General features: G+C 42.0%; 3 protein-coding genes across 4 annotated transcripts; all 3 read right to left on the bottom strand.

Annotated features, from left to right (window-relative positions):
* Nucleotides 1–228: 228 nt before the first annotated feature.
* gen1 (GEN1 Holliday junction 5' flap endonuclease) lies at nucleotides 229–11,008 on the bottom strand. Its single transcript, XM_076272237.1, has 14 exons — nucleotides 10,986–11,008; nucleotides 10,444–10,643; nucleotides 9,644–9,845; nucleotides 8,698–8,874; nucleotides 6,034–6,144; nucleotides 5,838–5,911; nucleotides 5,434–5,519; nucleotides 4,693–4,843; nucleotides 4,488–4,524; nucleotides 4,306–4,386; nucleotides 3,830–3,960; nucleotides 3,247–3,308; nucleotides 2,378–2,527; nucleotides 229–1,742 (listed from the first exon to the last, which is right to left on the bottom strand). Exons 2-14 carry the CDS (start codon nucleotides 10,602–10,604, stop codon nucleotides 322–324), a joined length of 2,844 nt encoding a protein of 947 aa, XP_076128352.1. The 5' UTR covers nucleotides 10,605–10,643; nucleotides 10,986–11,008; the 3' UTR covers nucleotides 229–321.
* A 5,492-nt stretch (nucleotides 11,009–16,500) lies between these two features.
* Nucleotides 16,501–31,156, bottom strand: dusp10 (dual specificity phosphatase 10). Of its 2 annotated transcripts, none has more exons than XM_076271771.1 (4): nucleotides 31,008–31,156; nucleotides 28,509–29,427; nucleotides 21,272–21,649; nucleotides 16,501–20,919 (listed from the first exon to the last, which is right to left on the bottom strand). In XM_076271771.1, exons 2-4 carry the CDS (start codon nucleotides 29,377–29,379, stop codon nucleotides 20,654–20,656), a joined length of 1,515 nt encoding a protein of 504 aa, XP_076127886.1. In that variant the 5' UTR covers nucleotides 29,380–29,427; nucleotides 31,008–31,156; the 3' UTR covers nucleotides 16,501–20,653. The 2 variants fall into 2 exon arrangements, with proteins under 2 accessions (XP_076127886.1, XP_076127885.1); XM_076271770.1 differs by having other exon boundaries at nucleotides 30,740–31,156.
* Nucleotides 31,157–59,867: 28,711 nt separating this feature from the next.
* Nucleotides 59,868–68,593, bottom strand: taf1a (TATA box binding protein (TBP)-associated factor, RNA polymerase I, A). The gene is made up of 10 exons (XM_076271829.1): nucleotides 68,118–68,593; nucleotides 67,830–67,993; nucleotides 67,489–67,602; nucleotides 66,618–66,816; nucleotides 65,139–65,260; nucleotides 64,577–64,735; nucleotides 62,303–62,369; nucleotides 61,938–62,082; nucleotides 61,453–61,607; nucleotides 59,868–60,181 (listed from the first exon to the last, which is right to left on the bottom strand). The coding sequence occupies exons 1-10, from the start codon at nucleotides 68,236–68,238 to the stop codon at nucleotides 60,135–60,137; spliced, it is 1,293 nt and encodes a 430-aa protein (XP_076127944.1). The 5' UTR covers nucleotides 68,239–68,593; the 3' UTR covers nucleotides 59,868–60,134.
* Between the last annotated feature and the right edge of the window lie 3,247 nt (nucleotides 68,594–71,840).

Here is a 71,840-nt window from a genome sequence, read left to right on the forward strand (position 1 = left end):
ATGGCAACATTTCCGAAAAGGTACTGGCTTGATGAAATTCATTCTGGACTCTCTATTCGACCACATAAAGACCTCGGGATACTTCGGTTTGGCTTTAGGGACACTCTACTAAGGAGGGGTAGGTTTTAAGGAGGGGTAGGTTCACTTAAATAACAAGTATAGATGCCCTTAAATATTATGTGGAAATGAAAGAACATCCAAAGTCCACCACTGCACATGAAACAAAGCTTTAATTTTACATGATTTAAAAAAAAAAAATCACTTCACAGTGCTATACCTAAAAAGACTCTACACAGTATTTCCAATGCAGTATTTTGGTGCTTACTTCACAAATTTCAGTTTGAGTCTTTGGGCAAGGGGCAGGGGGCTTTCGATGGAGATGATGGAGTCGTCGTTTGCACTCGGAGCAGCACAAAGCGGAGAGGCCGGAGCTGAGAGGCACAAGTCGATCACCTCCACCTCAGCTCTCTGGCTCCTCTGCTGCACACGCTCAGAGAGTGATACGCCTGGGATCTCCTCTGACCTGGGATCAGTCACGCTCAAAGGCTTTTGCTGGGGAGCAGAAGCTGTCTTGGCAGCAGCAGGGATATGGTTGTGAACCGTGGGGTGAGTGGGCTTTGATTTGGCTTTGTTGGCCTTGGTCCACCGCTGCCCTCTCTTGAGCTGGTTCTCCACATCGCTGTCGTCGCTCGAGTACACCGGACCGATGCAGACGCTCGGCTTCGAGACCTTTCGAGGCTTGGGGTCAGGCCCTTTCGGTTGCTTTCTGCTGGTCAGATCATCGCTGTTGGTCTGCTGCAACAGAGCAGGGGCATACTCTTTATTTGTCCTCACAAATTTGTACTTGGCGGATGCGTTTGTGCTTACCACATTCGGTTGTTTCGCTTTGTGTGCCGTAGTGGAAGTTGTGACAGCTTTTAGTGTTGAGATTTCAGCGTTGCAACCACCGGCAGCTTTGTGAGATAAATAAAGCTGTGCTGGCTTTTTACTCTGAGCCTGAGACTGTGGTAAAACTGATCGACTTTTCTCAGTTCCTGAATGACCAGTGTCAGCTTTTGAATGTCCAGTGACCACTATGGAATCAGCTCTTTCTAGGGGAATGGGGTGGGCCTCTGATGATTCATCTGTTGTCAGGTTAACACATTCATTCCGCTCGCTGCAAGAACTTAGAGACTTTAGAGCGTTCCTCATAAGGAGTCTTTCCCGTAGTGAACAGGGTTCATTTTCAGGCAAGAGTTCAGTTCTGTTTGACGCAGGACCATCCTGTGACCCCGAGTCCGAGACCGATCCTACCATACCTGACCCCAAAGCCTCTGTGTCCACACGCTCTGCCGATTCCTGATCGATCTTGCTACTCGACCCTGCCTGGGACTGGGACGTCGTGAATGACCAGGCCTCCCAGTCAATATCACTCAGATGCAGCTTGTCCAGCAGGGTGGGCGTGGATAAGGACGTCACAGCCGGGGATGCTGGTCCAGGAAGAGGGGACGACGGTGGCTTCTCGGCGTTAGGCTTCACGTCCAGTTGATCACCGGTGTCCTCTTTCTTGGTGCCATCTTGATTTCCCTCAGTGCAGGAGGGGTCCTCTGGGCGTTCCTCAGCCGGTCTGGCTGGCGCCGCTGTGGTTGAGCTCGTAGTGCTCTCCGTTGGGGTGTTCTTCAGTGACATCCGAGCCAGAAGATCAGACACGTCGTCATCGCAGACATCTGGGGATTTCTCTTTCTTACTCCTCGGCTTCTTCTCTGTAAGACAAACCAAGAACACCCACCCACTTATCAATGTCCATTTTCCCATTTTGGATATGTGAATTAGCTATTACAGATCCTTATAATAGAGATAATAAGTTATTTGGATATCTGAATTAGCTATTACAGATCCTTATATTAGAGATGAGTTATTTTAGAAAACACCTCTTACAAGGATGTTAACCAGATAGTGGACGTATATTTAGATAGTTAAGGAAATGTTTTGTGTTTTTGTGTGTGTGTGTGTGTCCACCAACGTGTGACTAACAAGTGTTGTTGTGTCTTTTGGTGTTGTGGATGGTTGGTGAGAGAGAGAGAGTCGGGGGTGTCACAGAAGGCCCAATCTGAAGGCTACAGACAGGAGCTCCTGTGCAACACCTCTTGGTTTATCAAAGCCTTTCACGTGAGGGAGAAGGGCTTCCAGTGACAAAACCTGCCTTTTGAAGTGTCAGGGTGCACTAACGAAAAACCCCTCAGTGTGTTACACTGCTCACCCGCTCTTTTGATGAGGTTAAATGGCGAGAGTTTTGTATAGTACACTGTAGTGGCTCAAGAGTTTTTTCAGTTTTTCTTATAAATGTATAGGGAAATATAAATACAACCATAAGCAGAAGGGGGAGTGAAAAACATACTTTTGTTTTTATTTTCCTCTGCTTCCTCCTTTTGCTTGATATAGAGGTCCACAATGTCTGGATATGCCACGCGAAACAGCGCCTCCTCCTCCACAGTTCTCACCACATCCTGGTCCTCAGTTTCTTGGCCATCAGGGAATGCATAGTGCTCTGTGAAGTATATGGATCAAATTTAACTCTATATTTAACTACAACATACAATTTATATTACCGGTAATAATATTACAAGCCAATAACTAGCCTGCTGTGGGATTTTGAGATATGTGGCACCCCTAACAGTTTTTTTCAGCCACAAAACATAACAAAACATGAAACACAGACCATATTTAAGTTTAATTCATAATAATTAAATTGATCAATTTAATAATTGTCACCAACACACATGACAAATAAAAGTGCACATAGAACACATAAGCATACGTCTTAACATAAGCATACGACAACTTGCAGACTTTCTTTACGGTCATTAGTCTCACTCCACTGACTCTGTGGTTCAGACTGCACTCACACACACACTAAGCTATCGGACAGGGTCACATTTCCCAAAACCATTGTTGCTAACTAAGCTATGGTTTTGGGAAACTCACCCCTGGCTGAGATGGGCCAACAGCCCTGGTGGCCACAGGAAGCAGCTTTAGCACCTTTAGCACCCAATATGCGCCTGTTCTCCCACCTCAGTCCCCAGACCCAACCTGACACAACCTCACAACAAGACACTAACAGGCTGTGGAGTGACAACCTGCCACTTTTATGAGGCTGACCAACACAGCGAGGACCCGAGAGTGTCAAATGACCAGAGCGATGGATTATCAACTCAAAGACATCACATGACTGAATCAACATTTGGACAGCACTGGCATTTCTCTTACCTGGCTTCTTCCATATGACTTCAAAGCAGGAGATTCCATTTCTTACTCTTGGCTTGTATATCCTAAAGGAGAGATAACAGGCTTTATGAGATATGGCCAAATGGGTTTTGCATATGTATATTAAAATAATTGACAGGAAAAAAACATAAAATGTATCTGTTTCTTTCTTCAACCAACAATAGGCGAAAAATAATATCGTTGCAGTTAATACTTTTCATTCAAATGTCAGTTATGTCTAAAGGCCTATTCACACCAAGAACGATAACTATAACCATAACGATAAAAGCATTCACACTGAACAATGATAAATAAAGTCTCTCCTTGTGTTAATGAATGTGAAGGTTAAAATTCTATGGGTTCTTCTGATTGGCTATTAGCTTTTTAATCATTCTGAAAATTGCTCTGAAAGTGATCACCAACGATATCGTTCTTCATGTCGTTATCGTTATAGTTTATGTGTGAACGTCGTCATTCATATTAGCGAGAACGTTATTTATTTATAGTTATAGTTATCGTTCTTGGTGTGAATGGGCCTTAATGCATAGCATACACTGACACTGCTTTGAACCAAAGGCCTACACACCCAACGGGCTGTATCTGACTCAGGGTGTCTCTGCCATGCCTCTTGTTCACCAGCTCCGTGTACGTCATCAACGTCAACACCTTCTCACTGGTGTAGTGCTTTGGCCATTCCATTTTGTCAAGGGCAAAATTCTGGAAATTTGGGACAAAGTAAAAAACTTCTTAATTAGTAAAATACTTTAAATTTTAAAAACACATCTTATGGAAATAATACACACACACACACACACACAGACACACATATACAGCTCTGGAAAAAATTAAGATACCACTGCACATTTTTCTGATGTCATCCTACGGTTGCTGAGTGAAATTCAAATGAGTTGACATTCATATTCAAATTTGCAGTGGTCTCTTAATTTTGAATATGACCGTCAACTCATTCGAATGTCACTGCAACCATAGGATGACATCAGAAAAAGGTGCAGTGTACATACACAATATACATTCAATGTATAATGTTTTCATAAACAGTACCTGCATGGACAAAAGGTTAGGTTTTCTTTTTCTGAGAGGCTGAATTGGTTTATCCTTGTTCACCAGAAATTCCTCAATAATCTGGAATACAGAATCAACTAAATTCATGTTTCTTTTATCTTTTGTTTTATTTTAACACATAGGTAGATAACATACAGAATTACTGTAAGAAACATCCTCACCTCAGTAAAAGGGAACCTTTCACATGCCAAAGTTTTCCTTCAAGGACCAATAAAAGAGGTTTATCAGTAAATACCATGACTTGCCAACATCATTCAATGTATGAAAAAACAGCCTTTGAACAACATCTGAGAGAAGTATGAGACCTCCAAAGCCAGTGATTCAATATGTGACTTTTGGCCCAAATTGTCCGGCCCCACTACATACTTCCTGACAGTGGTCTCGGTAGCGTTGGCCTGGCGTAGCCGTTCAGAGCGATGCCAATCACACGGGCACAGCACAGCGTAGTCCTGTGGCTGGCAGAAGTGGGTGCTGTCACACAGGGTACAGCCACTACGCTCATGAGCCTTGGCTGAACCTGGAGAAGCATAACAAGACATAAACAAATAAACAAGCAACAAAAGACAAAGAAATAAATTTTTGTTGCACCATAAAATGAATGAGGGAAATGAAAAATAAAATGCAACAAAAGTGTCAATTTCTGCAATGCATTGCGTGGCTTTCTCTAAAGCCATTGCTAATAGGGTAAGACCTCTACCATTCCAAGTAAGAATTACATGTATTAATATGAGGTGAATCAGGTAAGGTTGGTGCAAAATCACAAAAGAGAGATGTTGAGCTGAGAGGAACTGTGACTTTTTTAAAGACGAAATGCACTACGTTAGTTAATAGACCATGCCTTCATGCTGTCTAGACGAACATCCATTATCAGCTCAGAGGAGTGTGTTCTGTTCCAAGGCCTGACTTCGAGCCTGCTTGTAAATTCGGGCCTCGCTGATAAGCAAAGTAACCTGCAAGGCTCCAAGGCAACGCAGGCACCCACGTCTAGCGTGTAGGTGGCGACATCAGATCCTCCTGTGAAATGGTCTTAATCAAGAAAGTGGTGTCTAAAGCCCCTGATCCATGAACACCCCCCCGTAACTCGACACCTCGGGCAGACTCTCTCACCTGGATGGTGACAAACGTTGCAGTGGGGGACTTTCTTAACGGCCATCTCCTGGGCCTGCACACCAGCAGCTGCCCACTCCCTGAACCTGAGAGAGGACACACACACACACACACACACACACACACACACACACATACACACACAAACACAAACACACACACACACAGACACACACACACACACACACACAGACACACACACACAGATCTTTTACACCACATTGCCCACACCACCAGCTGTGGGCAACCTTCGGGAATTAACTCTATAACTCTGTGGCATATTGTTAATATAAGAATATTAGGGAACTTCATTCACTGGGAAATATGAAGTCCCCCCCCCCCCCCAATGTCAGCATTCTTTCAAATCCCATTGAGCTTACAACTGAAAACATTACAATTCTTACTTCTGCAGAAGACTTTTTCCGTTTAGGCTCTGTATCAACTTCAGGGCCAGCTCCTTTCCAACTCCAGGAACACCCTTTTAAAAACAGAAAACCCTAGTTCATCAATTTCTCTTCAATGTGTTATAAAAGCTTTGTATTTCTAAAATCCTCTGTGGCAAGTTCTCAGCGGTTGCCCTCCTAACTTGGGGGGAAATACCTTAGGGATGTAGTCACAACCAAGCAGCATCGCAAAGCCTACAAGGGTCTCCCGAGAGAGATGGAGCTCCTCTTGCACTTTTGACATTTTATAACAGTCCACCTGGGGATCCTACAGTGGAACAAATGGGACAAACAAGACAACACTGAAACTGGGTAGATCATTACATTGCTGTCCCGATGGTACACTCCACTGGTGTCATCAAGTTTTTCAAGTACAGCGGGGAAAATAAGTATCGAACACGTTAACATTTTTTTTCAGTAAGTATACTTCCAGTGAGGCTATTTGCATGAAATTTTCACCAGACATTAGTATTAACTTAGGTAATCTGCACATATAAAATCCAAACATTAATGTCGATAACTAGACTTATGAGTAAAAAAGGGAAATGCCACAGGAAAAAAGTATTGAACACGTCTACTGAAATTTCTTAAATACTTTGTGGAAAAGCCTTTATTTGTAATGAGAGCTTCAAGGCATTTCCTGTATGACGAAACTAATCCGTCGCAGTATTCAGGTGTGATTTTGGCCCATTCTTTCAAACAGATAGTCTTTTAATATTGAAGATTCCAGGGGTCCCTCTCTCCTTTCTCTGAAACCAATTGAGAGTTTCCTTTGCTGGATGCTTTGGATCATTGTCCTGCTGGAAGGGCTAGCCATGTCTCATCCTCATCGTCCCGGTAGATGGCAAGATTCTCCCAGAAAAATGGCTCCATTCATCATTCCTTCAACTGTATGAAGTCTGCCAGTACCATGAGATGAAAAACAGCCCCACACCGTGATGCCTCCACCTCCAAACCTCACTGTTGGTATGGTATTTTTATGGTGATGCACAGTGCCATTTCTCCTCCAAATATGGTGTGTAGTATGACATCCAAAAAGTTACATTTTGCTCTCGCCTGACCAGAATACATTCTTTCAGTATTTCATAGGCTTGTCCAAATGTTGTGTAGCAAACTTTCAACGAGCTTCGACATGTTTTTCTTTATTAATAGAGTCATGCGGGGTGAGCGTGCATAGAGGCCATGGTGGTGGAGTGCATTACCTATGATTATATCTGTAACAAGTGAACCTGCTACCTCCAAGTCTTTCTGGAGCTTACTCCGAGTGGTCCTTGGCTCTTAGGCTACACTTCTGACTATCCTTCTGACTTCCTGGTCAGAAATCTTGTGAGGAAATCCTGTGCATGGCCGATTGATGATGCAGTGATGTTCCTTCTTCTTGCAGATAATGGCTCCAATACTGCTTACTGGATGATTCTGAAGTTTTGAAATGCATCCGTAACCAGTTCTATTGATATGTTTTGCAACAATAAGGTTGCAAAGATCTTGGGAGAGCTCTTGGTAACGAAAAAACATTTTATAGCTCATCAATATGTACAGTGATGGCCAAAAGTGTTGGCACCCATGCTAAAGTTGACTAAAAAGAGGAATATAAAATCATCTTTTGGAAATTGATCTTAATGCCTTAAGTGAAAAATGAGGAAATACCTAACCTTTAAGGACACCAATTTTCTTAGTGAATGAATAATGTCTCATAAATAAATAAATGTTCTTCCTTAAAATACAGGGGTCATAAGTATTGCCACCCCTATGTTAAATTCCCATAGACACAGGCAGATTTTTATTTTTAAAGGCCAGTTATTTCATGGATCCAGAATACTGTGCATCCTGATAAAATTACCTTGGCCTTTGGAATTAAAATAGCCCCACATCATCACATACCCTTCACCATACCTAGAGATTGGCATGGTGTTATTTCAGTTAGCCTATTAGCTGGTTTGATGCTCATTGAGCTCAACGCAAATCAAACCAGCTAATAGGCTAACTGAAATAACACCATATTCAGCCTTTGTGTACTGCTTTTTCTTAGCGTGTTCAATACTTTTTCCCTGTGCCATTCCACTTTTTTACTCATAACTTTACTTATGGACATTAATGTTTTAATTTTTTAATATGTGTGGATAACCTAAGTTAATACTAATGTCTGGAGAAAATGTAATGCAAATAGCCTCACTGGAAGTATACTAACTGAAAAAAATGTTGACGTGTTCAATACTTATTTTCCCCGCTGTATAAGTATATATACTCTTTTGATCCCGTGAGGGAAATTTGGTCTCTGCATTTATCCCAATCCGTGAATTAGTGAACACACAGTAAGGTGAAGCACACACTAACCCGGAGCAGTAAGCTGCCTGCTACAGCAGCGCTCAAGGGCACTTCAGCCGTGGATGTGGGCATGAGAGAGCAGTGCTCAACCACTTCCCCCGCCCACATTTTTCCTACTGGGTTGGGAATCAAACCGGCAACCCTTTGGTTACAAGCCCGAAGCCCTAACCAGTAGGCCACGGCTGCCCCAAAATAAGATTTCTGTTCATTCAAATGACTGTTGTAGGGATACCACTACGGACTACTTGGCTAGAGATAATCTGAAAAAGGGGACAATACTTGATAACCAGCAAAAACTACTGCATAAGTAAGGGTGATTCCTGTATAGTGGATGGAGTATCGACATATAAATGTTGTCATACGCATACCCAACTTAAACATATCATTTATACTAATAACAATGTAGATAAAAAGATTGTTCCCTGTTTAATAAACTAAATCAAGTTAATGTCATACCTCATAAGAAAAGACAAATATACAAGGTGTTAATTCTGACCTTAGTGTTCATATTGAAGTTCTTATAAACGGTCTGAGCGCCGTACAGGAAGGCGTCTCCATCATTGGTGATGCAGCCATCCACAAAGCCATGCAGATCCAGGAAGGCACACATAGCCTCTGCCTCCCCGGCAGCGGTCACCCACGGCACACCCAGACAATCCAGCATCTCACCGCACTGGGCAGGACACCCAAGACAGGGGAGAAAAGATTTTGTCAGAAATTTGTTGTTTTTTTAGGTGTTAGGGGCACAGAACTATGCGGCCAGTTGATTACAAAAATACAGCATTTTTTACGTTTTGCGTGAGCAACAGTGGACAATAGGTGGACATAAGGAGACAGAGTCCGGTATCTATCCACATAAGGAACTTGGGGGTCAGAATTAACAGACTTATCAAAAGAAGCCTGATTATATGTTTTTGTTTTTAGTCCTTGTAGTGTGGAATTAAATTAGGTCTTCTGACTGAACGTAGGCTACTTCATTTGTGACATGTCACGCATAACATAGAGCAACATAAAGCCCCCACCCTTACACTGAACAAAGTCAATCTACACTGTTCTGCTTATCTACCTCATGCATATTTCAATCTTTCAACAATTACAATATTGTTATTAATATATTACTATTGCACTGAACTGCCTTGCACTATAATTATATTTAAATTTGAACTTACTATATAATGAATGGTACAAAATACTGACCAATGATTTCAGAGCAGCCACTACAACTAAATTCCCTGATATTCCATGACTTAGCACGAAAAATTATAAAACTCCCTGACTTTCCATGTCTATAATTGAAATCTCATGATATTCCAGAAATTCCATGACCCGTGGGAGCCCTGGTTATAACATAATGTAATTTAAACACTAAAATAGCTGAATGCCTATCTGCTGGTCTAGAAGGCAAGGCCATTGACCATCCTGGAGTGGAACTTGGAACTAACCTCTCTGAGAACGGCATTAAAGCGCCCCCTGCTGGTGCTCTTAGCTGCTGCTGGTTTGGGAGCTTTCTTTTGAAATCCTCCGAACCGCATCTCTGTTCTTTTGCTCATGGTATCTGCCTTGAGTTTGGGAGCTTCTCCTTCCATTACAAAAACAAGCTTCACACCCATCAGGGTGAGAGACGAGACTCGGAAAAACAAATTCCTGAAGAAGAGATGTCCACATGGTAATAGGTACTTTGTGTTTTCAGTGCCTATATTCGGCCTATTTGTGAAGTGGGCCATTCTATTAGATGGGTGCCTTTTTCACTAGCCTATACAATGTTCATCAAAAGTAAACTTATTTTCAATCTATCCAAGAATTAAATACAACCACCCTCAAAAATATGGAGGCGATTTTACATTAAAATATAATTAATTAAAATATAATAAATGTGACAGGGGGTAAATTTCATGATAACATGGCTCTAATTATCGAATAACGGTGAAGTTATTGACTTAAAATTCATGCCTTAAATTAAAATATTTTCTTTTTAGATGTAGGGTAAATGTCATGTCGGTCAACCCGGACACATGGAAATGGCCATGCACTTATGAAAAATGGTTAACCATAGTGTGAGAATAGTATATTCTTGTAGCCTACACATGTCGACCTTCATAGAATAACCCAAGTAGGCTACTTTAATATTTGAATAGATGAATAGATTAGATGAATGCCTCCAGATCTATGGTAGGCTATTCTTATTATAATGTATCAAAGCTGTTGTGAAATTATCAGTTTGGGTTACGTGAAAGGTTCTTACCGAAGGTGTGGTTTGTGGACTTTACCCATCATCGCTTGGACTTGTTGTGCCTCGCAGACCCACAAACTGAGGTCCACTGCTAGGGTCTTTCCAGTGAGGCTGTACAATGGTACAGACTCTCGTGCTGGTTCCAGGATGGACCATAACTCCGTAACACCCATTTCTTTTCTTTAGTGGCACAAGCGGCAAGGACAACAAACCTAAACAAACATTACGAAACTGTCAACTTTATTGACAAGACCTCATCATCATCACAGATATACAGATAATATGTCTATGACTTCTTTAATGTATGTCATTCTAGTCGTCCTCCAAAATCTCTAGCAGCTAACGTTACACAACACAGACACAGACACACCGTAGTAGTACTAGCTACTAGCTAACCTCAGCTAACGTTAGTTTTCTTTTCCAGTGAACTGGTCCGTTTTGCATCTAAAGACAAGTGTCAGGATGGTATCTGTTGTGATCTACGTTATGTTACACAATACGAAAACAAAACGTTACAGTAGATTATTTAAGCGTGACTATGCAAAGTAGACTACCTTCATTTCAAATCCACCGCCGATTGTGTGTGAGTAAACAATAACGTGAGACAAAGCCACTAGTGGGCACTAGCGCCCTCTACGATTTGGAGTAGTAGGCTACGCACGCTTCAAGGCCAAGGCCATATCAGGTCATATCACCTTCAACCTCGTAATTAAACCCCAAATTACATTCCGTTCTGACCCAGAGAGTCACTGTTTGCTCAGATAAATAATATGTTGGTATTTGATACAAAGGCTTCCAAACTTGTAGAAATCCCCTGTTTGATGTGATGTAAAAAAGTCACCCAATGCCACACCATGAATTAGGCCTACTAACAGACATGTTTGTTCCACAAACATGATAGACTCTGAGGCTATTCCAGTGATGTATAGGCTAATATAATATACAGTAGAAATGAAGTTTTAATTTCAGATCTTAAATGCTTTACTTTGGCCTGTAGGCCTAGTTATTAATGATTTAGATATAGCCTATCAAATGAATAGGGTATAGATTAACTGAACAGAAGTCACTTTGTACATGTTTTTGGTTCCTTGAATTTTCCACTTGTTGCCACAGGATGGCCCTCTGCATGTGCAATTCAAATGACAGATAGCCTAATGCATTACTCCACTCACCCATGCTCAGTTTATAGCCACCTCTTTTGACTCATGTGACTCCAGCATGAAGATTAAAGCTATTGCCTATTCCTTCTGTTGTTCCCTGACTATATAGCCTATTTCTCCCTCCGTGACAATAAACTGATTTGATTTAATTCCAGCTGAAGTCTCATCCCTTTGTTATCCTCAGAATGGCATACTGTAGATGATGTCTCCCAGCCTACAGTTGTGATGGTACAATACAAGTTAGTCATTGCAGTTTATCCCTATACTGAAAACACTGTTACAAGATTACAAACTCTAAACGTCACAGGTCTAATATCATACATCAACAACATAACATAATGATTGTAGAAGGAACCAACATGTAAACATTTTCACACAGCCTCAGCCTATATGGGTTAATGAGGTTTACACAGGCCTGTAATGCTTCTCAGTGGGGGTTACACTGGTAATGCTTTCTGTTATTATGACTGATACTAAATAGTTGTCATGCCAGTGGTCCTGTCACGAGCCCCGACTCTCCCGGTGACTCTCCTCCAGCTGTGGAACGCTTGCGTGTCATCCGCGGATGATGTATTGGTGCTCGAACTGAGCAGGCAGTATAAATAGCCTCTTTATTGTGATTGTTGTGAATGTCACCCTAAAAATAGGGGGGCGCATGTGGTTGTGGGCCCAAACATGTTCCAGTGAGGAGTGTTCGAATTACATCTAAAAGCAGACAGATTTTTGACAGCTATGCAAGGGCAGCTTTTGAGCGTTTTGAATTATGACGGAAACATTCTACCTTTGACACACACACTGACACCAGACAAAATCATAACCTCTGAGCGGCATCTGTTTCACTATAGGGCCTGGTCAAATGCAGACAGTCCTGAGTGTGTGAGAGAACTGATAATTCAACAAAGATGAATGGAAAAATAAGAAATGTAATTGATATGAATTTATTTCTTCACCTTAATGAAATAATTTTGTAAATTTGAATGGTTTTCAGCAAATAAAAGGATATAAGTACTTGCTAAAAAGTTGGAAAACATTCAAAGAAATCACAAAGACCTTTCTCTTGACTGGAGAGCTTTCTTCTTAGATGAAGCTAAATGCATTTTTGTGTTGCCATGGATGACTGCTTATTTCCATCACCATCGCTGTGCATTTCTGGAGGCTGATATTCTGACCACAGTGGTAAGGTTGCATGGAGTGCTTGTTAAACCCTGCAGCTGTTGTTTATGTAGGTGTCCAAGGAAACCAAAGTAATTGATAGACTTATTGGGTTACATGTGTATGGGGTCACCGTTATGGCTGAATTTAGATAAGAATAGAAATATTTACACCAGTTAGGTTTAATTCTGTGTGTGTGTGCGTGTACATGTGCTCTGTGTGTATGTATTTGTGTATATGTGTGTGAGTGTACAGGCATGCATGTATACAGACAGCCCTGAGTACTGGTATGTTTGTGTGTCTGTGCGTGCGTGTGTGCGTGTGTGTGTGTGTGTGTCTGTCTGTGTGTCACTGTATTGTGTTTGTGTGTGTGTGTGTATGTGTGTGTGTATGCTTGTGTGTCTGTGTGTGTGCGTGTGTGAGAGAGAGAGGGAGAGAGTGTGTGTGTGTGTGTGTGTGTGTGTGTGTGAGAGAGAGAGAGTAGTAGTAGTAGTGGTAATTGTAGTGGTAGTGTAAGTAAAATATATAGTTACATAGTGTGTTATAGTTTGTTCTACATATCCTATCACTGACTGCACTAATATCACACTGATGTTAGATTAGCCATGAAGTAAAGCCCTGGTTTTGTGTGTGTGTGTGTGTGTGTGTGTGTGCTTGTGGTGTTTGATTAGCCATAAAGTAAAGCCCTGGTTTTCGATCAGTCCTTCCCTGCCTTCAGGCAGAAGGGCGTTGAAGGGGGATTTCCCAGTGGTGAAATCTGATTTTAAAAGTGTATGCACTGAGTCGTTAGGCGTTGAGTGACAGGAATATGTCACCTGAAACTTGCTTCCTTGGTCACTGGCTTACAGTAGCAACCAGGTTCCAAGACTTCTTGACATTCTCAAAGGTATCGTTCACAGGGTGGTAATGTTAGCCCACGACAGCCTGTTTATAACAAATCTCTACTAGGTGAGTTCCACTTCCCCCAGTGACTGCTAACATAACGAGTGCAGTGACACTGGCTGTGAAATGATGGACACTCTGTCTTCTAAAACCATCTGACAAGACGTTTTATGGGCCCAGACTTTGTGTAAAATAACAAAATAGTCAAGCTACATATGACTTCTGGTCACTATTAGAGACTATTAAACCATCCTATTGGTTTTTGATTTATAAATGAATAGAAGATTAATTACTGAATTTATTAGTAATGTTTTTATTTTGAAAATACTGGTAATCATTTTGAGATTAGGCTGCATGCAAGCTGTCATGTTCATATCAGCTGTCCTCAAATTGTTTTCCAACAGGGTCGGGTTTATATGAGCCATTCTGTTACTGTCTCCCACAGTGATCCACTCTAATGGAAATCATGGACTTGTTTGAGTCTGAATGGGTCGTGTTGGCAGTTAGACGGAAGCCAAAAGTTGAGTTTGCATGAAAAGTCAAGCCAGCCAATTCACATGAATATTTTGGATATATGGATCAAGGATATATGAAGGGTTCAGATGCAAAAGCCTCTAAATGCCACCTATGTCAAAAATGAGATAAAGATGGTGAGGGGATGCTCTCCACACATAGTATACGCTAATCAAATAATTTTACTTCTAAACCCACTAAATACCACTCTCTTCCTGGTCTGAAATATCGATTTATAGGCAAAAACCTATAGGAGCCTGAATTTAAATGCTCATTTAAAAGAAAAGTGGTCAGACGGATTTTTTTTGTTGTTTTTCGTGTTATGTTCTCAAGCTACAGGGAAAGGGGAAGTGGGGACCGCACCGTGAAATTTGTGATGAGATTCACAGAAGTGTCCACTCATGTATCATGTCTGGTTTGAAGTTCCCCCTGCTGTCAGGATACACAGCACTTTCCTGGGGATGGAAACAATGGCAGTGTCAGATACACATGGGCCTGTGGCCTGCACTTGTCAGATCCCATGAAGTAAACATTACAGAGAGAGCGAGAGAGAGAAAGAGGGAGAGAGAGAGAGAGAGAGAGAGAGTGGTAGGAGGACAGAGTGATAGAGAGAGAGAGAGAGAAAGAGAGACAGTGGCAGGAGGAAGGAGTGATAGAGAGAGTGAGCAAGAAAGAGAGCAGACAGAGAGAACAAGAGAAAGCCAAAGCAAAAAATGGAGCGAAATAGACAAAGACGGTGCACATGGGACAGAGAGAAAGAGTGAGAGAGAGAGAGGGAGAGAGAGACGGGGGAGAGAGAGGGAGGGAGAGGGGTAATGTTTGTGTCTGTATCTATACAAGAAAGAGAGCCAACTGTCAAATCACGCTAAGCACTAGTAGCATATCTTCTCCAACACAGACCTGATCCCTTCAACTCCAGACTTCAGCACCAACAATAACAACAACTTCAATGACAACAACAACAACAACAACAACAGCAGCAACCTAAAAAATGACACACTGAGACACATTTGTTGAGAAGGGAGTGTTGAGACCCATTCTGGCAGTGCAGCTCCAGCCCTGGGAGTGTGAGTGCCGAGCGTGCCAGGGTAGGTCAGGCCTGCTGGGATGGCGTGAGAGCCGGCTGTTTGTGGCTTGCCACGGCACAGGTTGGTGCGCAGCGTCAGAGCACATTTTCTCTGGATCGTTTCAACTGGACTTTTAGACCGAGCAGCCTAGCCATATACAGTACAGTATTTTGCTGTCTTTTTATCTGTGTGTGTGTGTGTGTGAGTGTGTGTGTGTGTGTGTGTGTGTGCATACATGCTCTATATTTTCTTCTGTTTACAGTAACTAGGTGCATGAGGTGTGTGTGTGTGTGTGTGTGTGTGTGTGTGTGTGTGTGTGTGTGTGTGTGTGTGCGTTGCTGTGTGTGTGCGCGTTGCTGTGTGTGTGTTGCTGTGTGTGTGCTCCTTCTGTATACAGTAACTGGATAGGATCCTCATAAGTGAGTAATAAGAGGCGTCTCTCTGAGTGAGTGACTGTGTGTGTGTATGTGTGTGTGTGTGTGTGTGTGTGTGTGTGTGTGTGTGTGTGTGTGTGCGTGCGTGCGTGAGTGTGTGTGTTGGAAATCCTCCTCCTTCGGAAAGCCCTCCTCCTCCTCCTCCTCCTCCTCCTCCTCTGTAGCCATGTTGTCAGAGGCTGCTTTTCCTAATACGTCCATAGAGCGCAGCGCAGCAGTAGTCTGCAGTCCCCTGGCGCGTGCAGGGGGCCTAAGATCAGGGGCTATTCTGGACCCACTGGGGCACCCGGCGCTGATAGCATGAGATTAATGAGCCTGGCCACTCATCAGTCCTAATTAGAAACAACACAAAAAACTATTTTTGGGGCTTGTTCCTACGGATAGGAGTTGACCCGCTTGTCCACCAAAGCTTCGCACCAACCACCCACCCCCCACCACCACCACCAACAAGCCTCTCTCTCTCTCTCTCTCTCTCTCTCTGACACCCCTACCTCCCAAAGTGGTGTGTGTGTGTGTGTGTGTGTGTGTGTGTGTGTGTATGTGTGTGTGGATGCCTACAGGGCCAGTGTAAATATAGACTCATATGCCCACTGGCAATGTGATACAATATGTGTGTGTGCGTGTGTGAGAGAGAGAGAGAGAGAGAAAGAGCGGGAGATGCAGATAGAGATTGTGTTGTATCTAAGTGTGCGTGTGTGTGTGTGTGTGTGTGTGTTTTTCTGTGTTGTAAGATATGTCAGCAATGAGTCAAACTTTTGAAGATATCCTAAATATGTCCTTTGTCGTTCTTGGATAACACATACTGTAGCAAATATGCCACTGCAGCAGTGAATCTCTCCAAAGAATCTCCAGGAGAATAAATTCATAAGCCATGTTGTCGTTTATTTAAAACCTCACAAGGAAGGTTTAACAAGGTAACAAAATTACATTGCTTAAACTTCCGACAGTTTAAGTACGGGGTAGGATACATATGTCTGGGGAAATATTGAGCAGGTCATGCAAAAAGGTGACGGAAAGGCCTCCAATGTTATAGCACCTTTGTGAAAAAATAAATCCAGCTGTCCTTTGGGCTCAGTGCAAAAATAGTCATGGATTTATGCATAGAAAGAAAGTGGCAAACGAAATAACAGTGGAGATATTAAACCGCTGACAAACAGGCACACACAGTATGTTCATTGCACAAGGATGACCGTCATCTCATAGTAGGATTATAAGCAGATGTCAGGTGAGTCACAAACAGCTGCAAAATAAAACCTCTTGCATCTCTGAAGCAGTTTTAACACATAGGAAAGGAAACAGGTTAATTTAACAGTGTATTTCCAAGGTCTTAGACACAGAAAACATACTCCAACAAGATATACACACAAAAGCATCCCAGAGAACTTTGGAACACAAAAAATACTAGTATATTCTCAAGATCTCAAAAATAACAGCGCATCTCAGAGTGATCATAAAAATAACACTAACGCACACACGCGCGCGCGCGCGCACACACACACACACACACACACATCCGCATACAATTTTTCCCTTGTGCTCACAGAATGGACAGGTGGGTACGGGTGATGGAGGGGTTTGGATATGGAGGGAATTACAGCCTGTTAAAATGGTCAGTGTGCTGACGTTTTGCAGATGGGAATCTGTTATATTCTTGTGTTAAAATAAAACAAAGATAAGCTCAAAACACTACACTGAAAGGCTTTGCAGACCTGTATAACATTGCAATCTGCACTCAGCATACACTCTGCTTTTGGCAAGGATAGGTGCACCTGCATAAACTAAATTAGTGGAATTGTTTAGTGCTGTCTGACTGTGGTGTCTTTGAAAGGGAACATTCAATGGTAGCTCTGCACATGCCTGAATATGGACCTCCACTGAAGCTTGGCTACTGCTGTCAGAAACATTACGTAATGTTACATGTCATAACAATCATGACTTATGGCAATAACAGCACTTACTGTGTAAGATGTGAGACAAGGAACAAGTCTGAGTCTTGTTCAAAATATTTTAACGTTTTGTGCGTAACAGTAGGTCATAATTGGTAGAATAATGCTATGCTTTTGACAGCATTCAACAGTTTTTGAAAAATGTTTCAGTCATTATTTTCAATAAGCCCTCTTAGCACTGGCTAACTAGCACACAGTGAGACGTAAATGTATTTCAGTAATAATGCTCAAAAATGAATCTGAACGTTTCTGGTAAGGTATATTTTAACATGAATTTATGAATAATTAGTTATATACAGAAGACAGGCAAAACTTTTGCAACACACATGTAAGATTCAGTTCTGTCTAGAATAAAGATGTAAAATACTGTATCAAGCTCTGCTTTAGAAATTGACAAATATAATGTGTATTGTTTTGTTATTTAGGTTATCTATAGTATGACTATTTTGGTATAATTGTTGTTTCTGTCTGTGATTAAAGGAGTTTATATCTAGATGTTATGTCATAAAATATTCATTTTTATGACAATGGCATTCTAAATCAGGGAAAGGTTACCTATTCCATAGCTCTTTTATGTGCATAAATGTAGAATGTGACAATTTAAATATGTTTATACATCATATTCAGAAGGGAAAATACTAGAAAGCAGGGGATATATTGAAAAGCAATGTCACCACAACCAGATCACAATAGCTCAGGGTTGTGTGTCCTGAAAGGCATCATTGAGCAACAACCACAGTGAGTGAGATACAGTAGTCCATCAGTTGATAACGGTCGTAGCACAATAACACTTTCAAGAAATGCAACCCTCGTTGTCTCACAGATACAATTTCTGTGAAACTGGTGTGATCCATGGCAGGCCTACTGGATTTGTGCTAACCAAATTTAGCCTCTGTTACATTTTCATAAAAACATTTTAAAAAGAAGGCATACTTGCACAATTTCTGCGTGTCTTTGTGATACTGACCTCCCCAGCTCAGTCTGAGTGGATACACATGACTTTAAGGCACTGGTTGAGGCACTAACTCTGTGCGCTGAGGACCTTGACTTAGCTTAGCTTAGCGGTGACACGGGGGAAGATTAACAAAAAGGGGGTTACTGTACTTGATTTTCATCTACAATAATATTGCCCTCAAAACAACATCCTCTGGGTCAAAGCCAGCAGCTCAGTTTGCAGTTATGTCAGAGCCCTCGCATTTGTTTCAAATTAGCTTGTGATTGTAAATCACAAAGAAAGTCAAGGAGGGGGAAAAAACATTTCAGTTATGAACAGACAGAGAAACACATGTACACAGTCATCATATTCACATAAACATCCATTAGAATGAGGCACATAAACACTCACACACACACACACATACACACACACATGCATGCACACACACACACACAAACACAACAAACGTAAGACAGGAGCAAAAGCAATGTTTATGAAACTGTGAACAAAGGAACTTTTAGCCATCAGATGACAATGTTGCTGAATATATTGATGTCAAATACATCCTTAGGATGGGTGTAATGTTAACAGCTTTTCTTTTTGGTTAACATGCACCATGAAACATGTTTTGAACATGTGTTTAAAGCAATATTGCCAGATTAAAATATATATAAATATATATTCAACCAAAATCCACACTGGAACACACTGGAGTCCGTTTACTTTAAAGAACAGACCAGTGATCTCTTCAGTATTGAAAAATGTTAGCTACTTAATAGAAACTGTCATCCTGTGTTTTACAACATTCCATTTTCTGGATTGGTATGGTGGCCCTTGAGAGACAAATTAAAAGATGACTTGATAGGGGCTGATGGAGATGAAACATGGTGGATATGAAAAATGCAAGCAACTACTGAAATACACAGACAATTCAAGAGGTTTCATGTTTTTTTATAGAGTCAGCGAAATAAAAGTGTACACGGACAGCAGTGAAACAAAAATAAGCAAATACTAAATATTTTAATTATTATGTTTCCTTGTATACACCTGTGCCAGTCTCTCTGGTGCAGGCATATATATTATGTTTCCAAAAGGCATATAGAATATTACAATAATAACAAAAAAGACAAAGTATATATTTATATCTCTATATATTTTTTGTCATTCGCTGGCGAGATGGAAAATGTTAAATCATCACCCATATATACACATTAGCGCCTGATAGCATTCCACTCTGAAATTATTGCACCGAGAGCCTCAGCGAGCTCGTCATGGTCACCCCAGTAAACTTTTGTATAAAAATAGAATGAGAGGACTAACACACCAAACAAGTCTTCATCTTTTCTGACAGGCAAAAACCGCGGCTGCCCCCCCCCCCCTTTCTCCCTTGGGCCTGAGCCCGCACCAGCAGCTTAGAGAAACAGAATGGATACGCACACCCTGCAGTCTCTCTCACTGCATAAGGAGGGAGGGCGAAACTGGTGGCAACGGTGGTGGGGGGGCCGACCGACTGAATAATCTGTTTGCTTTTTGGTTGTCTTCTTTTTTGTGTGTGTGTGTGTGTGTGTGTTTTGGAAAATCAAACATGTTAGTTTGTTCGTTTGTTATCTTTCTCTTTTGCCCTCGTCACTCCTTCGCTTGCCTCCATCTGTGGTCACACAGAGATACATCTTCCTCTGATCCAACGGCCCTGTCTCTCCCACCCTATGTTCCTGGGCAGCGGCCAGGTCTAAACAGCGGGCCGTTTGGGCGTGGACTCAACTCTTCTGCTGTCCTCAATCTTAACACTCTCGTGCCCAGATAAAAAAAAAAAACCCAAAAAACTTAAAAACAAATGTGAAGTGGAGCCCTTTGAAGCTCCCTCTCTCTCTTCTTCCCTCTCTCTCTCTCTGTCTCTCGTGTTTCTCCCTCTCTCTATCTTCATCTTGAGAGGGCGGAGAGATGGCACCCAAAGCTTTTGGCACTCCATGAAAAACCAGAGCTCCAAAAGAGAGTGAGGCTTTGAGACTTCTCTCTTCAAAAGGAGGAGAGTAAAAAAGACAAAGGTGCGGCGAAACGCCTGCAACAAGAGCAAGAAGAGAGAGAGAAAACAAAAAAATCCAAATCCGGAACAACTTCCGGGCGTCGTCGCTTACACCATGGTCTCCACGCCGACCAGCTTGGGAGTGAGGATGCGCGGTGTCACGCCGTTGTTCAGGTCCTCCTCGAACTCCAGCAGCTGGCCCATGAAGTTGAGGTTGGGCGAAATGATGGGCCGTCGGGCCTTGACGAACTTGTAGGCGTCCGTCATGGTCATCCAGGAGTGCTTCATCAGGTAGGCAATGACGATGGTGGCAGAGCGCGACACACCTGCCTGGCAGTGGATGAGGACGCCCTGCCCAGCCTGGTGAGCTTCCTCTGCACAAACACACACACACACACACACACACACACACACACACACACACACAAACAACAACAAAAAACAAATAAATAAACAAATAACAGACATTTGAGTCAGGTTATACAGTAATTCAGGCAGTGTAGCTTTTAAAAATCTGTCACTTTGGTGGCCATCCCTAATAATGGGGAATCATTTGTGAGCTACATTTGAAAAAAAAAAATGCAACGTGAGTCATTTGTTAGCCACAGAGCCCTTTAGCCTTCCTGTGTGGTTGCAGCGCCAACGTACTTATAATGCAGACCCACGTCGTATTAATTCAGACTAACTCTGCAAGGTCAAAATGCGACAGAAGGTGCTGGCGCATACCAATGAACTCGAAGGCCTCCTCGAAGTACTGGCGTAGGTTCTGCTTGTTGCTGTCGGTGGCCGGTAGACGCTTGTAGCAGAGGAGGCCGAGGTCGTAATGGTAGAGTGGGAGGTGCGTGGTGACGTTGAGCACGTAGCCGATGTTGAACCGCTGCATTTGGTCGAGGCTCTGGGCGTCGTGCTCGTTGCCCAGGTAGAGGAAGGGCAGGATGGGCGTGAGCTCGGCGTTCTCGATGTCGGGGGTGGAAGGCAGCGAGTGAGGTAGCCCCCCCGACAGGCCCACGGCACCCACCCCAACGGTGTCCATGCCCTCCTGGTGCAGGTGCAGCGAGTGCTCGCACAGGCTCTCGTGGTGTTGACGGAACGCGCTGAGGCCCCCTGAGAAAGCCACACACACACACACACACACATACACACACACACACACACACAAACACACAAACACGCACACACACACAAACAAGAAGCTGAAATTAAGTGACTGAAAGGATGTTTGAATCAGTTCCTTGTTCGATAAGAGAGATTAATATCAATATGCATATGTATTGGCTGGGCTTTGGTTTAAACCATTTCAAACCTATAAGGTCCTATCAAACTACAGCTAATTATACTCCACTTAGAGGTAGCCACTGTGGAGAGCAACACACTCAGCATCATACATACAATGTAGATAGCGCCCGCATATGTAAGGGATAACGGCCGCCGAGGTGTCCTGTTATACAGAATTAATGGACGAGGGCGAGGGGCAAAAAACTCCCCAACGCGCAGCGGAGGCCTCCGCCCGAGTCCATTAATTCCGTATAACTGGACAAGTCTCGAAGGCCGTTATCCCGCTTATCACCCGGTTGCCACTGTAAAGCAAAGGAAACTCGCGGTTCCGTTTAAAAAGAAGCTCACCAGTTCAGCTTGTTGTACAACTTTCGTTGGCCCTATAACAGCGATAGCATGGACAGTTAGCTTGTTTACAGTTTACAGAATTATCACCCGGAGAGAAGAAATACTCTTTTCTGATTGGCTGGTGGGGTGGCCATAGTAGGACAACGGTTGCAGGCTTCGCAACAATGGAATCAACTGTAAACAAGCTAACTGTCCATGCTATCGCTGTTATAGGGCCAACGAAAGTTGTACAACAAGCTGAACTAGTGAGCTTCTTTTTAAACGGAACCGCGTGTTTCCTTTGCTTTACAGTGGCAACCGGGTGATAAGCGGGATAACGGCCTTCGAGGTGTGTCTAGTTTTACAGAATTAATGGACTCGGGCGTAGGCAACTCCCCTCCATTGCGCGTCGGGGAGTTTTTTGCCCCTCGCCCTCGTCCATTAATTCCGTATAACAGGACACCTTGGCGGCCGTTATCCCTTACTTAATAGCCACCCCACCAGCCAATCAGAAAAGAGTATTTCTTCTCTCCGAGTGATAAAATATTTTAACCATTCTTTGACTCAAAGAAAATTGTTTTTCATCCACACAAATGCTCCGTGCTCTACAGCAGTCGGTGGTGCTCATACACATGTATTTGGGACAGTCATTTACGCGTGCGCTACACAGAGGTTTGTAATGATCCATGTTGGCACTGGACCCCCCTTTTGAATAATGAAAGAACTCCGAGGCTTCACATCATGTAATATCACAGGGGAAAGGGCTGAGCTCGTGCTGTAGCAGTTTGGTCAGGGTTCTTTGGAGACGTTTTACTGTAAATATTTAGCATGTCATTTTGAAGATGCTTGTTTTAGCCCATCATGTTGCGAGGAGTTTATGGTACAAATAAGTGTGTTTGTACCTTATGTCGGTGTTGTTTTCGACTTCATTCTGGCTAAATGAAAGCAAGTTGATGATCACAGTAATGACAGCAAATGCTTGACAGTATGAGCGTCTGTTAAGATCAAACTGACGGTGTTTGTGTGGCCTCCCCAAATGGCACCACAGATGGGAAACGGGCGAGAGATTTGCTTTTTATTTGAATTTGGTAGCTAGTGTGAAAAACATTATACACTTCTAACATTTTGCATGTGAGCTTTCTTTATACTGAACACTGTCACGAATCGTCCAGGACCTTCCAGATCCTGAGCCAGGTTTTCCTGTACCTACCTGGCTGGCGGCACTTTTAGGTGCTCCATTCCCAGGTGGTCAACTCCATGCCATGTTTTGCTGCTGACCTACTGCATCTCCTGTCTCCCTGCTCTGCTGCTCAGCACACCTGTGTCTGATTACTTAAAGGTCCAGTATGTAGGAAATAATGGAAAATAAACTGTAACCATTCCAAATATGATCACCATATGTTGTCAGAGAGTAAGGAAACACGATGAATTGAAGTAATGGCTTATTTGACATTACTCTAACCCGTAAAACCCCGTAAAACCCATGAAAAAAATGAGTTACGGGGCGGAATCTCTTGGAATTTTCGTTTATGTTTTGAAAGATTAATTCTAGAATAGCGTATAAATAATGGGCTAGCGCGTCCTCCTATTTGGGTTGCCAAATTAACAAAGGCCAACTGTCAACAGCTGTCAGTTGTAGTCATGAACGCCTACGAGAGGCAGGCAAATTTCCAAAATTAAAACAAGAAACAAATTAAGTGGACATCGGAGGAGCTTCCTGAGATGGTGACGTCTTCGTCAAACGAAGAATATCAAGTCTGACGCAGAGCTGGCCATATTTCTCCACAACAGGTAGCCTAGGCTAAACTTCATCTGCATCGCTAACTTCAGCTAAATATGTTACGTTGGTTAGAGAGGTATTTTTTGTTTTCACTGTTTCCGTAATGTGTAGCTGGGTCATGTTTGGAGAAACGTTAAAGCTGCAGGTCAACTAACGTTAGCTAAGTTTTCATTAGGTCCTACATCTGGCAACCCAGAAGAGGCTCGCGTCTGGTAGTCTTGAGAACGTTCACCAGTGTTTTGATTTTGGCCTGCAGAACGTTCGGTAACAATCCTACAAATCGCACCTTTAATCAGGCACAGTATTTAGGCTGGGCTCTTGGAATCCTTCAGTGTGGAGTTATCTTGCTATGTCATCTGGATGTTACTGCTGCTCTACTACTCTTTCCCTGTAGAAATACGTTTTGACCTTTTTGGACTGAACTTTGTTACTGAACTTTGGACTGATCTCTGACCACGATTTTGGATTACTGTTTTTGGATTGTTTGCCCTGGACCTTGTGTGTTGTGCTCACTCATTGACTTTCAATTGTGCTCTGCCATTGCCTGCTGTTGCTTGAAGCGGTTCTTGTTTTTTCACTGAACATTAAATTACAGTTTAACCCATTACCATTTTTGCTTGTGTCCTACTTCGGGGTCCAACCAGTACCTCTGGCCTACTGGCCGTAACAGAACACAGTTCCCTGAAGTAAGTCATATGCTCAAAATGGCCCTGAGTCAGGCTTCACTTCTACCCAGAAAGAAATGTATCTATTTCAGGCTAAATATGAAACTCGATTAAAAACAACGCGTCTAGTACGTGCTTCGAAAAGCATCTTATCCTCTTCAACCACCTAAGCCATGAGGCATGCATTTCAAGGTTCACTCCTTAATTATAATAATACAATACACTTTTTGTATCCTGCCCTGTAGCTGTATATTAAAGAAGTCTGTCATTTCTGTACTATCCTGGCTCTGCAAATAGGAAACAAACAAAAGGACCACTAATGAAAATACACCATTCCAGTCAATCTACAACTCTGTCTCAGAAGCACCTAAGATAAAGGTGCATTTGATTGGATTTTCAGATCTTCTGATCTTTCATGAGGTTCCAGGTTCCACTGATTACCAAGACTATTAGAACACAGCAGGAACAGAGAGATCTGTTAGTGCTGTACTGAATATTAAACCTGCATCCAAGTCACAAATAACCAACTTTCTTTGGCGAGCAAGAGCTTACACACCCCCCCAAAAAAAAACACATCAAAAGTTTGTATAACAAAGTAGCGCATCTGCTGTTAATTGCAATAATCCTTCAATCCTTCCTCTTTTTGGCATACTGCCTGGATTGCAGCACTTGTAATATATCGACCTCATCAAAGATGCTGTTTCCCGACTTCGCTGATAACGATGGAGCTCTCGTCTTACGGTCAGCTGAAGTGAAACTGGGGTAGCGATGATGGAGCTGTGAGCTCACAGGGTGGATTTCAGTTTCAGAATCAAGCAGACGAACATTACACTTCTCTTAATACACCATTACCTCACAGTCTCCCTCATACTGATCTTTCTGGTACTTTCCGCCCTGCAATGTTTGCGCTGGAGGCTGTGAGTGAATTACTTGTGAAAATGTATCCTTGTGTTATGACTGTTAAAAAAACACTGTTTGTTGACTTGAATGAGCGACACGTAAACATTCAAGAGGCAGTTTTATGGTGTTTGTGAAATGCTGGTTGGTGTAAATGCAAAAGATTTGCATCTCACTTCCTGTTTTGTGGCTGTCATTCTGGCCAAATGCATTTCAGTGCCACACCAATACACTTTTGACTCATTAGTCGGATATCAAGACAGACAAGTCAAAATGTCTGTATATACAACACGGGCATAAACTCATTTCCGAATCACCCATACGTTTTTGGGTCAAATAGTTACACACTATGAAGACAACCTTGAGTAATGCCACCTTAGGCCTGCTGACAGAGAAGCTGAGGGGAAGACCCAAAACCTACTTTCGCTACAAACAGGATATTTTTGAGATTGTAGCAGTGAGCAAAATGTTACCACTGCCAAGTCGTTTTATTGGTTGCCATCGACATGCATGACAAAGGGACTTATAGATTGTTTGATTATGATGACTGTGCACCAATTAGAGAATGTACATAGCTTCATCTCCCCACAATTAGAACAACCTGTCCCTAGCTTGATATTCAAACACATTTTCTAAAACTCTTCTTTTGAATCGACACTATGTACAGCAATTTCATTCAATTGCTCAAACCTTTACATATATAGATTTAGAAGTATCTATTGTTGTGAGTTATGTGCTCCTATCATGGTGTGTATTGATTACCCATGTTCAGATGTTGGCAATGGAAAAACACACTTGTATGTAATTCAGAATCCAGAACAGTATTGATTTAGACATAAATATGATGATATATACAGGCTCAATGTGTAACTGAATTCCCATTTAAAGAGCGGTATTGCTTTATGACTATTTAATATAGCAATTATATGCACAGACACATCTTTCAATCTCCAAATGTTGACCAAAAGCGCATAGAAGAGGAGAGAAGAGAAGAGCAGAAAAGAGAAGAGAAGAGAAGAGGAGAAAAGAGGAGTGAGAAGAGAAGAGAAGAGGAGAAAAGAGAAGGAGTGAGAAGAGAAGAGAAGAGAAGAGGAGAAAAGAGAAGAGAAGAGAAGAGGAGAAAAGAGAAGGAGTAAGAAGAGAAGAGAAGAGGAGAAAAGAAAAGAGGAGATAAGATAAGGAGTGAGAAGAGAAGAGAAGAGGAGAAAAGAGAAGGAGTGAGAAGAGGAGAAAAGATAAGGAGTGAGAAGAGAAGAGAAGAGAAGAGGGGAAAAGAGAAGAGGAGAAAAGAGGAGTGAGAAGAGAAGAGAAGAGAAGAGAAGAGGAGAAAAGAGAAGGAGTAAGAAGAGAAGAGAAGAGGAGAAAAGAGAAGAGAAGAGAAGAGAAGAGAAGAGGAGAAAAGAGGAGTGAGAAGAGAAGAGAAGAGGAGAAAAGAGGAGTGAGAAGAGAAGAGAAGAGGAGAAAAGAGAAGGAGTAAGAAGAGAAGAGAAGAGGAGAAAAGAGAAGAGGAGAAAAGAAAAGGAGTGAGAAGAGAAGAGAAGAGGAGAAAAGAGAAGGAGTGAGAAGAGGAGAAAAGATAAGGAGTGAGAAGAGAAGAGAAGAGAAGAGGGGAAAAGAGAAGAGGAGAAAAGAGAAGGAGTAAGAAGAGAAGAGAAGAGGAGAAAAGAGAAGGAGTGAGAAGAGGAGAAAAGATAAGGAGTGAGAAGAGAAGAGAAAAGAGGGGAAAAGAGAAGAGGAGAAAAGAGGAGTGAGAAGAGAAGAAGAGGAGAAAAGATAAGGAGTAAGAAGAGAAGAGAAGAGAAGAGGGGAAAAGAGAAGGAGTGAGAAGAGAAGAGGAGAAAAGATACGAGAGGAGCGAGAGCATGGGGGGGGGGTGGGGGGGTGGAGAAGTGGCTTGTTATCGTGCAAGCTCTGTTTCCCCAGCTGGATTCAGTCTAACTGACAGAAAAGCCACCTCGACCTCCCTCTCATGCCTCTTGCCCCACACCAAAGACGGAGAACATGGCAGGGGGCCAGCAGGCCTGTGCCTCGGCTATAAGAATAGAGCTCACTATTTAACAACAGCTGCTGTCCTGCACAAGGTCTCAAAAGTGTCACTGCCTATCACCTCACAGTGAGAGTCAGCCTGAATAAGTGAGCATGTGTATGTGTCAGAGAGAGAGAGAGAGAGAGAGAAAGGAAGAAGGAAAAGAACAAGATAGTAAAACAGAATGTGTGTGTGTGTGTGTGTGCGTGTGTGTGTGTGTGTGTATGTGTGTGTGTGTGTGTGTGTGTGTGTGTGTTTGTGTATGTGTGTGTGTGTGTGTGTGTGTGTGTGTGTGTTTGTGTGCGCGTGCGCGTGTGTGTGTGTGTGTGTTTGTGTGCGCGCGCGTGTGTGTGTGTGTGTACATTAGACATGTGTATACATACTGTACATGTTTCAGAGCACATGCCGTCTTCTCCAGTGAGAAAATATCCTCTGCTTTTTTCTATCCCAGCAATGTACTACATATTCAAATGCAGACACAACAGTCTGGCATTTCATCAGCTCTATCTTTAGCTCGTCTATCTGCAGGTGCTATCTGCCGCTATGCAAATGACTGTTTGTTTTGACAACTGAAATGGCTTTTCGTTTTCACAGGGCAAAGAAGCCCGTGGTGAGAAGTGCACAGAGGAGGCAGGATCTGCCTGTTAAGCAGCGCTGCGAGGACATCACTGTAATTTCATCCACTGACTCAAAGGCAAAGGCTTTTGTGATCGTCTCTGGCGAGAGCATGACAGGGAAGAGGGAAGAGGACCAAGATAGGGATTGGGGTATTAAGGAGGAAATGTAGTGCCAACGTCAAGAACAGTAGCAGCATAAAGCCGTCAAAATCGAGCAATTTCTTTGCCTCAGGCATGTAAGGCGAAGCAAAAATAAAAAATAAAAAAAATAAATTGCTTTTGATCTTTTCAAAGGCAGTGCCTGAGAACTTAACAGCTCAGTAGCCTAGGCATGGCCTGGTGTAATTCGTTTTTAGTCAGGCACAGAGCAGCTTACCTTTTAGGACAATGGGGTCCTTCCCTTCCCTCCGCAGGGATTCCAGGACGACGTGCAGGGGCTGGGAGGCGGTGACCCGACCCGGCTCGACCGTAGTCTCGTCATACACCACGATCTCTTTGGAGAAAATTCCCTTGAAGGAGTCTTTGCCCTCCCGGCAGGAAATGAGGTCCAGCACGGTGATCTTGCCCTGCTGCAGGCGACGGCGGCTGATCTTGTCCGAGCAGTTGATGTGCACGGCACCCTGGATGTGGTTCTTGTTGTACTCCATGAAGGGCCGGCAGTCGATGATGACCGGAACGGGCCCCACCGGGTGGCCCATGGGGCAACGGGTCATCTTCTCGGCCAGCTCATTGGGGTGGATCACCCGGTAGGCGGACCTGGGTGCCCCCGAGGTGAGGCTGGGGGCACTCAGGGCCTCGCTGTGCCCAGCGATGGGGGAGGTAGGGCTGGGCGGGTGGGCGCCGCCGGGGCCTCCATAGCCACCTGCGTCGGAGCTGAGGTCGGGGCTGGACACGCTGACCTGCTGGCTCGGGCGGTGGGTGGGCTGCGGCCGGCTGCCGTCCTTCTCGTACGTGGTCACCGTGCAACAGCTGGCACTGCTGCATCCACACGTCAACGAACGCGTGGAGCCGCTGGACGAGGGCATATACGTGAGGTTGGTCGCCCGGATCTTCACCACGGTGGTGCTGATGACCGTCGTCTTGCTGAGCGCGGTGGCGGCGGCGGTGGTGGTTGTGGTGGCCGCGGTGGCCGCGACGGCGACCGCGTCCAGGTAGCTGGTGGTATCCAGGCAGAGTCGGAGTTCCTGAGGTCGGATAGGCCTTGGCAGCGCCACCACAATTCTGTCGTCGAGAGGAGACGGAGGCATGGGGAGGCTGAGGAGCTGGCAATACTATGGAGAACTCAGGGACCCAGCCTGCATTGGGGAGAGGGGGGTGGAGGGGAGGGAGAGACAAGCTGAGCCATAAAACCAGGCAACAACAATCAGTACACACTCAATGACCCCAGTTTGTGTGATTATCAGTGTGTTTGTGTGCATGGCATGTGTTTACAGTATGTGTGTCTGTGTCTGTGAGAATGTGCGTGTGCACCCAGATGGTTTCAAAAGTAAGGTAGAGGATTTGAGAATTGAGCAATAAATTAGGAAGGATTTCACAGCTTTGGCGGACTGCCGCATGCATGGGTCGACAGTGTGGTTTGCGCTGCTCAGTTCCATTCAGTAAGTGTCACAGCAAAATGACAAATAATCCACTTGTGTTCACGAATAAATATGGATGACACATATTGGCCACATGCACATTACTGAGCAGCTTCGGATGAATTTTTGAATAGGCTACATAGCCATAGAGAAAACCCATATGCCAGCACTGTGGTCTATATGAAATTGATTATACATCATCACATCCATGACATGTCCTAATACAGAAGCGGGTCAAACTAGGATTGGTTCCAGCCACGGTCTGGTGATTGTATGCTGTATCAATTAGTCTTTCATCTCGGTGAAGATAAAACACTGCAGCATAACACGCCGCATTTTGTGCGCCTTTTGATCAATGAGCTTCCGACAGCCACTGTTACCGCCAATTCGTGCTGTACAATCGTTTGTTATCTAACCGGTAATTTTACTCACACCCCATCGTTAACTAATCGCGGCTATGTCTGCCTGTCGCCCGACCCTTCAACATCCAAACCCCATGTCATAACTGCATAACCAGGCAGCCCAGAGAGGGGAGCTGAAGGAGCCGGCATGTGGACGTGCTGGGAATACAGCGAAGACGCTCCTCACCGCCATCCAGCCACAGACAGACAAGTGTCTTTACGACTTGCGCTCACAAATAATATTTCGCTAGTCCAATGGCAAACAACACTGCCAAACAAATTGTCAACTCACCATTCTTATTTTGTAGGCTACTTGAGACGAACACATCCAATCGGTTACATGCTTAACCACAAGTGTACAGGTTAGGCTATCTCTGTGTAACCTGTCATCGCTTTTAAACCATGCCAAAACGATTTTGAGCCATTTACTAAATTACATCTATTCTCCTGCTTCTGAATTGACCGATCAATCGATTTAGCCTAGGCTACAGCAGTAACAGGACAGACTTCATTCAACGAAATATCTTTTTAAACGTAGAAGACAGATGGAACACCTATACGCGGTAACACTGTCTAATTGAAAATAACTTTGACATTTAAACTTAGCACACATTATTGAATGAACTTACCTGTGTAAATAAATAAAACCTCCGGTGGTTTGGGGACAAATGTCGGTTATTTAATCTACAATCAACAACGCTGACTCAACTCAGCCCGTCCCAAAGCCGTGGATCCGCAACATTTTTACTTTTTGCTACGCTCCAAGCATTATAATATACAAGAGGGTCACCCAGCCTACTGGAGTAGCTAGTAGGCTATTATCCGATTGACACGAGCACGAACCAATGGAGGACGTTTTAATATTAAAGTCACTCTGTATAAAAGTGAAAAACCAACCCCACGGTGGGAGGGAGTTTGTCCGGTGTAAAGTCAGCTTTCTCCGTAGAGTGAGTGAACAATGCTCAGACTTCAGTGTACGAGAGCAGGGGTGATGTCATTGGCAACCAATCAAAAGCCTCTCAGGCCGGACCGAAGACACCGAACAGCTCCCGAGCTCTTCGAATAGGCCAACAGAGTGAAGCGCAACAGCAGTCAAATATAGGGGAGGGAGGCCCGTCCCCTGTGACGTAGACCATAACCTGTCTTCTCCATGTGTTTTCATCGAAATGGAGAGCCATTCATATCAAACTCATTCATCTCTGAGAAGCTGATTCATGATTTATGAAATAGTCTTATTTGAAACACTGTTTAGATATTAGCCTGTACTACTACTAATAATATGACACACACAATAATAAATAGGCAGGTTGTAAATAGAGATATTTGGCCATGTTCCTCCTATAATATGCATGGCCAAGTTGGCATTGGCTCCCCCCTCCCATGACAGGACACATGCCACAGCTAAAGGGTTTCACTATCACAACCCAAATTGCATCTGCGCTCCTCTAAATTTAGCTGCGCAGCAACCCTGAACAATGCGGGACATTTATTATTGGTTCTATTCATAGCGCCTGGTGGTACCACGGCCAGCTATTTATGCATGTGCCACTGCAGCTGATCAAAGTGCCTACAGATCAGGGCTGAGGGGATGTGCCCTTAAGCTTTAGAGAGTGGCGGCCTGATCTCTGCCCAAAGATACAGCAGAAAGCGGATAGAATAGAGCAGAAAGAAAGCCTTTTTGGTCACACGTGCTGAGCCTTTTAACAAAGAATGTGAATCATACCCAGAAAACCCTTTAAATGACTAACTGGCATTGGTATGCTCTGTGAGGTTTGCTGACACTAAGTTTATGTTTTCTTTGATAAAGTCATGTGTGTATGACTTGGTAGACTATAGATGTCCTTTGTAAGTGCTTATAGCAATAGGGGAGTTGTATTTTAAAAGATACACGTCCAGTAAGTTAATGTCATGACGTCTATAAATAGTTTGGATGAACTTTTCAAATATAATGGTTTTGTATGTTTGTGTAAAACGGTGTACAAATGAGAAGTCAATTATTGTGGTAATTGACTTACTATGGTTTTTGAAAGGAATAATACAATACAATAGGCCTGCTTCTACTACAACAAACTTCTCATTATCTTTGGTGTTACCTCTTTTGATTTTCAAACAGTCTTGACTGAGGTTCCAGTGATGATTCCACCCTCCTAGAGAGAAGCCGCGCAGAACCGGTTCTGTTTGTATGATGACGTCACATGCATTCTCACTGTTTGCATAACGCCATGGTTTCTCAAAGCTGTCAAACCTGCTACGCCGAGGTACGTGTCACAATGCATGACGAACCACTCTTCATCACTTCTCTTGGATCAGCTTTGCCCCGGTTGAGACTGTGGCTCTGAGCTTTCTTTCTTTTCTTTCTTCCTTTCTTTTTTTTTTAAAGGTTTTCCATGTTTGTGTCCTCTGCTTTTGAGGATGATGCTTTTAAAGTGATTCACCGAGCATTGCATCAGAAATAACATGGAGCTCAAAATGCTGACACCCATAAAAAGGCTTGTCAAGATTAGAAAATGCTTTTTACAATATCTTAAAACAAATAAAATATATATTGATGCTGACTCTCACTGGTAGCCACAGTTGCAAGGTCTCAGAGACGAGCAATGATTTAATTTACTCCCTAAAAACTACCTCCACTTGTGTCACAGCTAACACTAAAAAGCATAATTCATACCAACACAGTTTAGATGGACCTTGAAACAAAACTGTATATAAAAAAAACATGTTACATATGCAGTATAAAGTTTGAGGACATTTCTTGAAAACTGTTTCCCCTTGTCCTAGCATAATAAGACACTTGATGGTGTTTTGGGCCCCCACCGTCGACTCGAAGCAGCGCTGCCTGCCTAATCCTGACCCTAACTCTAACCTGAACCCGAGCGCCTTCCAGGCAGCGCTGCCTTAAAGTCCACCGTGGGGGCCCAAAAGACCATATTTCTAATAAGACAGAGCATTGTGTCATGATACATGACATGAACATATATGTTTTAGCAACCCCATGATGCTAGGTAGCAGTTTGTCACCTTCCTGATTTTCCTATCAGGAGGAAAGGATCTTTCTAAAAATTAAACAATATGTGTTGGAGTCTTACTAGCAACAATGAGTATCACTGCCTGGTAAGTTGGCCCGTCTTCCTCAGTACATGACAATAAACTTGAACTTGAACTTGATGTTCGATCTTCTTATGTGTCTTCTTATGTGCTTTTACGCTTGCGATAAAAGCATTTGCTAAATCCCGCCCTTTTAACCTAACCTTTATTACACTCTGTTTTGATCCATGGCATGCACATATGTGAGGTTTATTTTTTAAACTCGGTTGCATTACAAAAGGACTGCAAAGGGTGAGGGTGGCACCCATGATCTTGGTGTGGTGAACACCTCGCTCTAACACTTGAGCCACAGAAGAGTACATTGAGAACTCTGCACGCAATGTCTCTGACTTTTACATTCACAGTAGACTTAATAGCCTTTACACATAGTCATGATCATACAACTGGGAATCATCTTTAGGACTGTAACAAAATTGACCACTTTTCACCAACAGCTCCTGTTGAATGTAAAATAGTTGACCTGGCATGGAAGTATAACAAAAAAGTGTTTGAGGTGAACTACCACTTTCAACTCTTTCCCTAAAGTCTTGGTATTTCATATCTCTTTCCATTTACATAGTCTCCTCCACACTTGTAAAGACAAGATTCTTTCTGTTGCGACTTTGCTTTTTGCATTTGACGTTTGAGTTAGATTTCATAAATTAAAAAATAAATAATATCATATGCATTGGGTAAGGGGTTAGGGTCTGCAAACAGAGGCTGTAGGCCTGCTATCTGATAATCATTTGTGTAAAGGTTAAAGAGGAGAGGTGCCAAAAGTGTTCCCTGAAGCACACCACCACCAAAATGAAGATTGCTTCCACTTCTCTATTCATAAGAACCCTCAGGCCACTGCATTCTAAATTGGGGGTTTCATGCACTGTGGAGCATCGAGTGGGAGTCATTATAATGAACAGCTTCAACAGATCAAGAAAACTTTGATACAGTATATTTGGTGTTTATTTGTTTTTATACAACAATTGGGTTCTATGGAACTATTTATTTGTTTCTGATTGGCCGAGAGACTTTCCATGAGTTGGAATATCCCTGGACATTTCAACTCAGACTTTGCACAGCTAATAATAAATCACTCCGCGATACAATGCGAAGATTTGACACAATGTTCTCCCAGCCCTCCACTATTTTAAGCAATGGGTTACTCCTTAGCAAACCATAACGAAACAGTGCTTCACCACATCTGTGGATTAAGCCACACAGTCAACTCAATGTAAGTAAGATAAATGAGGATGCTAATTATTCTCAGCATTGTGTATAATATGATTTTCACTTGGAGGAGACTTGTAGATAACTAACGTTAGCATAGTTAGCTAACCGCTGCTAACGAGCTAGCATCGTCACGTCAGGCTGTGCACAGTAGTGTAACATTTATTCACCATAAATGAATAAAGTTGAGTGGTTCTGCAATGTAGACTATGTTTCCGTTTTTTGCAGTAGCATGTCCCTTACATGACATGGCCCAGTGTCCTTGTAACATGCATGCAGCAAACCTACCTAGATACACAAGACCCGTAACGAGGGATCTGGAATGTTGGTTACCTAGCAACCAAGACGCTGTGTATTGAAAAGGGAACTATTTTTTGATGCGTAAGAACGATGTCGAAATTAACATTTTTAAACCATAACGGGATGTTTTCAGATTATTTAGTTTGTGGTAGAATTGTTGTATAAAAGCAATATAGCACTCGTGATCGTGGGATTGGTCATGGATATTCCCACTTAGATAGTCCGCCTATACAGACTGATTACAGATAGTTTGTTGAAATCAAGAAATTCAAGTTCAGTCTTCACTGAGCAACATCTTTAGCCTGACGAGCCAGACATGACACAAAGCTTTTATTAAGTTGGCAAAAGTTTGAACTAGCCAACTAGCTCCGCTGGTGGGAAACGCATGGGACTAGCGCTGTCCTATTGCGTGCAGAGGGAATTTGAAAAAAAACCCGATTATCCCGCCCCTCAGACTGAGTACTGCGAACGGTGAGTGCCCAGACCCTACATTTTAATTTAAAAATAACATTAGAAACCAAGACTGATATTTAAACGAAAAATAGCAATGGCACCTGTTTAGGATGCAGGACATCAGTGTATTGCTTTAGTGCCCCCAGATCAAACACCCTTCTGTGTGCTCAACATGTTCCGGAATGGACTACAGTGTCCTTCAGGATACGCTGATAAATGGACTACAGTGTCCTTCAGGATACAAGTATAGTAAGTATATAAGTATATATACTCTTTTGATCCCGTGAGGGAAATTTATCCCAATCCGTGAATTAGTGAAACACATACACAGCACACAGTGTACACACAGTGAGGTGAAGCACACACTAACCCAGAGCAGTGAGCTGCCTGGTACAGCGACGCTCGGGGAGTAGTGAGGGTTTAGGTGCCTTGCTCAAGGGCACTTCAGCCGTGGATGTGGGTATGGGAGAGCAGTGCTCAACCACTTGCTCCGCCCACATTTTTACTACTGGGTTCGGAACCCTTCGGTTACAAGCCCGAAGCCCAAACTAGTAGGCCACGACTGCCCCTCAATTTGTCAGGATACCCTGAAAAATGGACTACAGTGTCCTTCAGGATACTGTGATAAATGTTGGCTTCCTGGTCAGACAGAGACTGCAAACAAAGAACTGTTGACTGAAAACATGATGAACATTTTGCCTTGATCGCAGTGCTTTTATTAGATTGTTAGAAAGTTTGTAGACAATGGGCCAATCCCAAAGTGAGCCCTGAGGACTCACAGACTTAATTGATCTCAGGTGCTAAGTGAGTGAGTGTGTGAGACCACATGGGCTCAGATAGGTATAAATGGGATTGGGACAGCACTTCACAATGTTTAATAACAAAGACGTTGCTGACACGTGCACCATGCATGTGTGTTGTGCTGTTGTTTACCTTTGTAATTTCTGGATTTTTCCTATGGTCTCCGCAGTAAACGTCACAACGCTTTGAACTGTGGGTAATTCCCTTTGGTGAAGTCTGCACCAGACTCACAGAAAGGGCTCGGTAAGTGTGTACTGTCCTGACTACCTGGCTCACAGTAGCAATGACATAGGGGAGACCACACCGTTTGTTAAGTTAAATCCAAAATAATTTATTAAAACATTAACTTATACCATGAAAATAATAATAATTTACATAAATAAGTGTATCAAGTCAGTAAATGAGAAGCAAGAGAAAGCTAATCAAAAGTGTAGTGCAGATCAGTAAAGTGTAGACTATGTGTAATGCAAAAAGGCAAAAAGGATGGTGCTGCCAGCATGGAGGCCAGAGCAAAGCCCAGTCAAGCAGAGCAGAGCCAAGCAGAGCTGTGCATGGCAGAGTGCATGGCAGAGAGCGAACAACTTGCAGGAGATGTTTTTAAACAGTCCCGCCAATCAGCTGCTGTCTAGACCAGATGGACTGAACACAGACAGCTCCCCCTTCAGACTGGGGGGAGAGAGAACGCCAAACATATTATATCAAAGGTGGAGTGAGCACACCCAGCACGGCAAAGCCGGGCGTGACAGTACTCAAACCCTTACACCCTTTGAAATGCGACATTGGGACAGCCCTAAGCCCTTATGGATATCGCGAGAACGCACACCAAAATCTGTGAGTCTGTGAGTCCGGACTTTGGGATTGGCCCAATGACTGTAGTCATGCCTCCACTGACATGCCAACATACACCTGGTATTTTCCATTGCCTTGTTTTTGTATTATTTCAGATAGGTAGCCACACTATAGAAGTGAGTTTGGTCATCAATTAATTTATTTATATAATTATCAGTGTAAACAGATTTGTGTGTGTGAGAGAAAAAGAGAGAGAGGGAGAATTTAAGAGGTAGACTATAGCAAGGAAGAATAACATAACTATTTTTTAGACAGAGCGTCCAACTGTATCTAAGAGGTATCTCAGTGTGTGTGTGTGTGTGTGAAACGGCCTGTTTGAAATCCACCTTATGCTGTGTTACAGTTTTTCTCGATTGCTTAGATGCACTTGTTTTTTTCAGTCGCTAGCAAGCGTTTGTCCAACCAGTTGTCACATTTTCAAAACTCTAAATACAGTTAGCACAGCATCTGTCTTTTGTCTTGTCTTGTGGCCATACCATTCACACATTTCATGTCGTTTTCACACGATATGCAGTCAGTGAACACATTTTCACAATGCTTACATTTTCTTACAGTTTTTTTCAATCGCTAACAAGCGCTTACCCATACTTCAGATACTTTTTCTAAACTCTTAACACAGACTCACACCTACAAAACACAACTGGCCAAATGGATAATTTTCTGTTTCTAAAAACATCACTCCTCAAAGTCCTCCTTTTACTGTCTGTATACGTGTCAATGTAATAGAAAAAAATAACCCCTGCCACTGAGTCTAAGCCAGACTGGAATCAGCTGTCTTTGGCCCCATTTACCCAACATAAATCAATTGTGTGTCAATTATTCAATTGTTTGTTTATTATCAGCTGAGATATATTGTTTTTGAACTGATATCATTGCAAGCAGAGGTTTTTATATTGTATCTAAGGTTTGGAATATTTTGGAATGTTTTTAGAAACAGAAACAGAAAAAGACACTGTAATGTCTGGATGAGGAAGAGTAAGAGCAAGGGGCCCAGGGAGAAGTGCAGGCCCAGTGAGAGATGCAGTGAGAGATGCAGGAGCAGTGAGAGGAGCAGGGCCAGGGAAAAGAGCAGGCCCAAAGAGAGGGCAAGGTAGAGGTGTAAGAATGTGTGGTGGTGGCATTCCAAAGGTTGCAAGAATTGTTGTCAGTGATGGAATTCGTGCCACTATCATTGACCATGTAATCAATGCGATGTTGATAAAAACATGTGGCCTAACCCTGAAGATCGCAGAGATTAGATGCAGTAATTTTGTGCTTTTTTTATTCCCCCCCCCCCCCCCCCCTTTTTATCTGGGCTTTTTGCTGTTGTTTTTTTGTTCAAAATGCTCTTGTTTTTATGGATATTTTGTTGTTCACTGTAAGCAATACTGTAAAACTTTTTCTGTTCTATCATACTGTAAACAGTATTTCTACTGTACCTCCTGTAGTAAACAGTAAAGCTTTTTACTGGAATGCTTTTGAATGTGAACATAACATGTGGACATACAGTTCCCAGCCAATAAATTTAGTGTAAAAATTGCATGCAAATACCTGTAAAACTGAAACATAAAAATCTATGCAGTTTTTGTAATGTCAACAATAGCCAGTATTTTGAAACCTGGTGTACTTTGATTGACTGCATGTACCTTGTGAAGTGAAAACAAGTGTTATTCTTTGACAGAATAATTTCATTTTGAGTCAGATTTCCAGTGTTTTGGTGAAGTTAGTGTGTGCAGAGAAAGATGTGTTAGTAGTATATTTAACAAAATGTGTTTTGGAGAAGAAAATTATCCATTTGGCCAGTTGTGTTTTGTAGGTGTGAGTCTGTGTTAAAAGTTTAGAAAAAGTATGGGTAAGCGCTTGTTAGCGATTGATAAAAACTGTAAGAAAATGTAAGCATTGTGGAAATGTGTTCACTGACTGCATATTGTGTGAAAACGATATGAAATGTATGAATGGTATGGCCACAAAAGACAGATGCTGTGCTAACTGTATTTAGAGTTTTGAAAATGTGACAACTGGTTGGACAAACGCTTTTTAGCGACTGAAAAAAAATAATGAAACTGGTATCCACTTGATCTTGATCTTCACCTTAATAGCAGAGCAGAAGTCATGTCTATGTCAGGTATTTTTTGCATAACTATGAATCTCTAATGTCTGTATTTGAAGCTCCTTTGCACAATCCTTCAATCAGCAATCACTCCAACCATAAAAAATACCACCTTAGTGTTGCGATTTGTAAGTGTAACGCTAGCCAGCTGATGCAATAGCTGTGTAGTGTATATACATGAAGTAAACATCCCTCCCAACATCTTAAGGGACGTGCTAGTAAGATTTGCTAAAGAGTTGAGTTTTAGCTCCCTTGCTAGCAAGTTCGCCTCTCAATCCAAGGTGCTGCAGGTCGCGGGTTCGAGCCCTGGCAGATATGGGCTGAACCTGAATCGTTCAAACACAACAATGATGAAACTTTATCTGTATTTGATTAGGAAGGCTGACTAGTCAAGGTGATACTGTAGGTCTATGTCAATGAAAATTGACATGTAAGTTGTAGTCTATTTGAATGTAAATTTGTCTAAATGCTTACATGTCAATGATTGATTCTTTGCCTTTTTACATATAACTATGTAAAGTATCCACAAGTAGCACAGCCGACACAAAAGTGAAGGTTAAACCTGCCCATATTTAAAACAATGATTTGACCTCAAAGTTGTGTTGAGCGATTTGTTGTTTGATTTGCCGTTGATGCACATTTTATTAGCGTTATGAGCCTTTTGCAAACAAAATGTGAAATTTTGGCCAGAGTGTTTCTGTTTTATGCCTGTGTCCTGAAGTTAAAAAAAGCTTGGGTCTATTTGTGGTTGATAACAGGTTCAAACATTCACTTGGGAGCAAAATTAAAGTGATTTTCTGATTAACGCAATTTTGCTCCCAAACGAAAGTTTGAACCCGTTCTCAACCACAAATAGAACCCAGGTTGTTTTAACTCCGGAACTTCCCTTTTAAAGAATTAAAGCAATTGAAAAACAAAACTGTAAGGAAATATCCAAAACCTGCAGGCAAAAGAACAAAACATACAAAAAACAGTCATGACCTCAGCGTCCTCAATGGTATATGAACATGCAGTGAGCTTAGTGGAATCATCTGATAATACCTTGAACAAAAAGTGGTCAAAAAACTCTTCAGTGAACAACTGACAGATATGTCATTTTGTACTCAACTGGTTTATAGAGCCCTACACGATTTCATTCACATAGAGAAATCCAAACCCAATACTTAACATACCTGATCCCTCTCAGCAGCATTTGCCCTTTCCTGTCTAGCTAATCAGAGAGAAGAGGACGAGGAGATCTAGAGCAAGGTTAAGCATGTACCTCAATATAATTGACATCACATAAAAATGATTGAATTAACATTAAACAAATGAGTGGACATCCATGTTGTACTTCATTTATTAGAAATTCGCTACCTATTTGGTGCTAAGAAATGACTGGAGGGAGTTTTGTATCTTCCCTATGAGACTACATGCTTATAGGGAAGTAGCTTTTTTTAGGTCAACAGTAGGTGAGGTTATGTGATGTTATTAAAGATTTCATAAACCGAAAGACTGGAAGGGTGGCTGTTCTTGTTTCAGTTGTGTGGGCGAGTGTTTGTGTATGTAAGTGTGTGTGTATATGTGTGCATGTGAATGTCAATGTGTTTGTGTGTGTGTGTGTGTTTGTGTGTGTGCGTGCATTTGTGGTGTGTGTGTGTGTGTGTGTTAGTGTGTGTGTGTGTTTGTGTGCGTGAGTGTGTATATGTGTGTGTGTGTTAGTGTGTGGTGTGTGTGTATGTGTGTGTGGTGTGTGTTTGTGTCTGTACTGTATGTGCATGTGTGTTAGTGTGTGTGCGTGTTTGTGTCGGTGTGTATGTGTGTGTGTGTATGGGTGTGTGTGTGTGGTGTGTGTATGTGCATGTGTGTGTGTGTGTATGTGTGTACAGTATGTGTGTGTGTGAATGGAAAATGTGACACTGCATTGTGTGACAGTCGTGGCCCCTTAACTACAGGAAGTCTCAAAAACCACTTCCTGATCCGTCCCCAAGAGCAGGATAAGGCTTGCAAACTAATCTGATTCAAAACAGAAAGACATCTCAGGTCACAGAGCATCTGCTATGACTCCCACCTCTGTCTACACTCGTAGGCATCTACTTATCGGTCCTCACAGCTAGAACTCACACCATTTGTGTATCAGTATTTGTGACTGTATGTCCAAACAGAGCTAGGGACTGGAGTGTTTCGGTGTGAATCGTTGCTATGTTTGTCCGATGGTTGATGTGCGAGCCATTATGCCATTTCAGATGGGAGCCACGGCGACTGGAACAAACAGATGGAATCTCTTCAGAGCAAACAGCTTGATGAAAAACATGTCCATGAACGGTGTTTCTCATTGCCAAGGAGAGACAGACAGGACAGGGAGAGAGAGAGAGAGAGAGCTGTCAACCCGTGATCTCCTATTTCTATATATTTTCATACTAACTGCCACAGTGACTTGCTGTCGCAGGAGTACAGTAGAAGCTGGATATTCAAGTGGTGTAATCAGACAGTGAAATAAGGTCAAAATAAGAAACTCATCATGATTATAGACCCTACCCAAAAGCAACTCCATTCTACAACAATCAGTTGATGGATAATGAATGAAAACTGTGCTAATCACCCAGCACCAGTCCAGCACAAGAGGACATCTAGTTAGCATTATAAGCCATAATTTTCTAAAGCCTACTTTTTTATAATGACTATAATTACAACAAATGACTTTTTTTTTACCCACACTTCATCTTGGCATTGAAGTCAACATGCTGCGCTTTTGAGATATGCTACATTTTCTTTGTGTAAGGGATTTATTCAGTCAGTCCAGGAAGGACAGCGCGCTCTTCAGTGGCAGACGTGTGGAGTCCATCGCTGGGCCTCCGTCGTAACCACTTGTCCCTCTTGCTGTGAAGGAGTCTGTTCAGCATTATCCTCTCGAGTTGGCACGTCATAACCCGTCTTTGACCAAAAAGGGCCTGAATCATCATGCCCTCTCAGTCTCTTAGCAACTGCCAAATATTGTTGTTGTTGTTGTTCACAATCACATGAGCGTAGGCTAGTGCTGGTGGAGGTGGCAGTGGCGGTCACCTTTTAGAGATGGGACTTTGCCAAGGTGGAATGCTTCCACTCGAGCTGTGTGGCAAACGCTGGCACAAAGAGGTTGGCGCTCAGACAGATCTTGAGCAGCACCACAACAGATGCACCCCCCCCCCCCGCCAAGGTTTTCATTTTTTTTTCTCAATCAGGCCCAATAGAGAGAGCAGCATGAAAGATTGGTGTTCAACTAACTGACAACACCACACAGCAGAAAGAACATTCACCATGACTACGGCTGCTCATATTATAGCTGGACAGGAGGCTGTGGTTGATACAATCGAATTTGGATGCTTGGAGATGACATAGGGAGGACCACTAATTACCAAATTACTTTCAAATTACATGAAAGTAAATACATGGAAAACTGTTGCTATAAATTATAAGTTTTACAAGTAGTTTTTCTGTGAAGAGGGGAGGGAATGATTATGAAGTTGGAGCAAGCGAAAGGCTTGTCATGGCTAATCAGAAGCATTATGTGCCTCTAAATGCTTCAGATGGAAATGTGTGATTCCACTATAAACCTCTGGATACAAGCACTCATCTAATGACCAGCTGTCCTGCCATGTAAGGGGTCATGTATGGACTTTGTGTTGGGGATTCACCATGTAGGGAAGTCTCTTTCGAAGGATGACCTCACAGGCAGCCATGACACATGCACAGCAAATGTGTAACAAGTGTTCTATTCATGGGTTTCATCAGGTCCCTTTCCACAGGTGTGTAAAATCAGGCACCTTGATTATCAATGCAGACTGAATGGTGCTTGATTAATACACCTGTGGAAAGGGACCTGATGAAACCCATGAATACAGCACTGACATTTTAAACAATTACTTAAGCTAATTAAGTCAGATCACTGCACCTGTTTCCAATATCTCTCTTTGCCTTATACTTGCCTTTTTGTTAAATGTAGCTCTTTTGTTATTTATCCTATTGTTTGTTGTGTCTGGACTTGTCAATATTGTATACCATTCTGTTTGTTCTTTGTTCGTATATATTATTATATACTTTTTCTGTTGTTGTTCTTAGCGTACTTTTACTTTTGCTGGCCCAGGGCCTCCTTGAAAAAGATATTTAAGATCTCAATGGGGCTCAGCTGGTAAAATAAAGGATAAATTAAAAATAAATTAAAAATGTATTTAACACTGTCAATGTATCTCTCTCTCTCTGGGGGGGGGGGAGGGGGGGGTAGTGTGTATTATAGAGATTAAAATATTGAGTTGTACATGTACAATGTTAAATGATTCGTTCTGACATCTGATGAACTACTTTGACAATTTTGATCTCAGTGGAGTGATGAAGTGGTGACATCTCAATGGAGTGATGAAGTGGTCATGTTTTTTTCAAGTTTGATTTCTTTCCATTCACCTTTACTTTTACCATCTTTTTCTGTTGATGTTCAGTTGCTTTTTGACTTTTGAGTTTTGTTTTGTTTAATGTGACTTGATCTACAGTCATCATAGCCTGTAAATACCCTACATTGTGTGAGCCACTGAGTCAGAGTGAACCTTTTGGCAGCAGATAAGATGCTGCCAATGGGAAGCAAGCCCATGACTGAGGCTGTTGTTCTAGGCCCAGAAGATGACATAACCTGACTTCAGCTTGGGTAATCACCGGCCAGTCACCAATACTCTTACAGAAAGAAAACAACATATGGGGTGTGTTCGAAACGGGAGACAGCTGCCTACTGCCTCCCTCCCTACATAGAGAGCTGTCTCACTAGACATGACTTTGGATTAAATGCATCTTTTAAAAATGAGCGTAGCACTCTAGAATCTTTGGTTAACACTACAGTATGACGTTAGCAAAGGCTTGACGTTAAACTAAATTAGCTTACGTAAGCTAGCAGGCTAACGGTATAAATTAGTTTTACGGCCGGCAGATATATCAGACCAGACGCTATTAATGGTTACAACAATGGCATAATCAGATAGTAAATTGTTTATTTCTAATCTGTAATCTACAAATCTAAGCAAAATAAGGTCACACAAATTACATTTTAAACAGATTCAGCAGCCATTACCAATGTCATCCGCCATGTTTGTGTACCTTTCACAGCTGTTTCAGACGTTGCCGCAAGAGATTATGGGTAGGAGGGAGCATGAAGTGTGCATCGATGCTGCCTTCAAAAATGACCGTTATTTGGGAATTCTAAGATATCTTAAAAGGCAGCAGAATTAGTTTTTTCGGTTTCGAACCGCACTTGCTGCCTTGCTCCCCAGTTAGATATCTTAAAAGGCAGCAACTTTACCCGTTTCGAACACACCCATGGTAGGTATATCACTCAAAAATAGATGATTTTTGTGACAGAACTGGAGTGTTTTTTAGTCATGGGCAGAATGTACTCTATGGCATAGAGTTACTCTATGGTGAGTGAAGTGAAGGTTGGGAGGGGGATTTTAGTGTCCTAGGCTCAGTTCGTTGGGATAGCGAAATGACAGAAGCGGTGGTGGTGGCGGTGATGGTATCCATGGCAGCCCGAGTCACAGGGTGACATCAGCCCCCTGGCTAACGGCTGGGCAGGTTGCAAAAGGGCTTAGTCTCACGCTCCTATTGTCCGACGGTTAATGCCGTTATTCAAACAAGCACGGTGGCAACCATTTGTTAATCTGACCAAACTCACACTTCAAACAGAACCAGCAACCAAAACACACATCTGAGGAGACATCACATATGTCATCTAAAGATTATAAAAGGGCAAATCATGGTGTTTCAATGGCCTCAAAGGCAAACTACTGAGCTGTTTGTTATATTCGAAAAGAACAAATGAACAGCAACAGGTCAGTAGTGGTCTCTGTTTAGTACAATGTCACAATTAAGTTACAATTGTATGAATATAATTAACAAAACTCTGTTATGAATCACTAAACTTTACCTTTGTTTCACTGCGGGAGCCTTATAACTGGGTCTTATCAGTTTGCCCTTCTTGCCTTTAAGAGCCATACATTTGGCTTTATTGTTGTACAAATACATCCTTGTGGTTTTCACATCACATGTTTTCAGTCAGAATATCTTGATATTTTTGTATGTTTATAGGTTATAGTTTATGTAATATCTTCATATCTTATGCTACCACCTTGGCAAACTTACTCTCCTGCATGGCCATCTCTAAACTTAACCTCATATGCCAGTCTATGACTAATCTGTTCAGATGAATCACATGACAACACTGTTAGTTTAATCAGACGACATGCAAAGAGATGCAGAAAGGCATAGATCATTACCCTATGTAAATACACACACACACACACACACACACATATACACCTGCATGTGCTGCGTGTGGTCATACTGAGAACAGGCCGCGTTGTGCCCACAAACAGTGTGTGTGTGAGTGTGTGTGTGTGAGTGTGTGTGTGTGTCTCTCTGTGTGTGTGTGTGTGTGTGTGTGTGTGTGTGTGTGTGTGCAACAACTTTCCGCCAGTCAGATTTTCCACTGGTCCTCACCAGGTCCTGTGGGTTAAGGTTTTACATCTTCTTGATATGAGACAGGCCTGAAAGGCAGTGGAGTGAGTCAGATCTCATTTGTCAGTCGTGGGAACAGGCCAGCGAGGTAAATGAAAATGAGTCAATTGGCCCATTAGGGCGCGTTTGACTCACCTGCTTGATAGTGTCGTGTCCGGCGAGAGAGCCTGCTCACTTTGAGAGATCCACCAGTGAGCTAATTGGAAGATTCAAGGGTCCTGAAATGACATGATCATCAAACAGAGTTGTCTTAAAATGAAACCAAAACAGTGTGCAGTTATCAGGTTTCAACAGCATGTAAGTGAGGCTGTTAACTGAGGGGGTGGTGGTGCTATAATATTGTTAAACTGTTGACTGTTGGAGTGGGCTTATTTGTGATGTCTATAAATAATGTATTGTTTTGCTTTGCATTTGCAAAAGGTACTGTAGCCTGTACTGTAAGTGGGAGGTCTGGAAAGTCTTCCCACAGACACATCATCTGTTAAGTTTTAAATTCAGTTTGAAAAATTGTTGTTGAGCAATTACTTACTTATCACCTCAGCCAAATCCAAGTCTTAACCTTAACCTTAACCATAGTTAAAAGATAGACAGAGTGTCAACAGATAGTTTGTTAATAATCTGAGCATCTGTTTATTTAACAATATTATGACACCACCACCTATTCAAGTGGACTATTCAAGTAAAGTGTAACCTAATGTTGTCCCAGCACAACCATATTATTCACAGTCGCAGTCCAGATCTATAGCAAAAGGTTAGATTTGACAGAGAGCAAAAGTAACTCTACCAATTCTACATTAGCACTAATTCTACATTAGTAAATTAGTAAAATCAATGCTGTTTTTCTAAAAAAATACTTTGTCAAACAATCATTAAATTACTTTTTCAATATCACTCTCTAAAAAAGGTGTCTGTGTCCGACTTACTTGTGAACAAATACCTGGACTAAGAGAGCCAGGCGTGCAGTGAGGCTGATTGTCACCGGTGCCCTCTGCAGTAAGGTTGGAGAATTTGTTTGAGTGTTGTAAGTGCCCTCCTCACAGAATGGAGCCACACATAGTGGTCACTGGTAACAAACTTCCCCAGGGTTCAGAGTGCCAGACAAACTACTTGGTCAGATGTGGGAGCCAAATGCTTGAAACTTTCCATCACAAAACTCTAACTCCAGGCTTTGGCCAACTGAAAGGATGAATAAAGAAAATTAATTGTCATCAGAACTCAAATGTGGCTCATCAAAAAGTCAGTCACTTCTGTAAACCGCTAGCAAATCCTGTGTGTCCCCATGTTGTTCTCTTATGAACATCATGAGGTTCCACTATTACATTTACATTCAGGTCACCTTCAGTTGTATAACGGCAAAAATCTTATCTGCAGACAAAATTTGTCTGTTCCCAGGGTAAAAAAAACCCCCAAAACAAAACATTTTAGACTACATCATAACACTACCAAGTTCTCTCAGTACAGCCCATTTCAAAATCACTTCATGACCATGATCCTCCCTGAGGCCTATAGGCCTGCTTCTCCTGTTCTGTTCCCTTGTTCTCTTCTCAAAACCCACTCCTCAATTCAGACACAACAATGCCTCTTGGTGGCTTGTTCATTTCCTTGCTTTCTAACCTGCAAGTTCAACTCTTTCAGACTCTCATTGTTGCCACAATGGCGTCTAAAAAGGCTTTAGCTGTAGACGCCTACATAGAGAGCCACAAAATCTCTTACTAAGACCCATGATGGATGCGGAGGACAGGATCATTCTCTACAGTATGTGATCTGGTGGGAGTCAGCGTCACCCCACCACCACCACTCTAAGAATTTTCTGGAATATGATGGCTCCCTCTAATTAATGACTCTAAACATTATCCCTGCAGAGGCGTTGAAGGAGCAAAGGCGCTGAACATGCGCTATGGGGTATGAGAGCGAGAAATGGCAGCTCTGAGCTTTGAAAGGCTTTTCTTCTTCTGTCGCACACTTAGAGCACACAATAATTTGGATCTCTCTCTCAAAAGCCCTTAATTTTAACCTCTTCATTTTTTTTTCTTTGGAGACACTCACTGAATGCATGCACACTCATGGCTCACATAAAAAATGAATAGCCATGTAAATACCAACATGGCGCAACCTCCAGCATCAGAGCCGCGATCGAGCGCATCTTCTCAATCCTATCAGATGTAGGCTTAGCAACCCAGTCTTTGATCAACCCAGTCATGGCTTAATCAAAGGCTGTGTGTGCTAAATAAACATGAGGAAATGGCTAATAGCATCGACAAAAGCTACAAAAGACCCAAAGATGTTTAGTGCACTCAATGCAATATTGCTTCAATGACTGTGGCACACGGCATGCGCTGATTGAGAACAGGGAGTTTTGCCACAGTATGAGAGAGCCTGTCTCACTCCAGTCTGCATGACGTGGACTCAGTCTGGTAGGAGTGTGGTCGAAATAAAGGGGGAGAAGATAGAGAAAGGGAGAGAGAGAAAGGAAGAGAGAGAGAGTAGAAGAGAAGGAGGGAGAGAGAGAAAGGGAATGAGAGAAAGAGAACCAGAGAGAAAGAGAGAGGGAGAAGGAGAGAGGGACAGAGAAAGAGAGAGGGAGGGAGGAGGGGAGGAGCAGGAGGTCTGAGAGCAGTTGCTTTTATCTCTCTGTGCTGCTTCCAAGAGCCAGCTCTGGCAGTCATGAAAATGTTAAATCCTTGCACAGCAAAACTATCTCTCTCCCTCTCTTGTTCTCAATCTCCCACTCTCTCTCTCTCTCTGTTTCTCACTCTCTATCTGTTTCTCTCTCACTGCCTCAGCTTTCTTTCTTTCTCTCTCATCCTATCAAACATGCAAAAGACACTTGCTTCTCATTTCTTTCATCTGACAGATACACCCCCAGTCTTTGACACTTGTCCTCTCTCTCTTTCTGCCTCTTCCTCAGCCTCTCTCTCTCTTTCTCTCACTCTCTCTCTCCCTTCCCCAACTCAATCCTGCTCTCCCCTGGGAACTCATTGAACCCAAAGCTCTTGAAGCGATCGGCAGCCTCCACCCCCCCCCCCCCCACCCACACCACACACACCACCCTCTCCCTGCCCCCCCCCACCCACACCACCCACACCACCCTCTCCCTGCCCCCCTGCCCCCCTGCCCGCCTTGCCTCCGTGCCCTGCTTGTAAGTCTGAATTTTAGCTGGGCTCTGCAAATCCTCCGAGTCCTGCAGACCCACTCAAGCGCGTCCCTGAGTCACTCAGCGACTTTGTTACCAGGGTCTGTGTGCGGTGTGCAGAGAGGGCAAGAAACACAGTCGGGAGATGAGAGGAGGAGGAAAAGAGAGAGAGAGAACAGAGGGGTGGAAAGGAGGAAGAGAGAACAGACGGATGGAAGAGGAAGAGAGAAAACACAGGGATGGAACAGAGGAAACAGAGTGAAAACCAAAGTTGAGAACACAAGAGGCGGAAGTTTCATAGGGTCGTGTCATGTCAGGTGTAAAAAATGATGACATCCAGCGACATCCCTCTCAAGCACTCATTCGCACTTCGCAACGACACAGCACGGCTGTTTTTGGTATGCCACATCAGGTAATTAAACAGTTATGAAGCCTGTCTACCTGCAGATAACTCACAGAGAACACTACTCCATGATCTTACATGGCTTAAATGATTAGATGGGGCCCTTACAGACCCTTGTGAACATGGTATGAGATAAACCGTCCTGAGTGCTTCAGCGTCAGTAGTATCAAAAAATTTGCCTCGCCCCGCCCACCTAGTATCTCCATTCATTTTCATCTAGTCTGGCTCCTCCCACTGCCACCAGGATGGCGGCCAATCAGTGATGAGAGGGGATGACGTTAATTTGGACATCGAAAGTGGCTGTGTTAAAAGTAGTAATAACTACTTTTAACACATTTAAAAACTTTATACAGCAAAGGTAAATATTGTTTCCCGACTGTCGATGAGGGTTACTATCAGTCTGTAAAGGTTAGACAAAGTAGGAACACATATTAGGAATCCCTGATCAATGTGATTGGTTAGGCTGGAACAATAATTTCAAAGTTCATGCAAAGTCTACCATTACGATGATATTGGAAACATTTCCCAATGGAGAATAGCCAGACTCTCTTCACGAGTGAGTCTGGTGAAGCCAGGAAATAAAAAAATGGCATTCTTGTTTAAAAATGAATGCATGGGGCTCTTAATCTCACATGAATGAGCAGCTAGTGTTTAAATATGCACCAAAAAAACAAAACCAACAGTGGATGAGTTTGAGCGTTTTATCAGAAATCCATTCACAGTGAATATTTAGAAATAATTCTTTACCCACACCACATATAATTGAGTATTTGTTAAAGCCATTATATAAATCATTATTTTCTGCAAAGAGGCTTAAAACTCAATTCAGCATGGGAAAACTGAAAATAGACTGAACAATGACAATCTGCCATGTTAGTCAGCAGTGGAAGAGGCTGCTGTCCCAGGTGAGGTGAATTAGGGCTATGGAAAACAAAAATACTCCAAGGTTTGCTCACATAAACCATCAGCACAAAACAGGCGTACGGAGAACAAGAACAAAAAAAGCAATTTCATGGTTCTGTGCTCTCCCAGAACTTACAGAACTGATTGAGACATGACCTCAGAGAGGCAAGACAAAAAAAAACAGAAGAAATACTCCTATCATAAGAACACAATCTCACTGTCAGGCAGGGAAACTGCTGCATTGTCGGAGCAGATGAGGCAAGTGAGCTCAGTGTTTTAATATCGTGCTGTCAGAGACACCCTTAACACCCCAAGACAGCGCAATGCACACACACACACACACACACACACCCCAAGACAGCGCAATGAAGTGATTCAAGTGTTTCAGTGCTCTTTTCCAGCTGTGCTCCTAATGAAGTTCAATGAAGAACAAGACCTTCATGAGAACCTTGTGGCCCTGATGTGGCTCCAATATGGCCTTGATGTGGCCCTGATATGGTCCTGATTTGGCCCTCATATGGCCCTGATATGGTCCTCATATGGTCCTAATATGACATATAACATTCGCATGATGCAGACACACACATACTGAAATTTGCAGACATACACACGCAAGCAGATGCACACAAGCATATAAAAACTTCACACAAATACAAAAAACACACATAAATACACCCCCCCCCCCCCCACACACACACACATAAATACACCCCCCACACACACACACACATACACACACACACAGCCTCTCAGGGCATTGTGCTCGACTGAGTTGCTTATGCTGACACACTTTTGGCCTCTTACTCACTCAATAAGCAAGCATCATCAAAAAGCATTACATTTGGTTACCACACTCCTTGGTGGAGAGCGCCATTAATGTTTTAGATCAACTCAGATGCTCTGTTTTGGGATGGCTTTCTTTAGCTGGTTTTGCATTGTGCATGTTACTTTGAAGGAATCCACAAGACTCGAATAAAACTTTAAAAGACTTCAGGCTTTTAAGACTTTATGTTATTAACATACATCCCAATGAACTTATATGTGTATTCAGAAACTTTATGCAAACAAACAAAATAAACACAACATGCTTTATTCAACTGCTGTTATCGCTGCACAAGACTCTATGATATAGAGATGACAGTTTAGCCACACTGGCTACATTTAAAGTATTCAGTATTGTCTATAAATAATACAGTACAGAGTCGGCCAAGCGTCCCAGTTCTGGGTCAGGAGTCACACAGAGCTTTTAACCCGCAGACCCCAGAGGGAGGTAGGCCTGTCAAAGGCGTTCAGGCCACTGACCTCAAAAGAACACCGGATGGAGCAACCCAATGCTTTCGCCCTATCAACAATGACCCCAATGTGTTTGAAACGAGGCCATGGCATTGGGATCACTTCTGTGTCCTGTGTCATTGACTTACACACACAATTCACAACTTTGTCATTGATATAATGAGTAGATGCAGCATATTGGGTCTTGAAATATCCACAAGAATCCAAAGAAATAGAATATTAATGTTGTTTTATAAGTTGTGCAGATGTATAGTCCATCTTATACACACCCATTGAACCAACAAAAAAATCAAAAATACTTTTGTGTAATTATTCCATATTTTGTGTAGTCATTCTATATCAGAACCCCTGACATACAATACAACTTCAGAGTGTTACCTTTCATTTTAGACCATGATTATGCTTCTACACCAAGGGGTTCATATACAGTAAGCCTTTTATTGTCAGTATGCATTTTGGGTAACCAAAAGTCCTATATGTAAGTGCATCCTGTATATAAGTCTCCATATAGGGCATTTTGCAAAAAGCATAGACATATCTTACAAATAATTGTGTAAACTACTCATCTTTTCTTCTAAATTGATGTACTTTTACATAAACATTTGTTAACCGGTAGAAATAAAAAACTATATTCTAGCCTGTGTAAGTCTGTGCCAGTACTTCACACAATGTTTCTGATTGTTTCCTAAGAAACAGGGTCTTAGCTTTCCAAAGAGGTCAATCATTTGATGGTAGGCCAAAATAGGTGGAAACAGTGCCCTTTGAAGTAGGCACAGTGCAATTTCAGAGCCTAGAAATGTTCATGTTTAAACAACTTGTTTAACATGTTTTTTGTAATGTCTGTAACTAGCAGTGTTGGTCAAGTTACTTGGAAAAAGTAATTAGTTACTGATTACTGATTACTTATCCAAGAAAGTAATCTAGTTACTTTACTGATTACTTATTTTCAAAAGTAATTAGTTACTTTACTATTTACTTTACTTAGTTACTTAACAAAAACACACTAGCTATACACAACCTGAATACGCTTTTTTAAAACTTGGTTTTATTAGTTTCAATCTTAACTTTTTGGTGTGTATACTCCTTCATTCGAATAGATGTAAACAAAATACAGCAATAAAATATTAAAACCAAAGTCTCTATTAACATTTACATCTTTTAACAGTTGCAGTGCAGAGAGGAGTAATGCATTTACCAAAACAGAAAATGATGTTGCATGCCACATTTAGGCTGTTCTAATGTCAAGAAGAGTATGTGTTTGAACTGTGTGTGTGCAGTGCCGCTGCTGGCTATTTTGGTGCCCAAAGCAGAACTGTTAGTTTAAAATATTTCTTAAGAAATACTACTAATTTGATGCAGTTTAACTCATTTATAAATGGTGCACTGTCACTTTAAGAGCATCTATACAGCTCTCATAATGATCAGCTCCATTCAAATATAAGCCTATGGCTAGTCCACAAACTCCACATTACTATATTAGCAATAGTCATGATATTAAGTTGGTATAAACAGCTAGCTAGACATTTTCTGTTTGCAATTAAAAGTGATAGCCTATATGAGCCTGGTAGCACCTATCTGAGTGGAATGTGTTTCAATCGGCATAGGCTACTGTGCTTCATGTAAATGCTTAGTTTAAGGCAGTGGTTCTCAAACTTTTTCTTTCATTCCCCTCTTTGATCAAGGGGGCCTTTTCGAGCCCCACCTGTCCCTCATTGCTCTAAGAAAGTGGTAGGTCAAGCTTAAAATTGTCAAATGTATTGAAATAATGACAAGTTCTAAATATATCCTCTTCAGCAGAGTTAAAATCAGCTAGTGCTGCATATATAATAATAAATAAATACATAATGTGCCATTGTAAATTAAACACACATATTTCTGTTTTCCAGCAACATATTAGGAAGCATAAGCCAATATTTTACAGCATTGTACAATATATTCAATGAAATACCAACATGCTGCATTAAATGGATCCATAATCCAGTCATACTGAGCACTGCTGGTTGGGAAATATTTTTGAAATAAACTTTGCAGGGATGTGATGTAGGCCTACTGTTTAATACATGGGATCACAAGAGTGGCTCCCGAAGCAGACGTTTAAGCGATTTCACTCAGATTCTCAAAGGCATACTGTTGCGATCGAGGCGCCTGTCCCATACCTCAATTTTTTTGGTGAATGCAGTAATCTTATCTGCTAGGTGAGGTAGGTGCTTGTCTTTGCCTTGTAACTGGATATTTAACTCATTGAGCTTTCCAAATATATCGCAAAGATAGGCCAGCTTCAAGAAATGTTCATTAGTGAACGTGCTTGCAGATTCAAACATGCGCTCACGGTGCCTTGACACGAGCGCTTCCCTATGAATAACACATGCGTCCATTGCGCATCGGGTGCTACCTGGGCCTAGGCTACAGATAAAAAAATAAATAAAAAAATGTCCTGTTTTTCGCGCCCCACCTGGCATGTCTCCGCGAACCAGTAGAGAAACGCTGGTTTAAGGGAAACAAATTATTGAAGACTTCAACACTCACCAGCCCCATTACAAAAAGGCAAAGACCACATTATATTTTTGCCCATTTTCCAAACCACAGTGAATGCAGCCAGAATATTATAATGCCCTGGCTCCTGTTATAACGGGCCAGTAGGCTACAGGGAACCCTCGACGTCCTCTATTTTCACCTGTTGCTGCAGCCTTCATGTCGGGATCTGGGGGTGTCTCAATGAGTATCACATTTCTGTGCCGGCTTGCTAGGTGCTTGCTCAGATTTAAGGTGGAATGTTTCGCTGTAGACAACATGTTTCTTCCCATGAAGAGTGTACAGCATTAATGTTTTTTTCGTAATGTCTGAACTGCAATGAATTAAATGCTCCATGTTCGCGCTCTCTCCCGCACTCCATGTCTTGCACACATGTGTCTGTTGTTTACATCTATATCACGCATCATTGTCACGAGTTAGTCTCACAAAATCCATATGGCAAAATCCCAAATTCTTTTACTGTCTATGGCAAAATCACAGTTTAGTAACGCAGTAACGCAGGCTGCTTGCAGGAAAGTAAAGTAATCTAATTACTGTTTTTGCAATTGTAATCCCTTACTTTACTCGTTACTTGAAAAAAGTAATTGGATTACAGTAACTTCTAACGCGTTACGGAGCTGGAGCTCTCCTGCAGAGATGTGTGTGTGTGTGTGTGTGTGTGTGTGTGTGTGTTCACTGTCTGCACCCCTCCCCCGTCCACCCTTCAACCACCACCAGCACTGCCATGCCAGGGCCGCCTCCGCCCCCGTTGCCCTCTGTGTGAGTCACCCTCGCTGCTTTCCTCACTTGGACAGGTGTGTGAGAGGGAGCGCCAGCCAGCACAACCAGACAGCTGACTCCTCCTGAGGGAGCGGGTTGGGGCAGTGAAGTGTGTGTGTGTGTGTGTGTGTGTGTGTGTGTGTGTGTGTGTGTGTGTGTGTGTGTGTGTGTGTGTGTGTGTGGCGGGGAGGGGGGGGGGGGTCGAGCACCAGCTTGTGAAAGGTCAGTGTGGAGATGGCCAGACGGACACAGGAGCACGCTGACCTACTCAGCCTAGACGGGCCAGTGCGGTCATCGCCTATAAGGCTCCCAGGGGACTGACGCCACAGTGGAAGAAAAGTCAACTTCATTACCGAACCGTCTCAACTTTGTTTACTCAGCCCCCTCAGTATAACCTCTTCTCAAAACATGACATAGTGCTCTAAAATTCAAATTCAATCAAATCCATAGCTATCCTCGGTGTGGCAGTGTAGACTATATGCAGACTAAGTCAGAAAACAGCTTAAAAGACTTTCCGTTCCTGAGTTCAGTTCCGTCTGAGTTTTTTTTCTGTCTAGTTTTAATACTTGCCTTAAAGTTACAATGACAATCAGTCATAAGGGTTTACGCTTCAATCTGTCAAATGCACTGATACATGGAGTGTCCAGGGACCATGTGGTCAGCCAAAAAAAGGCAGGAGATATGATCTGCCCAAAAGAAAGAAAACATTACCGCCTACAATCAGTCATGTCTGATTCCTATCTTCAAGTAAACTGCCGATTCAGCTCGGCTAAGCCCCAAGGACGCAAAATTAAAATGTGAATTAATTACCTGACGACCGTCGCAGACAAAACAGAGGCCAAACACATGCCTGCGACTATATTTTCCCCCACTTAGTCCTACATGACCTTGACTTTTCTAAACCGTGACTTGAGTAAACCAAAGAACTGCTGCCAATACCTACTTACCTCTGGAGGCTTGAGAGAATACAGGCTTGCTTAGTGAACATGACATTTAGGTTTATGTTCCAATGGCATCAGGAGAGAATGAATGACAACCAGAGAATCATAAATTACTCACAGGAACGGGACTAATGTATCTTCGCAAATGAGAAATGCAGACACAGAGCCTTATCCTTGCACTAGAGATGAGGGTATGTTCATAATGAGAATGATTTTCATGTCCAATGTTCCCTCGGGTATATTGTGCTTCTCACTAATCACCACCAAGAAATGTTTTTTTTTTAGCTAATCAACAGCTAAGCAATAACCAACAATCAACAGCTAATCAACATTTGTTTTGCTCTTTTCAACATTTCAACATAGCACTTTAACTTAAGAAATACAGTACACATGTCCATTTTAAGGTTTTTTCAAATCAGTTTCCAAAATGTTGTAATTATCACAGTCACTCATGCAGACTAATCTTAGTCCTCACAGAGGAGAGTTAGTCAGACGGAAAGCAGCGACCAGATGTTACTACAGTGAAAAGGCAACACGAGATCCCATCATAGTTGATGGGAGGTTGTGCATATGCAGGGTAACTCACGATGTGACGTGACCTCCGACTGAAAATTGTGCACAGATCTCCTGTCCTGACTTTCTGTTGAGTAAGAACTTGACCCTTCTGTGTGTGAATGGGGCTGTGAGCTATGCTTTTGGATCATAAAGTCTTCCTTTCAAATGTAGTGAAGTGAAATGGTTTGTCAAGTTTAAGGCAGGCAGGCTGGTGAGGTTGATGAAACTGATGCGCTTCGATGCTGTTGCTATGCACACAGCTTGGCCAGATGGGGACCATGGCAACAAACCAGGCCAAGGTGCTGACCCCTTTTGAGGTTGTGGTCTTTTCCAGAAAGTGGGCTGTGAGAGCAAATTCCCAGACGATGTGTTTCTCTGATGCATCCTCTTTCCTCCTCTCCCCTTCTGCCTTCCCTCACCAACAGCTGTTCTTGTGGCTTGGTCAGTGCTTTGGGGTTTGGTTATGTAAGGACAGCACAATCATGCCCCCCACCCTCTCTCTCTCTCTCTCTCTCTCTCTCACACACACACACACACACACACACACACATACACACACACACTCTCCAGTGCACCATAAAATTGCACAACTTACCAGCTTTTCCATTTTTATTACACTTGGGTCTAGTGGTTGGATGCTTAAAAACTCAATCATGTCAGAGTATTCAAGAAAAAGCACTGCAGTAATACGTGAGGCGAAGGACAACACTGAATGCTCCCTAAAATGCTGGTGAGGTGAAAAGAAAAGTGAGACATCCACTAATGTCATGCTCCTGGGGCGAAGGGAAATAATTTAAATTGTAGGTTTGAACTAAAACTTCAATTAAAGAAATTATATCAAATCAAGTGAATCAGGCAGCGTGAAACTCACTAATTGCGTATGTTCCCTTGAGTTTTTTTTTCTGTTTTTCTTTTTCTTTTTTTTATTATGGCCCAGGGCCTGATCGATGTGAAGCCGGCTCCAGCAGTGGCTTCATTAGGGGAGCGTGCAGCAGCAGCAGATTGTGGGGGCTGTTGAAGCGAGTGATTCAGAGGCAGGATGGACACATTCCTCCTGAGCTGCACAGGCCTCAGCGGAGATCTCCAGCGCTTGCTTGGCACAGCACAGCAACTGAAAGCCATCCAATCAGTCAGTGCAGTTACTACATGTGCACAGCAATCTGATTAAAGCACCAATCAGGTTGTTATCAGATATGCCAGTTTACATGCTTTAACTAGTACAAATCCAATGCTGGCACATCTTCATTCACTCCTCCCACTCAATCACTATTCCATCCAGGGGTGCCGCAGAAGTAAGTGTATCTATCAAGGCCGTAATCATAATATGACATATATATATACAATAACAAAACCATTTTCAGTCTTAACAACTCACACACCTCACCACAAGTACTTCCTTTTGCCATTCAGTTCTTTTTAAAGCTTTTAATTATTTGCCATCTTGCTGCAACAAAGGAGCAAGATGAACACAGAAAAATGAACATGTTCGCTTATGAGAAAGCATGTCCTTGAAGAAGAATTGAGAGATTCAAAAATTCTCTAAAGAAAACAAGAGTTCTTTGGCCGCCTACTGATTCCATCAAAAAGAGCCATAGAGAGAGCAAGAACCGTAGAGAAAAAGGAATCGCATCACACAATCACAAACGGTAAGAAATGTGATGAGTCTTCTGTGACCCCACACCTCCACTGAAGGGATTCATCCATCACATCCAAACACATCCAGTTGTCCACTGGTGGCACAACTCCTTTGTAACGATGCTAGAGTACAACATTGCAACAACTTATTATAACTACTTTTGCCAGAAAGAACATAGGTTTTTGACAGTTGTCCTATACCTTCAGCAGGACAAGCCAAGCCTGCTGGCCCCACTCTCGTCCCTCTACCTGGCGGACAGGAGACAACCCCAGCAGGACGCACAGGTGGCGCCAGATGCACTGAGGTTGACCCTGAGCCCTGGAATGACTTATGCAGGAGAACACTGATCACTGATGCTGATACTAGACTAACAGACTGAATGGAACACAGCACCCAATGTGCAGCACAGGAAACACAAAGTCCTTCACATCTACTCAGATACTCACTTGTAATACAAGTTCAAGTTTCTTTATTTATCAGATGCATAGTCATAGACTTACAACAAGCAGTGAAATTAATTCTTTACTCCATTCCAACTGTGCTATCACAAACTAATAGTATAATAATAAGTTATGGAATAAAAGTTAAGTTTAAAACATGAATAAATAAGAAGATAAAATATATACCCCCCCCCCCCCAGATCCTACCCATAGATATAATAAAACCTTGTACTACTAAAAGTGCTCACTAAAAGTGGATCCAGGGCAAGATGCATTGTGCAGTTCATGAGGGAGGTGCATGTCATGTTTAGATTCAGGAACCTAACAGCTTGTGGATAAAAACTCCTCTTTAGTCTTTCTGTGTTAGACATGATGCTCCTGAATCGCTTGCCTGATTTCAGTAACTGAAATAGGCTGCTGGCGGGTGGGAGGTGTCTTTTAAAATCTTGATAGCCCTACTCCAACATCTCTTCTGATGGAGTTCGTCCAGGGATGGGAGAGCTGAACCGCAGAAATCAGAAATACACAACTTGTTAATGAATATTGCGTGCTAAACGTTTGTTTTCCAGGTTATTCAACCTCAGGTGCATTCATTTGATCAGCATTTAAGACTTGTTTCTTCATTTAACACATTTTATTGATTGATTTTCTGCCAAAAAAGACCATTCTGAACTAAAATTGTTTGAATCTTAGTTCTACAGTCGCATAGTATTAGTGGTAGGCTATAGTAGTTTAATGACACTTTTTGTTGAAACTCCGGTAACACTTTACTTGACAGTATCGACATAAGAGTGACATGACCCTGTCGTGAACACATGACACGGTCATGCCACATGAAACCTAACCCTAATCTCTAACCCTAATCCTAACCTTAATTTATGACAAAAAACGAATGTCACTTAATAACAGAAGCATTAGGTCATAAACGTTTATGACTTGTTTATGACACATTCATGACAGCGTCATGTCACTCTTATGTCGACACTGTCAAGTAAAGTGTAACTGAAACTCCTGTTTGCGTGACTGAATCTTCTCCCCCACTTCTTTCTGACCCATTTCTGTGCACAGTAGATACTTACAGGATGTCCTTACATCATGCTTTTTGTTCAACCTGACACCATGTTATACACGCTAATGTGAACCAAGTAGCCCTTACATTGGAAAGAGACTGTTCTGATTTGTTTACTCTGTTGTTGATATGTTATTGTCAGTCTCTCAACATTTTTATATATCAATATGACCTCATTTATGTATTTCCTGAAAAACTGAGGGGATTGTAACACTGTGGCTGTGTAAAGATTTCAGCAGCGTTTACTAAACATGGAGAGCTCATCAGAATGCCCAGTGACGTGTGAAACCGGGATGTGAACGACGCAGGTGTGAAGTACCTGAGGCAGCATCAACACAGATGCTGTTCGGCTTCCTCAGTGTATTCTTGTCTTTGGTTTTCATATGAATGCACACTAGATAGATCACCGTTTGCGAGCACCTTATTTAATACAGAGACAAAATTAGCCGTGCGAAAACGCAAATCAAGTTATGGAAATCGGCAAATCAGGGACGTACCCATCCTTCCAAGGTTGAGAAAGAAATACACATCAAAAACATTATCTTCGTACAATAGTTTTTATCATTTAATTATTAAAAGCTGCCAAGTGGGTGAGTTTTACAAAAATAAAACTTTTAAAGATTTTATTATTCATGGTAGTTTTACAGGTAGCCTGTAAAAGTAGAGCCTGTGAAAGTGTGATCACAAATCCCTAACCTGACAAGGCACACATTTACGAAGTTTGTGTGCACATGTCTGTTAGTGTCTGTGTTTAGGTCAGTGTGTCTGTGATGTTCTCTCCCCCCCCCCCCCCCCCCCACACGTCTGTCAGATCTTTTTGGCAACCATATTCAACCACAAGGGTGGAAAATGCTTCACCACATCATGAGTGCCACCTTGTGGTAAAAATAATTCCAGTTTCTCTTCAACATTCCAAGACGTACTGAGGTGCCTACATTCATAGTCAGCTGACAGAAGCATCAATTAAGAGTTTTACAAAGGTAATATCTCCTGCCCTTCGACTCAACATGTGTCCACAGCGGAGAAGTCCATTTTTCTGTTCCCACATTCAGGCATTATCAGTCAACAGTTTAGCAGCTCTGCGGTACTCGGCATCTGGAGATAAAAAAAAGAAGACAACGCATATCTCATCAACTCTTCCTCTCCTGGACCAAGTTGGGGTTAAATTCATGGATTTCATTCCCTGCTTCCCACACAGTATTAAATGTAAGTCCCTTAATATTACGGTACACAAAGATTTTCAACTGAGGCACAGCACTCAAAGAATCCTCCATAGAAATGTATGGGGTAAGTTTGTAACTCCGATATGGTCTGCCCCTTCCTGCAATGTACAACCACATTTTTGTCCTTTTTAACCTTGTTTTAGTGTTTTTGGGTGAGATATTTATATTGTTCAATTCAGATTTAAACACAGCCTGGTGTACTTTTTTATATATCAATAGGACCTCATTTATGTATGCCTCCCCATTCATGTTAATAGGAAAATAGCTGCCCAAAATGACTGGCCGAAGCGCTTTACCAAGATGGCCGCGGCCGACTTTGATTAAACCAAGAGTTGAGCTCATTACATTTTTCATCTCCTGCATGACCATCATGTTTACACTGATTTAAATCAGGCATGCACCTCAAGATCTTGGACAGACAGAAGACATGGCCTGGGACATTCATTCATTCACTACATAGTCCACGACAGTTAATGAGTGAATGTCCCGAGTGGATGTCCCGAACACAGGCACATAGGCGTCATAAGGGGCAAGAGCGAAGAAGGGGACACATCTGCTATGGTGATGTCAGTTTGGCTACTTGCTCAGTGAACAGATGTGCAGTATAATAAAAGCAAGAGGCACAGGACACGCCGGAGCTGCGCAGGAGGCTGCAGCGTCCATACCACATTGGGTCCAAGTACCCAGGGGGACTTGGGTTCGAGTCTGAGCCGTGGTCATTTCTCAATCTCACCCAATAAAGGCAAAAAAAGCCCCAAAGTATACTTAAAACAACACCAAAGAGTTTTTTGTACCTTAAAATAATGTTTCCAAAATCGTTTCAGTGGTTCATCAACTCGTAACAGGGTGAACGGCACTTCTGCATTTCGCTTCACAACCCTCTATCGGCTATAACCGCACTATGCCAGATCGGGTAGCGGATCTGTAGTTTGATGGAATGAGACATAAGAAACTACAAATTTGACTTGCTTCTAATGCCGCAATACGTCTACTTTCATAAAATCATGCAACATACTCTACCTTGTCTGTGGACATTGTTATTTGCAAAGCCGATGCTGGATAAACAAATAGTGTGCGTGCGGCAGAGGAAAAGTGCTTTGGTGTTGCTTTAAAAAGAGGCAAAGGGCACACCGGCACACTCACCCTTCCCAGCAAGGTTGGGAACGACCAGGATCTTGAGCATCAGCAGGTCCTGGTCCACCCTGGCGTCCTGTCTGGCGTGGTAGGTTCTGAAGTGCAGCGGCATCCACAGCTCTTTCCTCTTATGCCACTCCTGTGCGAGTACGTCCCCGCGACACCTGACACGTTCAGAGACATCAATTTCAAAATGTAAAAATCAGATCTAAAAACTATGGAGCAAACATAACGATTATGACCTTTTACATGTTAAGGAATGAAATACAGAAATTCAACAGGTGTAATTATTTTTAAATTGTAGGGTCTAAAATATCCCTCGGTATGAATAAAAAAATCTATCTATCTATCTATCTATCTATCTAATCCCACTCATTTACTACACTGTCTAACCCAATAGAAAAAGACTAAAAGGTCTATAGATCAGCACTCCTCTTCTTGATTTTATATACAATTAAGCCGTTTGTATAGGCATACATTATAGCAATATTTACCTTTTCAACAGTGAGACAATAACGTCCCATAGGCACTTCCAAGCATAAGGGTTTTGCTTCCAGCTGATGTACTCAAGAAGGTCCATGATCACCTGAAGTGCCCTCTGAATTTTATAATCATCATCATCATCATCATCATCATTGTCTGCAAAAAGACAGGATACATTTCATTAGATTGTAAAGTGAAATGTAACACCAAAATCATTTACTAACTGCTTTACATGGAGTGCTAGTTAAAACTGGCTTCTGTTTCACTTCTTTTCTAGTAAACATGGTCAACAGAGCAACTATCCAAATGTTTTTTAAATTGTACAATATTAATGGCCAGAACTACACAGGATAGAAATGAGTTGAATTAGCAATACCTGAGTTAAGCAGAAAGAAGCAATATTGCAACATCAGCTTATGAGAAGGTACCAGTGCCTGCAGAATCTGTGGCAAACAGAAGTAGAAGTTTAAGTATATAAGTAAGTATATACAGCGGAGAAAATAAGTATTGAACACGTCAACATTTTTTTCAGTAAGTATACTTCCAGTGAGGCTATTTGCATGAAATTTTCACCAGACATTAGTATTAACTTAGGTAATCCACACATATAAAAAAAATCCAAACATTAATGTCCATAAGTAGAGTTATGAGTAAAAAAGTGGAATGCCACAGGAAAAAAGTATTGAACACGCCTACTGACATTTCTTAAATACTTTGTGGAAAACCCTTTATTTGTAATGAGAGCTTCAAGGCATTTCCTCTATGACGAAACTAATCAGTCAAAGTATTCAGGTGTGATTTTGGCCCATTCTTTTAAACAGATAGTCTTTTAATATTGAAGATTCCAGGGGTCCCTCTTGTAAATCCTGATCTTTAGGTAACTTCCAAAACTGTTCAATTGGATTTAAGTCAGGGCATTGATTTCCTTTCTCTGAAACCAATTGAGAGTTTCCTTTGCTGAATGCGTTGGATCACTGTCCTGCTGGAAGGTCTAGCCATGTCTCCTCCTCATTGTCCTGGTGGATGGCAAGATTCTCCCAGAAAAAAATGGCTCCATTCGTCATTCCTTCAACTGTATGAAGTCTGCCAGTACCATGAGATGAAAAACAGCCCCACACTATGATGCCTCCACCTCCAAACTTCACTGTTGGTATGGTAGTTTAACAGTGATGCAGAGTGCCATTTCTCCTCCAAATATGGTGTGTAGTATGACATCCAAAGAGTTACATTTTGCTCTCACCTGACCAGAATACATTCTTTCAGTATTTCATAGGCTTGTCCAAATGTTGTGTAGCAAACTTTCAATGAGCTTCGACATGTTTTTCTTCAGTAATAGAGTCATACGGGGTAAGCGTGCATAGAGGCCATGGCGGTGGAGTGCATTACCTATGATTTTCTCTGTAACAATGGAACCTGCTGCCTCCAAGTCTTTCTGGAGCTTTCTCCAAGTGGTCCATGGCTCTTAGGCTACACTTCTGACTATCCTTCTGACTTCTTGGTCAGAAATCTTGTGAGGAGATCCTGTACATGGCCGATTGATGATGCAGTGATGTTCCTTCCACTTGCAGATAATGGCTCCAATACTGCTTACTGGATGATTCTGAAGTTTATAAATGCATCTGTAACCAGTTCCATTGATATGTTTTGCAACAATAATGTTGCAAAGGTCTTGAAAGAGCTCTTTACTTTTACCCATCATGAAATGTTTCTTGTGTGACAACTTGGTAACAAAAAACCTTTTTATAGCTCATCAATATGTACTAACCCAGCTTATATTCATTTGCACAGATAGGAGGGATAATTACTCTCTATTTACGTATAGATTCCAGCTCGTTCCTTGCCATTCCTTGCCTTTCTGTACTGCTTTTTCTTAGCGTGTTCAATACTTTTTCCCTGTGCCATTCCACTTTTTTACTCATAACTCTACTTAGGGACATTAATGTTTGGATTTTTTAATATGTGTGGATTACCTTAATTAATACTAATGTCTGTAGAAAATTTCATGCGAATAGCCTCACTGGAAGTATACTTACTGAAAAAAATGTTGACGTGTTCAATACTTATTTTCCCCGCTGTATACTCTTTTGATCCCGTGAGGGAAATTTGGCCTCTGCATTTATCCCAATCCGTGAATTAGTGAAACACACTCAGCACACAGTGAACACACAGTGAGGTGAAGCACACACTAATCCCGGCGCAGTGAGCTGCCTGCAACAACAGCGGCGCTCGGGGAGCAGTGAGGGGTTAGGTGCTTTGCTCAAGGGCACTTCAGCCATTCCTACTGGTTGGGGTTCGAACTGGCAACCCTCCGGTTACAAGTCCGAAGCACTAACCAGTAGGCCACGGCTGCCCCAATCAGTTTAGAAATAGGCTATGTGATTTCATTCAGGATATTTGAACAGAAATATTTGACAGGCCTTGGTATTGGGACGTACTCTACTCGTGTTACAGACAATGGCTTGAACAAAATCTGAGACGGTGCAGCAACAACCTCATCTGATTTGACATGAAATGACTCGAACACAAACACAAATAAGAGAAAATTCGTTCAGATGTCGCTCCCTGCAAGAGTCCCGATGTTTTGTCGGTCAAAACAACACAAGATTCATTCCATCTTTAAAGAAAAGAAAGAACAGCATATATGCAGTACCTCCAGCACTTCCATTAGCTTCCTCTTAGGGGCATTGTTTCTCCTCAGAAACTCATACAGGTAGACATGGGCATTCGGATTTGCTGGGAATGCCTTGTCATATGCGTAATCCTTCAGAACCTTTTCAGCTCCTTCTTTATCATTGTAGAATTCGAGCATCTAAAAATACATTTTTGATAGGTCAATTTTATTGTGATTCACATAAAATATATTCTAATGATTAGAGAGGGAATATGTGACCTACAGAAACCCAAAGGGCCTGTTTCCCCATACATAGATTACTCAAACTTCCATGAAAATCTCCATGAAAAAAACTTTTTTGTCTAGGACTAAGCTTAATCCATGTATGGAAAACAGATACCAAAAGCTTTGATTCTAAAAGAAAAATAAAAAAAAACATAATTCTAAATGGACCACCGTGTCAGTGCCAGTTATTGGGCGGGTTTGAGCTAACTACAACAATAGCCACATTCTTTATGGTGTGTTTGCTAATGAGAACATTAGCTTTTGAAGAAACTTCTGATATACATGTAGGCCAGGGGAATGTACTGAGGTCGCTCACCTCAACGTAGGCGAGCACAAAAGAGTCCCAGATGCCAGGCGATCTAATGACTTCCTGTAGGGTAACAGAGGCTTGCCGGAAGTAACTGTGCATCTCTGGATTACTGCCATCACCATTGTGATCTGAAACATGAGACAAGAGGTCAAGGTTTAAGGTATAGTCTGAGGAGTTTTTTTTTTTAGTGCACAACAACAAAAAGAGGATGGGAAAAATCCCCAATATTTCTGAACATTATGTGTGCACACCTGATTTCTTTTGTTTCAGGTTAGATGTTTAATACTCTGCTTCATGTACAGAAGAAAAACTGTGTTTAACCAAACAGCTCTTTAAAACTCTTAAAAACAACTTTTTCCATTTTATTTAAGTTATTAATTTAGCTCATGCCATTTATGGAAGTAGAAATCCCATTAAATTTCTGTTTAGAATTTGATTATAAGCCATAATACCATAATCGTCCGAGGTAGATTTAAAACCAGCTATGTGATAAGGCAATTGTTTATGTTCATAGAGACGGCACAAGTTCATTCATCAACCTTGTTTTAAGAAAAATGTGTTATGCATAAGGCACAAACTAGAGCCAAAGTGTGTTTCTAAAGCCTAAAGCTAATAAGCTTAATCCAACCACCCAGTCACGCAAATTAGAATAACTCTTTTTCCATTGCAGTTTTAACAGTATCATTGCTAAGCAAATTACATTTAGAATTGAAGGCATGTATTGTTCAAGTCAATAACTTGACCACGTGGATAACTAGAGCCATTTTATCATGAAATGTACCACCCTGTCACATACCACCCAGTCATATTTCCCAATCATATTTCAATGTGAAAAAAAGTGTGCCTGAAATAAGCAAACATGTTTTTTGGGGTGATCATGTATTTAATGCTGTGGATAAATTGAAAAAAAGTTTAATTTTGAAATAAAAAAAAAAAAAAATTGAAAATTGCATAGTGGAAAAGGCACCCGTTACATAGAATGACAGAAAAGCTGTGTCTTTGATTGGTAGAGATCACCGTTAGCATGGAGATGTTTAGATTTCACCATTGTGTCTGTTGCACAAAATATTTACAGCACAATAACTTTAAAAAACAAACAAAAAAACAGTGAATAAGGCATTTGTCGAGAAGAAGGAGAAGTGCAAAACAAATTTACATTTGCGGGTGCAAATTTACAAAGTGCAAAACAAATTTAAGTTTCCGAGTGCAAATTTACAATGTACAAGCAAACAAACACGTCAACAAAATTACAATCTAAAACAAATGTACAACCCTGTGATCAAACACCTACCGAGGCATGCAGGGGCATTTTCCCCCTGTATCAGCTGAAACACACCCTATAATCAAATCCAAGGGGACTGACACCACATTCAAATTCTGTATGGAACTGGGTCTGGTTACGTCAGGCTACTACACTGGCATATGGCATCAAATACCATCTCAAATAACTAACATTATCAATAAATAATTACAGATTTGTCTCACCTGCTTCCTCTCCCAGGGATCTTCTGTGGTTCCAAGTGATGTAATCCAGGAAGCCGCGGTAAACACGGATGAGAGTCAAATCTTGTGACTGGGCAGCAGACTGTTTGCCATATCTCCAGCTCTCTGCAACGGATAACTGCCTTTTGGCCTCCTCAAGTTGCCCATTCTTTAGCAGATGGAAGGCATGATCTAGACTAATCTGCAGAATGAGGATATTACTTTGTGTGGAATGGAATGTTTAGATTATGTCTCACACCTGATATCCTGAACAAAACTATAAGAGGATGTCAACAACTCGGTTAAAACTCCCAGAAGAAGGCATGTTAACCGAGTTTTAACTCCCAGAAGAAGGCATGTAGCCGAAACGCGTTGGAGTTTTTTAGAAGGCTAACTTGACCAAGCCATGATAATAAAGGCTTTTTAACTTTTTCAATAGAGAGTGCCTTGGAGTTTCTTGATTCTTGGCATTTAGTTTCCCATCCAAAGAGCACCTCTGACTTAACCAAACTTTAGAGTCCAAGAAGCGCTCCTCTACCCCCATTCTTTAATTAATTAAGATTGTAGAGTGATTTCCAAGGGACCTCTGTAGATTTTGATTAAATAAACAAAAAGTTAATGGTAAATTCTCCCCCCACCCCTATCATTGAATAAAACTGAAAACTCAACAAATTTGTAGATCATATGATGTATTCATTACAGATATACTATATACTAATGTGTATACTGATGGTCAAACCAACCAAAAATCCTATATTGTTTGCACCTCCAAGTGGTCTGTGACGTAAGTTTGTGTGAAAGAATAAAACAAATCCAAAACAAGTTAAGCTATGCAAGAGTCGGTAGATGAAACAAGCCTAAACCACGTACATACCTTGGCAAAGTTTTTTACCCCAAAGTTTTTCATTCGTTCATAGAGATCAATTATGTCCTCAGGCTTGGAGTTGGGATGGTGGTGTAAAATCTCACAGCCAAGACGCCACATGATCTGAAGAGGAAATTTGTAGACATATCTGTTCAACATACTTACTTAATTAAGCGGTTCTTTCGAGTTACGGTTTGTATATTATAGTATTTGCTTATTTTCATTAGGCTATTGATCAATGATATTGCATTAACATTGTTGTTTATTATGCCTATTTTCCTTAATGCAGTCTTACCAATATTTTTAAAACAGCTCTGTGTAAGCTACAACTGTTTAAGCTGTAAAGATACCTCTGGTGACATAAGTTGATTCCCAGTAGAGGTGTCCTCAAGTGCTTGTGTATAATAAGATATATATTTAGCTGCGTCCTCCCACCGATGATGGAGCATAGCGTCCTTAATGGCCAAAAGGCAGAGCTTTATGGTCTTATGGAAACCAGACATGTTCGACCTCTCTGTGTTGAAATAAAAGCGCTTTTAAGCAAAAATGCTGTGCCTTTTATTGGTATTATTATAAAGCAATGTGACATACTGCTACCATGAAATGTGGATAAAGGGAGATGTCTGTGAAAAACCCACCTGGAAATACTGCTGGCGGCAAGAGCAAGGATGGTGTCAATTTAACGGTACCTCGACCCCATGTGTCATCATCAGACTCATCTGCACCTGCCACGTTCAGCTCAGCTTCGATATCGTCCATTGTGTTCACTGCCTAAACCGTATAGCCTAGCCTATAGCCTACCAGAGTTGAATGCGCAAAATACAACCAAACACAGAAAGTATATGCGAACACTGGGTAACGCCAAAGAGCGATAATCTTTTCCAAACTAGCAACGATTTCCTTTTCCCGTCTAGGGCATCCTAAAATTCAGCACTGTATCAAATCCTTCCACTTCACGACACTGCTCTCCACCGCCTCATGTCCCACTAGAAAACGGAATTCACTCAGATAACTTTATAATGACCTAAAGGACTTTAGTTCACTCCATAACGGAGTGGGAATAAGTAGCTCCCAAAAGGCCCAGAGAATGCAAGACAGTCCAGAAGTCTTCCCAAATTTCCTGTTTGTACCGGCTTTAATGCCTATTGGTTACTTTGAGTTCTTCTACGTTAAATGCGGCGAGGAGGAAAAGGGAAATAAAACACTCCCCCCTACTGAACATTGGTGGAAGTGTAGGCTACACTAACAGAATTAAACCAGAGAATGCCTAGACGGGCTCTGATTAAACTACAGTTTCAAGCGCGAATAAAATCGCGTGCAAGGCAGCATAGGGAAACCCAAGCTAGGCTATATAAAAATTTTATACAAATGTAGATGTAGATAGATAGATAGATAGATAGATAGATAGATAGATACTTTATTGATCCCTAGGGGAAATTCATGTATGGCCTACTGCTTCCTGCTGTGGAAATAAATGTAGACCTACAGTTTTATTGTTTTTAATGCTACTTCGAGCACCCTTTGCTACATCACCTTAAATCGCTCAATTGAGTTCACAAGACATCAGCGAATTACAGGCTATAGCCTACTACGAATATTGTGAATTAAGTTATTATCACACATAGGCTACTGTAGGCCTATAATTCAGTGTCATCACATGGCGCAGCAACGAAATTCTGAAACTGTGTGATGAGTAGGCCTAGATGACACAACAATGTAGGCCTAAGTGTACGTACGTCACTATTCCATTGCCATGGTGCGAGCGCTTCAAATATTCTTATAACTTTAGTTTCCGTCACTTGACAATGCGCCTCCTGCTTGTCAACATGGAAAGAAGAAATGGTAGATTTTATGTGATATTATGCCTAATTGCAGCTTTCTCCTTCACTGTAGCACAAGACGCAAGTAAGTAATCGCAGTCTGATAAATCTTTAAATGGTAAATAATATCATATTGTAGGCCTATAGATGTTATTTTTACACCCCAATGGTTGAAAGGTTAATGGGTCAGGCCTATGCTTTCCTTTATTATTTTCTCTAGATATCTTAGCTTAGCCTAGGCTAGACATTGGATAAAAGATTCCATTTGGAACAAACAAAGTAGCTATCAAACTATCAAAATCTATCTATCTATCTATCTGTCTATCGCTACCTTTTTTTAAATTGTCCTAGAATTGTTGAGAGAATTGCTTTAAAAAGCTTAAACTTGCATGTTGTTCGGCTAAAAATGCGTCAGCCAAATGTAGGCTAATGTAGAATACTGTAATGTAATATATCTATCTATCTATCTATCTATCTATCAACAATCTAGCCTATCTACCGGTATCTATCTATCAATTCAAGAGTAGGCTTAACCAATTGAAAATGTTAAAATTCAACTGACCTAAAGGCCACCAATGGTAATGTCTAAAACCAACCAATAGAAAAAGGTTTTACTGACATGTAATTTCATTAAGACACACCCACTTCTATTGACGCTTCCACTATTCATAGGCCAATTCTTATTGGTGGGCATGATGTGGGCGGGGCTACAAAGACACGCCCACTAGTCTACGGATATTCATCTCAAAAGCCATTTCTTTTGATGTCATAATGGCAAAGACACACCATCATATATTTCGTTTTTTAAGCATTTAGTACCACTTAACCCTGAGTTGCTTTGGAGAGAATGGCCATTGTAATATAATTGACATGGAAGTCGTTTTGGAAAAAAGTGTCTGCTAAATGAATAAATGTAATCCAGGTATAAAATATTTTGCATGTCACTTCCTTGACCTGGAGCATATCCAATCACATTGTCCAGTGACATAATTCGTCAACAATGTCACTTCCTTTGTTGTCAACCATCCCTGTCCCCTTCTCTTATCTCTCCCCAGGCTGGAAGCAGACCCCATGGGCTGATGAAGTTTGGGTGAGTATTAACTTTGTAGACTGCGTCGAACTGACGCCGTTAAAGGGAATGACAGATGTCATTCTCATTGGTTTAAATGATGTTACGCCCCAAACACACCCATGACTGATTAAAAATACCTAGGAACACCTTGTTGCGCCATGCGCTCGACGTTTGATAACGAAAACCCTCCCATGTGTGGACTGGACATCCTACTAAATTTGAATAAGCTTTTGACGAGTGACGATGCGCTTTTGACTGTCATGATAGGGCCCTCTATGTCAGAATGGGAAAGAAAGCTGATCTAAGCAATGTTGAGCTGGTGTGGTATTTCACAGCCAGTTACTGGGATTTTCACGCACAACCATTTCTAGGGTTTACAAAGAATGGTCTGCAAAAGAAAAAAACATATGCGGCAGTCCTGTGGGCGAAAATGCCTTTTTAAAGCTATAGAGGTCAGAGGATTCAGATTCAGATTCAGATTTTATTTGTCACATACATACAATGCAGTGAAATGTTACAATCGGCTCCATGCTAAGTAAAAAACACACAAACTGACACAGAAACAACACACCGAAAACAGTAACAGACAAGAAACAATACATTCAAGATGTCAGGGGAGTCTCTCAGTCATTGCCGCCAGTGTACAGTATCTGTTTCCTGAACGAAGCAGAGAGAACAGACCATGGTCTGGGTGGCAGGGGGCTTTCAGTATTTTTGTAGTCTTGTCCTTGCGCCGCTTGGTATAGATGTCCCCTAGGTTAGGGAGTTGCCCCCCTATGGTACGTTCAGCTGACACAGAGCCTTATGGTCCTGCATGGTGGTGTTTCCATACCAAGCGGTGATGCACCCAGTCAGGATGCTCTCAAGGGTGCTGGAGTAAAAGCTCTGCAGGACTGTTTTGGATGCTTTGAATTTCTTCAGCCTCCTTAGATGGTACAGTCTCTGCCTGGCAGGAGAATGGGCCGATAAAGTAACGTCCATAGATCTGAGTTGTCATTGTTTGCCATCTGTGTACATGTGTCTGTTATAGACTACCCGAAGGCCTTCAATGCAGCACGCCGGGCCTTCTGGCTTCCGGAGACCTGCACCGGTGAGTACTAATATCATAGAGTCATGTTAGTGATGGGTCTTAACATAAGGTGCTCTGTGTTGTTAAACAGTGTGGGTCCACAGTCTTGGGGGGCAGATAAACAACAACACATTACATTTATATAGCGCTTTTCACGACACTCAAAGTGCTTCACAGTGATGGGGGAACCTCACTAATCACCACCAATGTGCAGCACCCACCTGGTGCACGGCAGCCATTATGCACCAGAACGCTCACCACACACCAGCTTGGGGTGGAGAGTGAGGGAGTGAATGAGCCAATTACACTGGGGGGATGATTAGGAATGAGCAAGGACACCTACTCTTTGCGATAAGTGCCATGGGATCTTTAATGACCATAGTGAGTCAGGACCTCGGTT

This window comes from Alosa pseudoharengus, unplaced genomic scaffold, assembly GCF_046254945.1.
Source record: "Alosa pseudoharengus isolate Yale_2024_CS ecotype anadromous, Long Island Sound unplaced genomic scaffold, YU_APseudo_1.1 YU_APseudo_1.1_scf_7, whole genome shotgun sequence".
In the NCBI taxonomy this organism is placed as follows: Eukaryota; Metazoa; Chordata; class Actinopteri; order Clupeiformes; family Clupeidae; genus Alosa; species Alosa pseudoharengus.

Bases quoted from the DNA above. Each gene is read 5' to 3' on its own strand.
- gen1 (XM_076272237.1), bottom strand. From the start codon at position 10,604: ATGGGTGTTACGGAGTTATGGTCCATCCTGGAACCAGCACGAGAGTCT. The intron at 9,846-10,443 runs GTAAGAACCTTT...TCTCTTCTTCAG, and splicing joins GTCCACAAACCACACCTTCG to GAATTTGTTTTTCCGAGTCT. The intron at 6,145-8,697 runs GTCAGAATTAAC...GTTCCACTGTAG, and splicing joins ACTTCAATATGAACACTAAG to GATCCCCAGGTGGACTGTTA.
- dusp10 (XM_076271771.1), bottom strand. From the start codon at position 29,379: ATGCCTCCGTCTCCTCTCGACGACAGAATTGTGGTGGCGCTGCCAAGG. The intron at 21,650-28,508 runs GTAAGCTGCTCT...TGGCTTTCTCAG, and splicing joins GGACCCCATTGTCCTAAAAG to GGGGCCTCAGCGCGTTCCGT. The intron at 20,920-21,271 runs GTATGCGCCAGC...GTGTTTGTGCAG, and splicing joins GGAGGCCTTCGAGTTCATTG to AGGAAGCTCACCAGGCTGGG.
- taf1a (XM_076271829.1), bottom strand. From the start codon at position 68,238: ATGGACGATATCGAAGCTGAGCTGAACGTGGCAGGTGCAGATGAGTCT. The intron at 66,817-67,488 runs GTATGTACGTGG...CTCATTCTGCAG, and splicing joins GGGTAAAAAACTTTGCCAAG to ATTAGTCTAGATCATGCCTT. The intron at 64,736-65,138 runs GTGAGCGACCTC...ATGTATTTTTAG, and splicing joins TTGTGCTCGCCTACGTTGAG to ATGCTCGAATTCTACAATGA.